Below are 72,089 nucleotides of genomic sequence, written 5' to 3' on the forward strand. Positions count from 1 at the left end.
TCAACACAACTTAGTTCTACAGTAATTGTAGTTATAATTCGTTTGAGTTATCATGTATTATATGAACGTTTCCAAAAGATTACTGATATCATTCATACATTCCTATCTTAAAAAATACACTAAGCATGAGTTATTTATAAATCATGCCAACTTATTACAACATACTTAGATATATGCTTTATAAAGATTTAAGCAAAATTTGAAATATCATGAACGCACGTGTCAAGCATTTATTAGTAAACACATAAAATACACTCCCTGGTGTTGTACATCGTAAATAATAGGTTTTCCTCCATTTATAACTTTTGACAATTGTTCTATTTAGGAACACATATTTGTAAACAAAAAAATACCAAATCTTTTAACGTATAACGCTTACAAGATTAATAGAAAGTCAAATGTTTTGTCAATAATTACAGCTACTACAGATAGTTAAAGTGTTAATGAATTGTGGATTGAAAGAATTTGTTTTTAATAATAATTATACCTAGTAATATTCAGATGTCTATTGTTACTAAAAAAAAGTTAAGAAATACTAATTAAAGAATCATTGGATCTTTAAGTTTTCGTACACTTCTTCTTCCGAGCCTACGTCATACAGGCGGTTTTCTATAGTTGTACACTCTACTTCATAGTTGTCATAAACACAACTTTGGGGTTTATTTTTGTCAACTGATTCATAGTTAGAACATTCATTATCGGTACTGTAGGTAGGGTTGTCTGAACTGATGTAGTCATTTGGAGAACTTCTTTGGTGTCTGCTGAAACAGTTCAAAGAAATAAATCAAATCGTGTAGTTTATCTTATAAAACAAATACCAACAAAGTCATTTTAAATGCAATTAGTCTTTCTATTGTCAAAGTTTTTTTTAATAATTTTTCTTTATTTTCATCGTAACCGTTTTCGGAAATTCATTCATCATGAATATTATTATCATTATTGCATAAAAGTTGTTAAAGCATTTAGCTATTATACATTTTTTACAACAAAAATCATAGAATCAAAAATCTACACTCACCTAGCTTCTCCTTTTCCTACAATGTTAATCATTATTTGATTTTTTTTCTGTCCATATGAAAAAAAACTTACGTTCACAATATGTTCGGATAAAAATGAAATATTTGTATTGTCGTGACCAACTTGTATAAACGAACACTAGTTTTGAAAATAATACTTAAAGATAACCTAACGATGCCGATAATGTGTCATTTATGTACATTTCTGCTAATAGTTAGTGTTGTAATATCTAATTAATCGAGCGATGTGTACAAAATATTCACACATTTTAGCATTATTTTAATTATAGCAAAAATAAGAATGATTTATCAAAACAACTATTGTGTTCATTTTAGTTCTTACTTATGTAAATGTTTAGATACACCAGTGTCGCAAATTAACATTTAGTTGTACATGTGTTATGTTAAATGCAGTATTAACTTTTAACTGGTACAAAATATATATTTACGCTACCTTTTCGTTGAATTCTTTTGACAATAAATACGATAAATATAATGACAATGGCTGTACCAACAGTACATGATATCGCTACTCCTACGAGACTTGTGACGGTCACTGTGTTTTCGTCTTGGTCACTTTTTCTGCTCTTTATCTCTGAAACATAAGGTAAATTCAGATTTGTTTTATCACTTTTGAAACAAGAATATACCCATTTTAATCCATCTGGGATTTTCTTAGCCCACCAATGTCGCACTAAAACGTTTTATGACCAAAGTTTAACTGCAGAGGAATAGTGGAAAGCAGACATTCTTTATATCTTCTTAATCCAAATTTTATTTTTGAAGTGAGAAAAAATTAAACGTCGCCCGAAAATTCAAGAAAATGAATTCTAAGACAACTTTGGGCAAGAACTAAATACTCCATTACTCCATCCATACAAAAAATTGTATTTCATATATTGAGGCGGTTTTTAAATTGGCTAATGAATTCTTTATAAGTAATAAGTATAATGTACAAGGAGGTTTTCTTTGAATGCTTTTAACAGCAGTATTCTGTAGTTTACCTCATGTAAATAATTTGTATATGTTTGTATTTTCAAAAGCTTGACGACAGGAAGGATAATTCTAAATAAAACAAGCTTTATGCTTAATTTGAGTTACATAAACAGCTTATTTGACTTTTAAGAACGAATCGCTATGTTTTACCTGGACAATTTCTCATAGCACATCTGTCTATTTCTTGATTAGAACCATCACATTCTTCTCCTCCGTGAGAAGGTGGGGGGTTTTCACATACACGACTTCTTGACCTCCATCCTCCTCCACATGTAACATTACATGGTGTCCACTGTAGCCAGGAGCTCCAAGATCCATTCACTACAAAAGGTATGACATTTATTTTCTGAAAATTTCAACATCTGTTGTTTTGGATTTTCTTTTCACGTTTTTACAGACTAACGAATGTTCTTTTGCAGCATGTATTAGAAGTTAACTGTTATGTTAATCGTTGAATCTTCAAATCATTTATTACAAAATTCAGTTGTTGACCTATCATTTTGTCCATTGCATTCATGATAAGACATTTACTAATTGACTGTAAGCGACGTCGTATATGTGTGCAAACTCTCACACTTAAGAGGTTCTATCGAATTTCGGATATAGCGTATGGATTTAGAAAGTAACTTAACTTGAACTTTTAAAAGGTATGTTATAGGAAGTATCGTATCGCATATTCCCGTTGGTCGCGATATAACAATATACAGGTGCAATTATTATTTGAGCACAAATACCTCATCATTAATGTCACAGTTTAATGTCTCAAAACTAAATGTACAAATGTGATTCTAATATAGTTTGCATTCAGTAATGTAGCACTATAGCCGTTAAAGAAAGCTTATCAAACCTGAGCAGTATGTGTCAAGACACAGGCGTATTTCGAAAGGATCTCTAGAACAATATTCCCCTCCAAAAGCAGGAACTGGCGTAATACACTGACGCTGCTTTGATTGAAAGCCAGGTCCACAACTTCTACTGCAAGATGACCATTGAGTCCATTTGTTCCAACCTCCATTAACTGAGAAATCATTACAGTAAAGGTAAGTTTGTCATGAAGACTCCTATTTGATTTATTTTAATGGCTGACAGATTAAGATACTACAACATTTGATTTGTGACAAACAATTCTAGTATTCATAATGACAAAAAAAATGCTAATACATTGTATTTTAGTTCTTTTAATTGTTTAAAAAAACGATTGATTGTTTTTTATCTACCATAGTTACGTCAAATGTTTGTTTGTGGTGTTACAGAAGTTTCACTACATGTATGTTGACTTTTAAAAAAAAATGGTACAAAACCAAGTGACTAGTCAGTAATCATATTACTCATGCTCTATCAACAATCACGAGTATCATAAACTATTCAGAATGCAAAATTATTGTCTTACTTAAAATGAAAACTGATTTGCTCATATCGTTTCATTGTTGCCCTCAAATGTAATAATATACATTAGCTATACAGGAAAGCCTGATGTTATTTTAGTTTTTGTTAGAGTGCTTACTGCTAATCCTCTAGTTGTGTGTGTGTTGCTTTACTTATCTATTTACATATGTAATTGTATTTAATTATGTTTGCTGTCTTGTTTTAGCGTTTAAACCATATACCTGGATTTTGATGTATCTGAATTGTCCAAGTATTGACGTTTGAATTTTTTTTTACATTTGCAGATGGCGTGTCATTACTGGGCGTAATCTTGCATCGTGTTTCCGATACTATTTTTAATAACATAATTTGTTAACGTTTATTATCAATTATTATTTTAATAAACATGTTGTGATCATATACCTGGACAGCCTATTAAATTACAATCTCGATATTCGCTATCATCACCGACACAGTAAGAACCATTAAATGCCGCTTCTGGTGAGTCGCATAGTCTTGATCTTTTCTTCATTCCCTCTCCACAATCAGAACTACAGTTACTCCATCCAGTCCATTCGGACCAGCCGCCATCAACTGGAATTTAAAAAAAGACACCACGTTGTGCTGTTGTGATTTTGTATAGTATGATAAGAAATTTATCGTTTTAAAATTAAACCTGTCAAGACGAACAATTTCAATGAAAGTATGTCGGATGTCAAGAATACGTACAATTAACGTATTTTTATCTGTAAGTGAACACAATGGGAACAACAATACGGGTAAAGAAATTCTGTCTAAAAGTACATACTTCAATAAACAACTAAAAGTAAGATTATCAGATAAAATTAACATTCAACATACGAATATAACTATAAAAAAGACACTTTTTAACATGTGGGGTCCTCTTTCTGACTTTAAAATGGATAATCAAGATAACAAAGATCCAAAATAAAAAAAAAAAACATAAGTCAATATCGATGTTTATACGGACAAAAACAGACGCATACATAACAAGGAAAGTAAAATAACCAAAATAACACACGTACAGATAAAAGCAAATGAGCAACTCAGACACCACTTAAAACGGGAAAAATTAACCAGGTGCACCATTGAGAAAATATTGTGCAACTTCTTAGCAGTGAAGTTGACTCATTACCAAGAAATGTTTATCATCAGTATATTAAACTCTGACTCATATCAAACATCCCTTATAACACTCTACTACACCACCTTAAATACCAGCACATGTGTTTATTTATCTATTAGCGATAAATGTTGAGTACTTCTCCAAAACGTTTGTAGTGTTCTCTCTAGAACATTCATTACTAATTCTTTAGCTTTTTCAATGTGACGTCTTGTTTCCCTTATTTTTTGTGTATTCGGTTTGCTACTCTGTGTAACTATGTAGATTGTCTCTGTTTTATCAGTTCACGTCTAGGTCATGCTTTTTTCTTTATTATTTTTAAGTATTTAAATCATCCCACTACTGACGCTTCGTTATCTTTTGCGTGTATTAACCTGGGTTATAACGTTCATTTCGAAATGCTATTGGTCAGCATTTAAAATCAGTAATTCGCTAGCTTGTATTCAATTGGTCTTATTTCTATTAATTGCAAACAAAGTAAACAAATATCGTTTGCCTCGTTTGTCGTATGTGGTAAGGAATGCGTTTGCCGTATTTTCATATAAAGTATCTCATGGTCCAACAATATACATATATCTTGTATTGTTTTAAAAAGATGTGTTTTCTGACCATGAATCTCAGTATCTAGTGTTGAATGGATTTGAAAAGCCATGATTACAGGTAAATTAATTTTGTTTGTTTTTAGCTAAACTCTTACAAGCAAAAGAAATAATTCTATGCGTATAGATTTTACAGCTCAGTAAATCATATTTTACAGTGCATTAATTTTACTGTACCTGGGCATTGTGGAAGTAAACAGTTTACCGACTCTTCACTGGGACCACTACAGTTCATTCCACCATACCATGCAGAGGGACTATCACAGTTTCTTACACGACTCTTTACTCCTGCAGAACAAGTAACGGAACAATCTCCCCATTCAGACCATTCACTCCATGCCCCGTGTACTGTTGAAATAAGAAAGATAAATAATCTGTTATAAAATATGATCGCTTCGATTTTCTTTAGAAAATATATTATTTACTTCATGTTTCTACTGCATTACTTGAACAAAATGAAGCACCACATTGAGTTATGTAACATAGATATATATACACACAATTTGTCAATAATGAAAGTAGACAAGAGGGGCTAGATGCATATCTCTCGTATACACTAAAACGCTCTGCAAAGTTTAAAAACTATTGAGGGAGTGAAAAGTTACACAGAAGTAAGTACAAATGGAGATTTATATTTCATACATTTTTGCAAAGGTATCTAAAACAAACAAATGCTACATTCAAATTGCATTTGATATTACCCAAAGAAAACAGTAGAAAGGTACATCTTTGAAATATGCTCTGTGCAGAGTTTCAGTAATATAAATATATTACTACTTATAGTGTGAGCCAAAGATAACACACAGTATTACTGTCTGCATATATTGTTAAAAATAAAAATAAATAAAAAAACATGACATCTATTTCAATTAATCCATTTATGTATATTTCAAATTATTTATAATCAGAGGATACATTTTTTTTAAAGGTGTTTCTAATGGTTCGACCATTTTTATACCGATGGAGGCTGATAAACACAAAATCAATTGTTGTTTTTTTTTTTTTTTTGCGTTTATTATAGCTTAATTGTTTTACATATATTCAAAAATGCATAGACATAATAGAAGTTGTGTTTATGAAAGTGATTTAGTTCAATTATTTTTCTTCTTTCGGCAATACAATACATGTCTGTACAAATTGTTTATATTATCCCTTGCCACAAGTGAATTCATCGTTTATTGTCAAATTATATTTATAGGGACATCGATTGATATGGGCAAACATGTTATCTAAGAGTAATCAAGGAAACCAAAAAAATGTAATCGAGGGACAAAGACCAGACATAGAAAACAGACACACAAAACAAAGAAAAACTAAAGTCATACATACAAAGTAACAAAAGCAAAGGAGCAACTCGGACTACAAACTGGGAACATGGACCAGGTGCACCGGTAGGGTAAGCATCCTCTGCTCTTCAAGAAACACCCGCCGAGTTGCTCATCAAATAGCAAGTCCGGGGTAGACGAAAGAGGAAAGGAAAACTATGACACGTTGAACAAATCAGTTTTCATAGAGCAGATGGATACACTGTAACGATCCACCAGTTCATGATGACGGCCATAAAACTTTGTAGTGATGACTTCAATCTTGTAGAAACATAACCCTGCTCCAGAAGCCTATTTGTTAGAATTCTACCGAGATACAAAAAGTCTGCGTGTTCTCGGCAAGCTCTGGCATAACGTATGAGTTGTGATATGAACACTTTATACGCAGGTGCTGAAGGGATGTTGCCACAGATGAAAGGAAAGTTGACAATTTTGAATGAAAAGTTATCATTGTTTGTCGTAAAGTTTGGTCAATAGTTTTCCTTTACCATCGATTTCTAAGTGTAGGTCAAGATATGAGGCTGACTTCACAGTATCTGTAGTATCCTTTACCTCAAATTCTTTGAGGTAGATGCGATGTATCAAATCCCAAAAATTGGGACTGTTTAAGTCAGCCTCATAAGAGTGAAGGAATAGGTCAGCAAGTAAAGAAGCACAATTTCTTCCCAATGGAATGCCGACCGTTTGTTGAAAAACGCGTCCACCACACTGGACAAATATGTTGTCGATTAAAAATTCCAGCATTTTGTAAACATCTTCTTCTGTAAATTTGGAAAATGATTTGGAATTATTTCTTAGAAAGTATGAGGAATCTCTACAAAGAACTATATATGTGTGTCTAAGTGTACCATCTTTTTTGGAAAAACAACGATGTATAATGTTTTTAAGTCGGGATTGTAACTGAGTATGTGGAAAAATCGTAGCATTTCAACTAAATTATTTATATGTATGACCTTTTCAGGTGATGTAATTGATGATGACATGATTTTTCTTTTTAATATAAGATAATAAGCATCCAACCATTAGCTGCCCTGCAAGTTCTATTTTGAATATATTGTACTTTCATCACAAGATGATTCATGTATGAGTACAAAGGACAATATATACATATGATTTTCATGTTATATATAGTAGAGGTATACAATGTATGAAACATTATATTTTTAAAAAACATAGCTTATAGAAATGACACATTTCTAACAAATGGAGAGAAAAAAACACACAGGAGAAGCACAGTATAGTGATATTAAATAATACAAGTTACAACATTCACCATTCTTTTTACCAAAATTGACAAAAAACAAGAACTGTCCAACTAAAGGATATTCCGAAAAGAATTTGTGGTTGAATTTACATTTATTATTATTACTTCATAGAGATATATGAATATAGACATATCTAGGAGATACATCTGAACCGTTTTTTACCTTTAAAAATTCCAAGTGTGGGTGATCATGCAATTAATCGAATTCAGTGTGACTAAAATGTATCAGTGTTAATTGTTAATGATAAGCAACTCTTGATATTTTATTGGTTAGGTGTGATATCAATATCACATTTACTACATCCTGACTAACTTATAACATTAAAAGTAAATCATTGCAAATATGATGAGTTTCCCGTTGATAGGTTAACATAATATGCAAAGATTAAAGTATGGTAACAAGAAATATACCTTTCCTTTATGTAAATTAAAGCATTTAAATTTTGACTCAGTGTCATAGAAAATGGATACTAGTATGGTGAAACGCACCGGTGTATAACCTAAATACAAAATAATAAATACTCCTACAGAACAACGAGTGTAAACACATCTCTAGGGAAGCTCTGAAACGCCCCAACAACAAACGTTAAACAATCTGCGGTAACAGAATGATGGCAAGTTTTCAATGTCAAGTGTATTAAATTGTAATATAATTATGTAACCTGAAGTTAAATATGACGCCGGTAAATAGAGACCTATACGAAAACAAAGCAATTATATTAACAAATGATTCATGACCTTTATGCAACTCCTCTATCTACCTTTTGTTGGTATTAGTATATCTGAAATATGACTAAGAAAATAAAGTAGAAATGAAGTAGAAATATTCATTATATAGGGCTTTAAAGAAATATTCATATCATTAGTCTCTCTCTAATAAGCTTCAAGAACTGCATAAAGAACTTAACAGAACTTTAAAAACCCACCAGTGAAGGAGGGGCTAACACAATAGAGTCAACTTTGGCAAGAAGTTCATCACATTTATCATATATATATATGATGATAGTCGGAATTTCCTCAGACCCTGCAACCTTGCTGTTTTTTATTTGGATATTGATATATCGGGTTTGGGTTCAGAACGATGTGCCATACAAAAATACCCGACCGGGACGAAAAAAAACAGCCAAAGGCTACCCATTGATCTTCAATGAACGACAAGGAAACCATCATACCACAGGGAATGTTGCAACTTGCCCAAAAACATCATTGTACAGAGGTATCGCGAACGAGTTGAAGCACATTTGGGAAGTATATAAATTACATCAGAAAAACGTGAGTTTTGTAGTTGTTATTGTCCAGGGAAACAAGTGCTAACTAGAAGAAAAATGAAGAAACAGATAACAAGATTTTTCATAAGACAAGGTATTGGTACAAGGTTACAAATGTTTTGTCAGTAACGGGTCTGAAAATTATTACAATCAAAATAAAAAATACCATATATGATGATCGATATATGATCGATTTTCCTTATATGTTTGTAAAACATTTTTAACATGGAGAAACTTCCTTTTGAAAATGTTAGAAAAGCTTTATAATTGATAGTAAAAAGGCCTTAATCTACACGGAAATCATGAGCATTTATACAGAAGCTATTAGAAAATTTTCTCTGTGATACAATTTATACCAGAAATTCAATTTCGAATAAATATAACTTTTAGTCATTTGACATTACCTGGACAATGTGGTTCTTGGCAGGTTTGTATCTCATTGGAGTTCCCTCTACAGTAGTCACCACCATCAGACGGAACAGGATTGTCACATGACCTTCTTCTACTGATGTATCCCATTCCACAACTCACACTACATGCGATCCAATTAGACCATACGTTCCAGTTACCATTAACTGTCAAATGGACAAGTGATTTATGAATCAAATTATCCGAGTGTTGCAACATAAAATATTAAAGATGTTATTGTCATATGCTCTTTTGGATAAAATTATAAAATAAATTCATGTGTGAATCCATAATTTATTCATAGATATAATTGTTTTACATTGTTGGTTCGAATACTGTATATTATCATCCATAGGTCGGTTACGTTGAAAGCACTTCTTACATTTCATTTAAAAAAAACTTTGTTAAATACATATAATATGAAATCAATACGTTTTTTTTTTAAGTGGATCAATACTGTCACATTATCAGCAAATCATCCGCGCCTTCTTTTTAATTTCTTGTTTCCTTGTATTTGGTTACCTTTATTCAAAAGTTCCATAATTAAAGGATAATACGAAACGGAAAATACAGCTCAACAGTGCTAAACTATTGATCATTAAGTTACACTGTAACAATAAAGTTGAAAAAGCTAGCACTTTCTGTATTTCCTGACACCCTTTATTTCGTTCATTATAAAGCTTCTAGGATATAATTTGACTATTTTTGTGTATGTGAAGCACAAAAATCCCCAAAAATATTTCGTAAGGTAGTGTTAATCATTCAAACGTACGATATGAGTGACGCTGACGAACAGCTGACTGTTCCTATACATGGTGTAATTGACGTTTTCATATTAAGAATATGTGCTCAATACTTTGCACTCGTATATGATAATCATGTCCGACTAAGGAATTTCTTAACGTCCTTGGCATTATTTGTTCATGAAAATCATTTATGTACTTTAGTAAGCGAAACATTTTTATATAATTATCACAGTAGAAACCTTTCTTTTAAATATGGATAAAATTCCCCTCCTCCGCGGTTCATTCACTCTCATTGTCATAAGGAGAGGTAACTTATGGTTAAGATTTGTTCCAAAACCTCAATGGACAGCATTTCATGAAAGTTATGTCTGTACTTTTAAAAGTAAATGATAGCTTACATAATGACCACAGTAACAATTCAAAATATTTATGAAATGTATGTACCCACACTGTAACCTCATTTTATGTTGTAAAGCAATATTCGAAAGAGAGGTTATGAATGTAAAAGAAGTATAAAAAGGTGACTTTAATATTTTTTTTTTATAATTGCGTTTCAATACCTTAGTTGCACATGATTTTAATGCGAATTCACCTTTAAAAGTAATTGACAAGTTTTCAAAGTTGAAACAATTTTTTATATATTTTATATATATTTTAGTATTACAGTGTATTATATTTTCTAATATTTCGTGTGATGTACGATTTAAAGAGAGATTCTAGATTTGTTATATAAATTTAACTATAGTCCCTCGGATACCTGCATATTAGAATACGCCGAATTTACACGTTCAGCTGAACAGTTGAGTATAGTTTCTCCGCATCAATACAAATGAGTCTAAAACAATTTCGATAGGGGTGTTTATCATTTCTTACAATCAAATTGATGGTTATGTGGGTTCTATTTCTTTTTATTTCATAACAAAAATTAAAAATAATTACAAAATTGAATCAACAATTGTTTAACGAACAGTTCAAATGCATTTCAGATTGTTAATTATTGTAAGTCATCGGTCACCTATATGTTAGACTAACACAATATTGCGAGGGAAATTAGTGTCGCCATTGCCTGAGAAGAAGACGTTACGGAAAATTTATTCTTCAAAATGTGTTAAGTTCTACTTGAAATAAAAGTGTTATGCCTTAAATGGTTCCACAAGGCAAGGGGTTAGTTAAGTCATTAAAGGGATTTAATTTTTGCACTATCAAGCACACATTTTTATAAACAAGCATTCATAAAATGCCAAAATTTCTGCACATATTTGTGCTACATGTGTACAATTTATAAGAAGCAACTGACTCAGATTCGCAAGTCTTTATTAATACCACATTTGAAGAGTAGATGTTTTATTTTCCTTTATGTACATGTATCTACAAAAAAGCTCTGAACAGCTTTAACTGCTCAACTGATAATGTTAAAAATATGGTTATTATTTTATTTTTTTTCAGCAGAACATTTTTTGAAGCCTATTCTAATACACTGCATATTTTTTGTAATATCCATATCTATAATTCCCTGTCGTATGAATCATAATAACTGAAAGAGTTTTCTATCTATATATGTAGCTACGGCATATATTACATGTAGTTTGCATGGTTTTCAAGATAAAAGTTGTAGAACCCTGTCATTGTTAACACTACACACACTTACTTGAAAACTCTTCCACCAATTGTAATAAAATTTGATTGTTTTTTTTTTTTTTTGTTTTTTTTTACTTAGAAAAGATTGCTGTCATATAATGATTTGATACTTTTCTTTGTTGTTACTGCATGCCTTAGATACTTAGTTCAGTGTGATAATTACATGTAATAAAAGTATTAGGTTGCTCAAGATGTCAAATCCACAAGGAAGGTTAGTATTGATTTTGGGAGATATGACCTCATCTATTTGGGCCGAAAGCAAGCATTACATGGAATTGAACTATTTACATGTAACTCAAGTAAAAGCAAATTAATGTCTCTGATATTGCTCTATAAATTTCTATACCACTAAGGTTAAACTGGTTTTGAACCTACAAAAGTTTTATGATCGTCATCATCAACTCGTGGACCGTTACGGTGTATCCATCTGCGCCATGCCAACTAATTTGTTCAACGTGTCATAGTTTTTGTTTCCTCTTTCGTCTACCCCGGACTTGATTTTTTATGTACAAATCGGCGGGTGTTTTTTAGAAAAGCATACCCTACCGGTGCACCTGGTCCATGCTCCAAGTTTTTAGTGGAGTCCGAGTTGCTCATTTGCTTTTGTTACTTTGTATGTATGATTTTAGTTACTTCATGTTCTTTATTGTGTCCAATCAGCGCCGAGTGTATAGGGAATTTATACACAAAACTGTCTTAAAATCTTAAAAAAAACACAGCATAATGACATTGATTGTGTCGACTAATTGATGGTCTCAACGTTTACACATTCATTTGATATAGAACAATATATCATCTTACACTAATTATATTACTTATTTTACAGTCTCTGAAGCGCCAGTACTGACGAAATGCACAGGAAATTGTTGCTTGAAAAAATTTATTACTTGCAAGAAGTTTCTTTGCGTTCTTTCTCCTAAGATACAAACTGACAGAAAAATGGTACTTTATTGCTTTTTTTTTCTTTTACACAAGAATGTTAGAAAAGTGCATATACGTGTAACTTCGTGTAATCATTAGCAAATATGCAAGTTCCTTTTAGAGTTGTGGGACTTAAAAAATTTCAGTACAGAAATATCCTTATTCAATGTAACTGATATATACCACATTGTTTGTTTCTGTTAAATCAAACAGAATCATAAGAGTCCAGATTTAGAGCAACAAACCTACATTAAGCGAAATGGTCAATCCTTAACATGATATAGCAATGTTTAATCCATCCATGCAAGTACTCCCTCAGGAAAGAAGCATTGTAATGTATATGAATATAACTTGACTGTCTTAAAATATTTAAATCTAAACCTTGGTTTAAAATAATAGGACTTCAACTCTGAAAAAAGTACCCTCCGTTTCCGCAATGTATAGCAGAAGAAATATCCTCGATCATTTTACACCCTAATTTTAGTGGGGGTTTATAGTGATAGATATGTCCATCCTTTCTTCCTTCTGTTACACAGGGGAGTTTCTATATCTTAATATTACTCCTCTTACACCACTAAATGGATTTTAATGAAACTTTCATGGAATCTTTTAGTTGCGAAAATTGTGTTATTTTGCACTTGAACAGGGTGAGGTTACAGAATCACCGCTACATTCCATATAAAAGAAGTATTGAAATGCCCCCTCCCCCTAAGGCATCAATTGCTGTAAAATACCATAACATTTTGTCTTCCAGCCAATGCAAACACAGTCAGGACCAACCGATTCTGCTCTTCGGGCAATACTTGTCGGCATCCATATTTGCTCCTCGAGCAATACTGATCTGTGTCTACACTTGTTTCTTAGAAATAAAAATATTAACAAAATATCAACAGATAAGGTCAAAATACTGCGACAACACTCCTTGTTACTTTTTAAACGTTAATGTAAGAGCTTAATAAACATTGGTTTTCTACTATAGAATACGACTGTAGAACATAATGGCTCACACTTTAAAGCAATACAAAAGTTGAATCGCAATTGCCTAAAGATTAAGTACACAGCTTCATATTCTTTGAAAGTGTGTTTTATTCTTTTGTTTTTAGTCCCTAAGGACATCAAAGTGAATTTTGAAATTCTCAAAAACAATATGGTATAGTACATATTGATTTACCTGGGCAATTTTTGATTCCACATCGCTGTGAATCATTACCGTTACCAGTGCAAGTTGATCCACCAGATGAGGGTCTAGGACTGTTACAGTACCTTCTTCTAGTCTGCGTGCCACTGTTACAGCTTTTTGAACATGTACCCCATACGGACCATTGTCCCCAGTTGCCATTCACTTCAAAGTAATTGGAATTTGGAGGGTTTGTAAAGGTTTGAAAGCAATTGAGCATGCAATAAGTAGCCCTGGTTGTAGATAGATTAAAAGCAAAAAGCAAAAAAAAACTGCGAGTATGAAATAATGAGCACTATAAAAAAATATTTGAGGAAACTTCTGTTGGAATAGAAAGAGATTGAAATCATAGTTTCTTTTGACAATACTCGATATATCTTATGATGGTCCCCTCACCTTTGTTTTCCCTAATTTTCTTATTCCTAATTTTTTTTCGAAATATTTACTAACGCAAATAAAGATTAAGCAAAGCTTTCAATTGGGAATGTGAAATAGTCATTTTTTTCGTCTGTTTTGTTGTGTGGGGAATCACTTGTCAAGCTTAAAGGGAGACGTGACACAAAAATATCATTTTATAATCGTTTATGTTTATAAAACTATAGTATGTTTGTAATATGAATGTAAATAATGTTTTCTCATCAGGTTAGCGCTAAATATATACTCCAAGTCACCTCAGATTGTTTGCGGTTTTTTGCGTTTATTTTTTTAATTACTCGACGGTTCCTTTCAAAAACTTGCCATTTTATTCATGTCGTTCTGTACTACGATTCCCTTACAATTATTTTTCGTTCTTACCTCGGAGATTGAAAAAATTCAAAATTTATTTTTCCTACGAGAATTTTGCATTGAATGTATTGTTTATCCGCCATCTTGTTTCTATAGATATTTTGAAATGTTCCCTATTATCTCACAATTGAAGAGGTGAAATACCATGATTTCCCGCCACATTTCTGCTCTTTACCTTTAGTAAAAGACAAAACCAGAAGTTCCGAATGAAAATGCTACAACTGGTACTTAATAAGAGTCTTACCACATAAAGTAATAAATTAGCAGGGAACCAGAAATATGGCGGGAAATCATGGTATTTCACCTCTTCAATTGTGAGATAATAGGGAATATTATTGGAATATTTGGATCTTCTTTAAAATCCAGTCTCTCTATGAATCAGACAATGGGTGAAACATGGTACGAAAATTTTGAAAATTTAATTTGACTATTTGAACCATTGAAATCAAGCTAATCCAGTGATGCAGAGATCAAAAAGAGAAAGCATATTCGAGTTCAATTACATTTTCAGAACGATGGTATGGCATGCACGTTTCTAATGTTTCCCATTTTCCCTGATTCTTACAAAAAAACTGACACCTTTTGCCGCCACCTTATGTCTTTTACCAATGCCATTTGTTTACCCAGACGTATATGCTTATTGCTTTTAATAAGGCGAGTTTGGTGTGTAAAGTTTGTTGGCCCAGATAATTATATATTTTGCATTGATAAGCAAAATTTCCAACATAATCCTTGACCGACACGTGGTCATTGCCCAATAAAAATAAAAATACTACGAGTTGAACGACGTAATTTCGTATGTTTTTATTTGAAAACAAATCCTAATGCTGATAGATGAAAAAAATGAAAAAAATATATATATTTTCTTCGATAAAAGTAAAAACATGTACTTGTTAATTTACCATTTTTGATAATCAACTCAAATTCGAAAATATTATGGCATAACCAAAAAGATAGTATTGCCACCAAATTTTATTCTCAAATATTTTCTAAAATTATCTGAAAAAAATTAAAGATAATTTAATCGGTTAAAAAGTGAGATTTAAGGGACTAAAAATTTTACGTTGACGTGAATATAAAATAATTAGGCCCTATCTAAATTATTGAAGATATGCGTTACCGGGGTTGAGATCTGTTGTATCATAACAGGTTATTGAACCGTTTAAGACAGACAGAAAACGAAACAGTAATATGCAGATAAATATGCAATAAACACGTATACCTAAATATTTTCCGTAGCATTTTATTCCTACATCTTCTGAATGATCACAGTTTTCGATTCTCCATCCTTTATGTGAACATCTGTCTAAACGTGTTTCCCTTCCCGAGCAGGCTAAGTCGTCTAAATTTATATGCTGATATAATAAACCATTTCCTGCTGTGTAGAACTCCGCATCGTAAGTGCTGAAAACATTATCTTGTTTGAAATGCCTTCGACATTTCTTTAAAAAGGTGTTTATTAACAATCGCTCATATTTGTACTATAGTCGGCGTCACATAAATAACATACTGTTAAAATTTGAATAAAAATATTTTCTACGACTTTATTGACACCTACCGTCGTTTAAATTGTCTAAAATGACTTGCTCATTCGTTTAGCCAAACAGCTTCTCCCTAAACATTGAATCGTTAAATTCCGGTCAGATTTTAATTCTAGGTGCCAATATTTACATTGTAAAAAGTCGGCCATGTTTACAGTGATCGGGTTGCTAGGAGATGTTGTTTACGTTTAAATGGTTTGTCCAAAAACCGAAGAACCCAGAATGCACTTCGGCGTTATTTCGGATATCTCGGATTTATTTTACGCGAACAACGTACAATACCGAGAAGTTGATCAAGCAGACGATTGTCACCGGAGTTCGACGGGAACTTACGAACTTCGTTTGTAAACAAATCGTCCCGTAAAAACCAACATGGCGGATATTAGTATGGGATTTTCCCGTAAGGATTTGTTACGCATGATTTAAGCTAATAAGCGACTTGTTTTTGAGAAGCTGTTTGGCTAAACGAATGAGCAAGTCATTTAAGACAATTTAAACTACGGTTGGTGTCAATAAAGTCGTAGAAAATATTTTTATTCAAATTTTAACCGTATGTTATTTATGTGACGCCGAGTATAGTTTCCTTCACGATGTCTTTTTTATTTCAGATATATTATAAAATTTGCGATCATTCCAGGTAATGTAGTCAACATATCAACCACTTAAATAAATTTATTGCAATCGTGAATGATAAAGAAATTCTTGGATTATTGATTCTTTAACAAGATATCAACTTATTGTAATACAATTATTTGCAAATCAATAAAAATGATTAAGGAGTTAAATTTAAAAGGAATAAAAAGTTGAAAATACCTGTATCTCAACTGTCTGCACGCAACACGAGCATCATTGAGATCGAAACCATCGTCACAGATAGTACCCCATTCGCCACTGTAGTATATCTCTAATCTTCCTTCTCTTGGAGAAATGCCGCCTACTAATCGGAGGTCACCTATAATATAAGACGTTATTATATATAAATTGAGTAATTTCTCTGCTTGATACGACCGCATAGGTCAAACTCTGAACTTTTGGTGCATCTTAGACAGTTAGGACATCTTATTCAAACTTACAGCTTTAATTTTCTTATTCAAACTTACAGCTTTAATTTTCTAATGTTAGTAGACATTTGGCACATGAATAAGAATTTGAAGACAATCAAGGTAGCCCTTTTTGTCCTTCATTCCTAAATGTTTCCATTAAAAATATTAACAGTAACAACTTCAAAAATCTATCCCAACCTTGTTTTGAGATACAGTTTTAAAGCGAGTCATCACCTTTTACTCAAGTTATCATCCGAAACAAAGTTAAATGCATGTTGTTTGCCCCCTTTGTGAGCCTTTAATCTTAATTGGCGTTAGTCACAACCCCTAAAAGCCAACCCAGTCTCATTTAACGTACGACACATTGTAATAGAATTTCAAGAAATCCATTCACTTTTACTCATTTTATTGTCTGGGCATTAGGCAAATGCTTGTTTCTGGTAGAGATTTGGCTCTTATTTCCTCATTTGTTATGATCATAAACCCAAAAAGTTATCATAATTACATAACCTTTTTAATGATATGATACCCTGTCATCAAATTCCAAAAAGATCAATTAACTTTAATCGACAACATATTTGTCCAGTGAGGTGGACGCGTTTTTCAACAAACGGTCGGCATTCCAAATAGGAGTTTGGTCCTCTACTTGCTGACTTATTTCTACACTCTTATGATACTAACTTTATTGCTGAACTGATCCCAAAGAAAGAACATTGTTTGGCTAGATCCTTTAATTTTTGTTTCAGCTATACAGGTGACGTCTTATATCGTTAAACAATCCTAGTTTTGGGGATTTGATACATCGCATCTACCCCAAAGAACTTGATATAAAGGAATCTACACATTGTGAAATCATCCTCATATCATAACCTTTACTTAGAGATCAAAAGTAAAGGAAAACTATTGAATAAACTATACGATAAACGTGAGGAATTTCCATTGTCAACTAACCTTTCATCTATGGCAACATCATTTTATGGAGTCTTCATATCGCAACTCATACGTTATGCCAGAACTTACGGTAACTATGCAGACTTATTGTATCGCGCTAGACTTCTTACAATTAGGGTTCTGGAATAGTTATGTCGCTACAAGATTGAAGTCATAACTACAGAGATTTTATGGTCGTCAACATGAACTCGTGGATCGCTACTGTGTATCCATCGGCATCATGAAAGTATATATATTCAATATGTCATAGTTTCCCTTTCTTCTTTCGTCTACCCAAGACTAGACTTTTTATCAGTAACTCAGCGGGTGTTCTTAGAAAAGCTGAGGACGCTTTCCTTACCAGTGCACCTGGTCCATGCAATCTAAGGTAGAGTTGTATTTTGAATGATAAAAGATAACATAATATTGATTGATACAAATCACGTTCTTTTCACAATTTTTGATACAAACCTAAAAATAATACACCTGTACATGGGAAATGGTGTAATAGGTGGCTGATATTAGAAGAAATCAAAAATATGATGGGGAAAGTTAGTTATAAACCTTGAACTGGTTGTACGCTTCCAAAGCAGCGGATACCGACATCTTCATTATGACCGCAGTTGTGAATGTCCCAGCCACCATGCTTGCACATATCAATACCACTTTCACTCCCAGTGCATTCTAAATTATCCATCCATATGGGCCCTTCTCCCGATGCATGTGTATAAAACTGAGCATTACTTGTACTGTTAAAATTTAGCAATTGGATGAAATTGTCTATAAAATCTACTTCTTCAAAAAAAAAAGATATTTATAGATACCTTTAGTGTTTTGCATTTGATAATTGCACTATGTTTTTCACAATACTATACAATAGAAAAGACGACTTAAAGGTTTGACCAAGAACTATGTGAAATTCAAAGTAAGACAACGATTGTCTCTGTTTATAAGGTTTATATAAAGTATTACAAATATTAAGGTGTAAACTGTGACCAAAACACTAAATAGACTACTTGCGGTAGTTTTAGCTGACGGCACGCAACTCTAGCATCATTGATATCAAATGAATCGTCGCATATTGTTCCCCATGCATTGCTATGAAATATTTCTAATCTGCCAGTTGTTGTTCCACCAACTAATCGAAGGTCACCTATATTTAAAAAAACAATTGACGGGAATATATTTGTCAACATCAAGCATGATAATATATCAAGTCACATGTTAGAATGTTTACGTTTTTTTTATTAGTCCTCAAAGACTGAACGACTTTTTTGCGAGTTGTCCAATGTTTCCACAATCAGAACTTTTTAGTCATTTTCGCTGTAATGTAACAGTTGGTATTTATCCAGCAGTTACTTCCTGTCGGACTGAAATCAATCCGCATTTTGGGTGGCAAATAGTAGAACCATGTAGTTATTGCCAATTTGTTAGTAAAACAGTATCTTTCATCTTTGTTTAAATTGTAAAAAAAATCAATCCTTTGTATGTAATTTTACGTCTAAGCTTTGAAAGTAAGATCCTGCGGTCCTTTTCACAAAAAATCGTAGGTGTAAAATTAGTCGTAAGTTATGACATCATAGTAAATAAAAGTATTGTGACGTCATAACTTGCGACTAATTTTACTCTTACGATTTTTTTGTGAAAAGGGCCACTAATAGACCGATGTACATGTAAATGCAGAAACGGAAAAAGAAAGAAGGAAAACGTCTTCTTTTCTGATAGTTCGAACGGGATTTGAGTATTTTACATTGAAACAAACATTGTGAAAATTCCTATCAACCGTAGTTCTGCAGAAATGTATACAAATGAAATATTGTTTAGCTGAAATGAAAACTGTTTTAATGTGAGCGATTCTTCAATCTTTTTAACGAAATTTAATATTACTTATTCATTTCGCACGATTATTATTACTGTGAAAGTACTTTAATTCGTTGATACCAATTTTCGTGGATAACGGAAGAAACATAAGTTCGTGGATTCTTGAATTCGTGGTTTTAAGGTTTTCAGTATATACATTAAGGGAAATATCATTTCCGTTGGAAACCAAATTTTGTGGTTTAGCAAACCCACAAAAACCACGAAAATCACGAACCATCGATTTGTAGTCAGATCAAAAAAACATAACATAATATACAGAAGGATAAAAAAATATATGAAAGATGCTGAGCGTAACCAAGGGAACCAAGATTCTAGCTAAAATAAAAAGAATGTAATCCAGGGATAAAGACCAGAAAGGGGAAATCACACACACAGACCGGATACATTACATAATATGCTGAAATGAGTCACGGTAGGCCAAGCTAAAACATTGATGATACATTAGATCATGCAATGATTTACCAAAAAAGGAGATTTAAAATGATTTTTGATTTCGAATCACTTTTTGTAGACACACCTTCCGATGCATCAAAACACCAGACTCCAACATCTTCGCTATGGCCGCAGTCGTGGCTTCCCCATCCATTATGGCTACAACTATTTATAGTCTCCTCGGTTCCAATACAATTAACATTGTCCAGCCATATTTTTCCAGTTCCGTCTCCAGATGTATAAAACTGAACATTGCTCCAAGAACTGAAGAAATAAATAGAAATACAGACTAACAGTTCATACTAATTGTTAGAGACAATAAAAGATATATGAACTTTTATTCAGCAAAAACATTTACAAATTACACTTATTGTGAATTATATCTAAATTTACTTGTATGTGTTTTATTTGAGTTCGTGACTCTTCATTTTACACTTACCTTGAATCAAGTTGCCTGCATACAACATATGCATCTGCTAATTCAAAAAAATCATTACAAACAGTACCCCATTCTCCGTTATAGTACACTTCTAATCTTCCCTGTAATCGACAAGCACCTCCAACTAGACGTACATCACCTTAAAGAAGTAATAGTTAATTCAATCATATTGTTAACGTATTAACTTTCGCGGTTAAATAATTTTCGCTATTTTCACGGTGGATTAAAAAAGGGTATAAAGTAGTACCCGTTAAATTGATTTTTAACACTTAGTCCGAATTTCCTCTGACCCTGCGTCCCTCCTCTTGTTTATTTGGATATTGATGTGTCGGGTTGGGGTAAGAACGATGTGCCATACAATAAGTTGGAGATGTAGCGGTATCGCGGAGTACCGCCCATCAACCGCTTGTAACGACCTTCAAGTTGAAATTGTGCATGTCACACCTACCTAGTTCGATCCCGGAATCATTTTCCTGTATACTGACACCAAATTTGCTACAAAAATTACATTTATTATTGAAGTTTCGATAATTTTCCACGAGAGACCCTGTTTTGTTGACATTTTGAACCGTAATAGAGAGTAGGCGGAGCTTGTTACCTTTGGAACGGAACGGAGAAGAAACGATTTTTAAAACCGGAATCTAACAGAATATTTCAAAATTCCGCTGAAAAATTACGTGTCCGCTACCCTTCCGTTCCAAAAGTTTTCAAATTGGTCTTTATGCCAGATAACAGCTACTTGAAGGAGCAGTCTTTATTAAAATCAGATAGGAGATTCATGCATGTCAACAACCCACCAAATTCACTTTTATTTCTAATTCAGAAATAACTACAGGCCAAATAACAAGTTTCAATTTAACATTCTAATATGACGTGCTTCAAAACTCTTTAGACCACAGCCATGGTAAAAATGTAATCAACATACGACCAACATTTCGTGCAACACATAGGCAGCGTCTATTAAGAAAATATGAAGAAACTAGGCCTTATAGAATCTAAATAAATTACTGAAACTCTATTTTGTCATTGTTTAAACATGCACTGGCCATTTTTTTGGCTCGCGTTTGCTCGGGGTAAACAAGTCGACATAAATGACCGGTCTGTATTAAAACAATAATAAAATGATTTATTACTGACTTCGATTCTTGCAATTTAGGGAAAAAAATTAATAGTATGTTTACGAAATTGTCACTTAAAAAATTATCAATCATGTTATGTTTGATTTGAGTGGTAAATGCAAATGAATGTATGATTTTCTCCAAAATACAGATCTGAATATTGAAATGGCAATTGTTATCTAAGAATATGGTGTGTGACCAAAAAATCATCGTTTTTAAGAGGGTTTTTCTCCACCACGAATTACGTTTTCCGTTTGCCGTGCCTGTATTTTATATGGATAGGTAATTAAAAGGAAAACGATGCAAACTATAGCGAAATGTTACCAGCAAACTTCCGGGTTTCGCTTCCAAATATTATTTTCAATTTTTTACAAATTTTATCAAAATAGATTGCCTTGCTTGACTGTCTTGATTTTTTTACATAGTAATTGTATGCCATTTCTTTTAAAAAATAGAACGAAGGTTATATTACAACTAGAATTATCTATCCAGTAGACTAAACAAAAACAGAATAGTTTACATACCATTGTTTTGTGATATAATATGTGTAAATTGAATCCCGATTACCACAAACAAATAAAGTGGTTTCATCATTTTGATATTTCGTTTTTGTTTTTCGTTTCCTGCTTTATCTTCCGTGTTATCTAAAGAATGGGTGGGCGCCCTTTAGGTCAATCCTACAAAACATTGATATAATTTAAACGAATTCTTTTTATTCGATCTCTTGTTATTTGTTTGCATGCTTGTTCATTTTGTCTGTTTGTTTGTTTTTTGTTTTTGTTTGGTTTTTTTTCTATGCCATGTACAAGGTTTCTAGAAACTGACAAAGAACATTAGCTTAATTTATACATTCAGTTACCATAAGAAAAAAAATAATATCATCTTAAACTAACTAAATAAAGGCGAACAAACAAACATGTTAAATATATCTTTAAAGGTATGGGTAATTATATAAAATTTTGTTTAAACTTCTAGACATGTATTCAATTTAGTTGAGAAAACAACCACTAAGCCAAAAAACGACTTGAATACGTTCTAGATTTTTTTGCAATATAATGAATAATTTGAAGGTTTCAGGAATCTGGATTTCGACAACATATGTTTCTTACAAAAGAAAGCAGAAATACATAAATAAATGCAAGTGAATAAACCACAAAAATTAATTAGCGTGTTAAAGTTTTGAAGCGTGAAAGAAAATTAAGAAAATATTAGTACTATTTGTTAAATTCAAAGTTCTCTATTAATAAGATGACAGAAAGTGTTCAAGATTCTATGATTCTGCCCGAATCGGATTGTGTGGCATAATTTGAATAGTAGAAAGATTTTTTCTATGCAGATTATTATTTTTTTATATATGTTTTATTATTTTAAAACACACAGTTTCTTCAATGTTTTGGTGACCAGATTAACATATAAGTTATTGTCATATTTCAAAATAATTGCACAATTAAGGAAAAAGTTTGTTATACCTTTGATAAATTTTATATTAAAATTGGTATCTATAATTTTATTAACCCATTATTGTCCTATAAAAAATATGATTTGTAAACTTATACTGACAATAGCGTTTATCCCATAGCCAATACAAAAAAGAGCAGCCGTATTCAGTGTGCTACTAGCAATGTTTTGTGTAACGTCATTGAAAATGTAACATTACTTACATATGGAACCATTCATGTCAACTGTTTATGCAACTATTCCTTCTCCTTTAACCAACAAAGAATTATTATAGCATTTAAATGTCAACCTATTTACAAATCAGGCAGTGGGTGAAACATGGTATGAAAAAGCCCACTATTTTGAAAGTTTTATTTGACTATTTGGACCATCAGAAGCAAGGAAAAAAGACCAGATTTTCCATATCATTTTTGTAAATTGAATAATAATTTCATAGAAAAACATTGTAAATGAACATTTCATGGTCAGATAACTGGGTAAAATCTATTCTATTTAAAACAATTCTGAGCAAATCTAGTGATTCAGAGGATCAAATATTGTCTTTTCAAATAGAGATATTACCTTGAGTGAAATTATATTGTCAGATTTGTGGGTTTTTGACATGCATGTTTCTTATTTTCCCCTTTTGCCTGATTCTAACAAAAACTTACATTTAACTTCTTCTATAAACAGGGAAGTGAAACAGTACATATAAAACGTAGTGAATATAATTATAAACACAAATAGCTTGGAGTCAATCCAAAAATTTCTCAATGATTTACAGAAAGCATAAAAGAATCCTTTTTATTAATTGAATGTCGTAATTATGTTGAAGAAAGCTATATTTACATGTATTTTTGTTCATTAATGCAATGATATACACTTTTTAGCTCACCTGGCCAAAGGCCATGTGAGTTATTGTCACTTGGCGTCCGTCGTCGTCGTCGTCGTTAACAATTATACAAAACTCTTCTCCTCTGAAATTACTCGACCAATTAAAACTAAACGTAGTATGAATGTTCCTTGGGGTATCCTGCATAGAACTGATATGGGGATTTTTTATTCGTCAAAAAATATGGCCGCCGTTACTAAAAATAGAACATAGGGATCAGTAGTTTTTCACATATATCTCCTAAATCGTTAGGTTTATCTAAATTCAGACGGACAAAAGTGTTCAGCATGATAAGATCAATTTGTTGTCAAATTTTGGTTTTAATCCGTTTAGCCATGTTGGAGTTATTTCCCTTTTTAGCGAATTTTGCTATTTTCAATTTTATTTCTTTCAAAAATCTTCTTCTCTGAAAATACTTCATCAAATTAAACAAAACATGGTATGAATGTTCCTTAGGGTATCCTGCATAGAACTGATGAGGGGATTTTTGATCCGTCAAAAACATGACAAAAAATAGAATAAAAATAGAACATAGGGGTCAGACAGTAGTTTTTCGCATATATCTCCAAAACTGTTAGGCTTAGCAGAATTCTTTCAATAGCTGAAATGATCCATATTATTAGGACTACAAAAGTCTTCAGGGATAAAAGTTATCAGATGACTCCTTGTTAGAGTTATTACCCTTGAAAGGGGAAAAATGACTCCTTTTTTTTAAAGTACTATGAGAGATTAAAAGAAACTTTTAATTGTTGAGAAGATCTTATGATAAGTCATACCAAAGAATTCTTGAGTCAAAATTGTTGGACAACTTCTCGTTAAATTTATTGCCTTTGAAAGGCAAAATTCAACCAGGTGAGCGATTCAGGCTCCTGGGAGCCTCTTGATTTATCCCGTACCGCAATTACAGTATAGAAAATAAACAATGATAATATAACATATAAATTAATCAAGAAAAATGAATACATGATATACATATTTTGCATCTTGTATCATTTTTATAAATAAGAAAATGATACAACCAACAAAGTTAACCCAGAGAGTTTAAATCCATGCTGCAATGATTAATTTTCAATGTATACATTTCTGGTTGCTTGCAACAATATTTGGTTCATTTACAATCACTATTGTCCAAGTTAGTAGATAGTTTAATGAAACTTTTTCAAAACTTATGCATAGTTCACTACTAAAGTAAAGTGGTGAACATAAAAGGGAATTCTCAAGTCAAATAACCAATCACATTATCGTGAAACATATCAGGAGAATATTTCCATGCGAACTTTTGCATCTTCAACTTAGACCAGGCATGAAGTGATATACGTGCATACCAGAACCCACTAAATTCACTTTTATCGCCTATTAAGAAGCAATTTGAGTCACATGACCAGTGTAAGCTTGGCATTCAGTTTTTTAAACTTTTTTTTTTATTAGAATAATAATAATGTGTATGAAGTTGGCACTTTGCAAAAGTTGTCGTCTTGACTTGATTGATTACAGATGGAGATAAAATAAAAGTTGTCTTCAAAAAAAATAAAAGTTTTTTATGGACTGTTAGATACACAAAACGTCCAGAGGCAATTATGTTTCCAACAGAAGCATAACATTTAGCTGTTCATTGCATATAATAGTCGTTAAAAGAGATAGTTTACATGTGATGCGTTGTAGGAAATACCCAGAGTAATATGTTTTATACGTTTACGTGTAATGCGGTGTTGAAAATACGCAGAATAATATGTTATATAATATACTTAAATGGCGTATTTGCTTGCTGTATTAAGTATTCGACACCGAAAGAAAAAGGTTTGAAAATACAAAAACAAATGAAAAGTCAATGAAGTATAATCAAACAATGATGTTCATTGAAGGAAATTCTAACAGTAATTTGATTTTGAAAAAAATATACAATAACATTAAACGGTAATGATCGACGGTTAAAAGATCAAATATTCAAATATAAACAAGTTAAAAACGCACATACTGAAATCCCGCGCAGAAACTGGTTTACCGCCGTCGTTATTTTGACCGTATAAGTTTTATCAAATGAAAGCGGTTAAATATCTAAAACAAATAATCACTTTGTCTCTGGTTGTTGTGTAAGTTGCTCAATCCTGTCTAATAAACATTAACCTATTTAAAAAATCTACAGTGTGGGTTGTTAATTACCTTTGGTGCGCACGTATTATAGCATAAATTTGTGAAAAAGAATGCTGAGTAGAACACTAAAAATCATATCAAATATGCCATTTGCAATATTTGTATAAACACTGTGTAAGTAATAATAATAATAATAATAGAATAATTAATTGGAAGAGTGATCAAGGAAACCAAGATTCTAGCGGAAATCAAAATAAAGTAATCTAGGGACAAAAATCAGACATGGAAAACAGACAATCAAAACAAAGAACATAAAGTAACTAAAATAATACATACTTATAGTAACCCTTTAGATATTCTGATTTTTCCATAGGATTTAGAAGTATCACTTCAGCAGTTTCCTTTAATACACTCTTTACATGCGATTGTTAAACATATCAAAACATTTTATCCTGTTTTTTTTACATTTGTATGTGGATCGGATCTGTTTCTATTTCACGCAGTCAACCTTCCAGTGACCCTTCACACTGCATGCAAAATAACTTCCTGTTCGCTTCGGCAACCATAGTTCTTCGTCGATTGAAGATAAGGGGCTGTTCCTGATCCCTTAGCCCGTTTAACTCTATCTGCATTTGCTTTTCTCTCCGCTCTTGTTTCTGCTTTATACAATAACTAGCCTACGGATTAGATTCATATTCATGAACCACTCCCCAGCCAAGTTCAGAAGAGCAATTTCTGTCTATGATTCATAATGTCCGTACCTTTGATAAATCCCTTCCTTTTTGCTTTGCAAATTCCAACGTCCAAAAAATTATATGCCTCCTTAATTTTATTAAGAATCTTTACATTGTGTTTGTATTGTTCTTCATTTCCCTTCATTTTGAACTTTTGCGTTTCCCTCAAAGTGCCTTGGATTCTATTCATCTGAGTTTCAGCAATTCTGTGTTGACTTTCTTGAATTTTCCCCATCCCTGCCTTAAGAAGGTCCTTCATCTCTGACATAACGGCATTCTGACTTTCGGTCATCACATTAGAAACCTCGAAATTGGTGCTGTAAATCCGCGTCCAAAGGTATTTCGAAACTGCATCAACTGAGTGGCGGCTAGAAATGAATAAACCTGTACCTGCATAGGTTTTTTTTATTTTGATTCTCTGAATTTTTAGCGACATATATTATAAGGGTGTGTTGATATAACACAATAATTTTATGATGATCATAGTTGATGATCATATTAAATCTTTTTACATTTTTATTTCAATTTCAATAAATACATTTCTGTAAAAAAAAAAAAAAAAAAAAAAAAAAAAAAGGGCCAAATTAAATGTACTTTATTAATATATCAATATTCGCAATAACTACAAACCTTTCCTCTTCTGGACTTAGCCTGTACCATCCATATCTCTATAACAAGTTAGTATGTCTACTAATATCACAATTGTAAAAGTATATACAATGATTTCTACCCCTAATTCACCATTAACATTTGATGATACCCGTTTGTCGGGTGTGGATGTATGCCTTCTAAAGGAAGAAGTGAGGTTCGTATTCAGTTGAATGCTAGTCTCTTTGGCTAAGGATGCATTAAGGTGGAGAGAGATTTTTTATTATTTACAATCGCAATGTTTTGCATCAATGTTATACTGGCATGCTACATTTTACATAAAACATTTGTATTATGATCATGATAGAAAACAAAATATAAAAAAAATTGTTAATTAAGGTAAAAAGCACTTTCATTGTCCTGCAATTCATAAAAAAGTGTTTAACAAAAAAATACTTAATAAACTTCATTTTCTATTCTTTCAATTCCAGTTTGAAATATGATATAAGGGTAACAACAAAATTATCGAACATTAATCTAATCAATAATCAAGTCAAGGCAAAAACAAATCTGGCCGAGTAGATATTACACCACCGGAGCAGCTAGTACAAGTATGTTATAATCGGTATATCAGCGGTCACATCAGCGCAAAGAACATTTTACAAAAATAATCAATCACTTCTCATTATTTAAAAGAAACTGATTATTTTTCAACTATGGACTGATATATAAAAAAAACTGGTAAGAGACCTTTTCAGACGCATTTCCTCATACCCCTGATTGCAGATATTTATGGCCTTCAAGGAAATCAGAGTAGCTAGTACTTGCTCTAGCGTAGCGGTTTAATTGTGAAATATAAACACCACATGCAGGAGATGAATGTACATTAATGCACAAGTGAGGAACATTAATGATATTAAAATTAAAGTCGTCTCTTTTATCATAAATCTTAGTGCTGAGATGACCACTCTAGTGAAATTTGACATGTAAGTCCAAAAAAGGTGATGAACAAATTGTTTTTGTAGTCTCATTAATCTTGAGCTCTGGTGAATATATTGACGGCATCCATTTACCAAATGAAGGGTTGTTAATGGACAATACATCATCAATATATATTTATGTTAAGTTGAAGAGTAAACAAGGGAACCAGATTCCAGTGGAAATCAAAAGAATATAACCTAGGAACAAAGACCAGACATTTAAAACAGACAAACACAACAAAGAACATAAAGTAACTGAAATAATATAAACAAAGTAACAAAAGTAAATGAGCAAAGGATTTACCATCTTTAATATGTTTATTCTTTATTGATTCTGAAGAAATTCAGTGTTGTGTGAATACAAAAAGAAATGGGCTTGGAGAGGAGCACTGTTGGTGCCAATTGGAGTGCCAACTTGCTGTTGAAAAATAACTCCTCCAATTTTGACATATATGTTAAGCATATCGCAAATCTGCTTTTCTGCTTAGCACACTTTGCCACTCTGCAATGTTTTTTTTAGAAAAATATGTGGATTTGTAACCAAGAACAACATTGTTTAGATCCTGCTATGTCTTTTTATGGTTAAAAATTTTACTTATTATTTTCTCAGTGTTGCTTAAGAGGCAATAGGAACAGAATGATTTTTGAAATATTGTGGAAGAGTAATCAAGGGAATCAAGATTCTGGCAGAAATCAAAAGAATGTAAATAATTTAGGAAACTATCTCCTTACGATGAAGAATATTGTTGATGTTAATAGCATCTAACCCCTTGTTGGAAAATGGAGTATGGATAAATTTTCGATTATCATCGTGAAGAGGCTCAGATTTAACAGGTTTAAAAAGACGGAATTCGGCTACGTCAGACATAATGCTGGACAATCTGTATTTTATCGGAAAAGTGTTGACACCTCCTTCGTTGAGTCCAAAATCTCGAAGATCTTTTGGAAGGTTGACGTGTAGTGAAAAAAGTTATAACTACTTAACATCAATTTTAATAAAAGCTAGTAGATGCAATCATTTGTAAAAAGTAAATTATGTAGTTAACGTTCCTGCAAAAGTAGTATCAAAGTCATATTTAGAGGTGCATCCTCATGACATATTACAATCTTCCGTCTTACCGACGTCTATTAATTATGAAATTCTTTATTTGTCATCATTTTTCTTTCATTATGTATTTATTTTAAATTGTAAATATATGACTTGAAGATAAACTGGTTAAGACAGAAACACAAACACAAAAATTGTCAAAAGCAAAGAATTGATAAAAAAAAAAAGACCAATAAATCTTAATCATTGGAATTGCTTTTCATTAGAACAATGTTTTTATTACAAATTAGAAACCGAATAATTCTATAAATAACATCTAGTTATCAGTTGCTATCGGCAAACCTTAAGGTATACTTAGTTAAACATTTATGAAATGTTTCAAAATTATTTTTCGACAACTTTAAACGTTTGATATTTGTAGTCTATCGACCTAAATAAAAAGTAAACAAATTCAATTAAAAAGAGGCAAACAAATACATAAACCAACCAAATGAATTGATTGTTAAAATAATGACAAACGCCCAACCGCCATTTTTTTCCTTCAATGAATACAGATTTGCATGTAAAAGAGGGGTTTTCTACAATGAAATTTTCCTTACTTACCATTTAACCTAGTTGGTTTTAATTGCTCAGTTGCTAAGTGTGTAGGAAAAAACTAGAAATTATCGTAAAAGTTACTGACTTTATTCTATAAATGTTTCTCTAGCAAAACTTCAGACAAGCGACTTAATGAACAATTATTAAGTGTAGAATTAATTTGCACAAAGACTTCTTTTCATAACGAAGTAACGCTAAAAACATAATATGGATAAAACTTCTAGTGGAATTTTCTTCATTTAATTCGTTTGCCAGGGACAAAGACCAAACATGGAAAACAGAAATAAACAACAAAGAACATAAAATAACCAAAATGATACATAAAAAAGTAACAAAATAAAATGAGCAACTCGGAGGACTCCATTACAAACTGGGAGAAGGGACCAGGTGCACCGATAGGGTAAGCGTCCTCTGCTTTTCTAGAAACACCCGTCGAGTTGTTCATAAAAACTCAAGTCTGGGGTAGTCGAAAGAGGAAAGTAAAACTATGATACGTTGAATAAATTGGTTCTTATGGTGCAGATGTTGAAGTCGAGCTACCTTGTGACGTTGCGTATGATAGATCGTTTCAACTAACGACGTACTTTCAGACCAACTTGACGCAACCGGTTTTGGGCAGATATTCTATTGTTACACAATATTTCTTCCGTGGATTATCCGTGCTGTTTGTGATCCACTTATAAATCCATTCCGTAAATGAATTAATCGGATGTGCCTGATTTGTAGTCTTACGCGGACTATCGCTGCTAAGACGATCATTTGTAGTAACCGATCTCTGAGCCTTGAAACAGTCATTCTACATTTGTAAAGACATTGAAATGTTTTGAAACCTGCATTTATGTAATTACTGCCGCAGATATCCTAATAGCTTGTTCTCTCTTACTTGGAAGTAGACTGGGCGTTCACTTACATGTATTGTCTATGTTTAATCTGACCTTTATTTGACTAAAGTAGTCGACACAATTAATAACCCAAACGAAAATTCGATTCCAATTTTATACGGGTAAATGAAAAAAAAAAGACTTACTGTTATGAAATATGTCATTGTCGAATTTTTCATGAATGAGTAAATTTGATGGATAGATAATATTTGAATATAATAAATGTGATTTTTCAATAATAAAAAACGATGTAACGTTTCTTTTGCCTAGTATATAACGTGGTCGCCTATCCGCAATGAATTTGATATTGATAGACTCGTCTAATTCGTCATAAACCTTGATTATTTTTAGTTTTAAGAAGTTACACAAACGTAAAAGATATGCAGTTTATCAGGACTCTCTGTGTATAAACTTAGTAGTTCGTAAGTATATATGATTTTGCACGATATCCTTTTCTTGGTATTGGTGAAAACGAATAGACCTTTTCTATGATATGGGGGCATTGTTTAATGAGGAAATTAAATCCTACTAGTATTAGCTGTTTATTCCATTATCCCAGTGGTGTCTTCCACCTATTCCCACTTTTTAAAAAACATCATTCCTCCTATTCCCACATACAAGTTTCTTTGATGTTTTGATTTGTTTTTATAGTAATTAAGCCCTACATAAATGACACCTTCTGTTTACCTGTGTTTACCTTTATTTTGCAATTTTTGTGCATATTGTATATTTTTACATAAGTATGAAAGAGAATGAGATTTAAACAAATGGAACATAAATTTAAGATTTTATTATAATATGTGATATAATATTTAACAAAATATAAATATTATCAGAAACTGAAAAAAAACTAGACCAGAATCTAGACATTTTGATGTAATTAAATTACAGCTTTCTAATTGATTAAATAATTATGTATCCGCTACTGTACAGCTTACTACCAGCCAAGAGCGAACTTGTATATACCAGATTTCTTACTCTTCCCAAAGATTTATGTCAACAACATCAACTGCAACTTCAACCTACTACTATCTTTCTGGACTATGAGGTCGCCATACGCAACGCAGCATACTCCATCTTTCCTGGCATCAACGCAAAGGGCTGTTTTTTTCACTATACTCAGAGCATATGGCGAAAAGCTCAGGAAACAGGTCTACAAGTGCCTTACAAAGAAGACAACAACATCCACCAATTAGTACGTCGTGCAGCTGTGTTACCACTCATACCCACTGCTGAGGTCGAAGACGTATGGTTTAATGCCCTTACTGATATAGATGATGTTGAAACAAACGCCAACTACGTTCCCTTCACTGACTATGTAACAACTTACTGGGTAGAGCAGAACAGACACTTATGGAACCACTACACAACAGAAGGTCCAAGGACAACCAATCACTTAGAAGGATGGCATAGTAAACTTATGAAACATGTTCAACATCCACACCCAAACATATTCAGACTCATAAAACAACTGAAACATGAGGAAGCCATCCATGACTTGACTATGATTCAATACGCAGCTGGTGGTAAAAGAGCAGTACAAAAGAGAAAGTATGTAGACATCAACAACAGGTTAGCAGCACTCAAAACCAGACATCGTAACCAGGAAGTCACAACTGTCCAGTTTGGTGATGCAGCTTCATACCTTCTGCACCTTGACTAAATTGATGAACTGTTAAATTGTTATGTGAAAACAAAATTATTGTGTATGTTTAATATATATGATCTAGTACTTAATATAGTAGAGACTGGTTGAATGAATGTGTTTAAACTGATATTGTTACTTTCTTATGTCTTATGACTTATGTATATCAAAAACTACTGATTCATTAATATACATTATGTATTCATATATATAACTGTTCATTTATATTTCCTTAAATTAAAAAGTATAATATTCAAAATTTACTTGTTTCTTTTTTATTATATTTATGCAACAAAATGGAAATTCACTGACAAAATATATCATTTACCTGTCATTAATTACAAAATCAATTAACACCTAATCAAACATTGTTTATACAGTATAATCCTTTATCTACACTATTTTCCACCTATTCCCACATGAAAATTTACCTTTTTATTACCTATTTTATAAAAAGTGGGAATAGGTGGAATGAACCATCCCATTGTAGCGGAATTATTTTAATCTTTAATAAACTTATATCTAAACATCAATAAATGTATGGGAGGATTGGAAGGCAGGTTCTTTTGTAATCCAACCACCCATACATATTTTACCTCCCGAATTCCCCTCATAATACATAAAATGCGAAAAAAAAACTTTTTACAAAAAATTCAATAAAGAATTTAATAACTCAAAAATAAAATGAATAATCATCGCGAAAAAGTCTACAGATCTTCAGATTGCTATAACTAACAAGTGTGTAAAGTTTTGTGCAATAATTATAAATGGTTCTGATATACGATGCGACATGTGACAAAAAACTTTTCACAAAAAAACCTTTTTACAAAAAAAACTCAGTAACTTCAAAATAAAATATTGAATCATTACCAAAAAGTATACAGATCTTAGACTAATAACAAGTATGTTATTAAGCAATACGGCTCGACACGTGAACACCTCCCCCCATCCACCCACCCACCCCCACTCATTTAAGTTATAAAGTCCTGTAACTCGAAAAGTTTGAATCTAATTTCCACAAAAAGTATACAGACCGTTTGACGATCACAAGAAACATCAATATTAAGTTTCAAAATATTTGGATAAGCCCTTAAGTTACGGTGCGACATGTTTACGACGGACGGACATTAATATACCAATATACGTCACGTCAAAATTTGACGGGCGTATTAAAACCAAAGCAGCCCGGAACGTCTAACCGAAATCAGTTTCAAAATTATGTTTTCGCACTCACTTTCGATTTGATTATTTTGTAAGGCTCAGCTCTAGGCGCCTAATACATTTTTGTGATTCTTTCATGGCAAAGATATCTAAATTTATCTTTGTTTGCATTCATTGTGTGATTAAATAATCAACTGTGATTAAGTTCAGTGTGTCCCGAGCAATCTTCACGTGATTAGTCTTGAAAGCACATGATCTGTTTTGGTATCTAAAGTGAAAGTAGACTTAAAACTATCTGAACATTAAACACCATGACGCTATTTTCTGATTCCGCTATCGACGTAGCTTCGGTGTCAAACTTTAGAGAATTAACTGTGAAACATTATCATCTAGATCTGGATGTTAATTTCGAAAGGAAAGAAATCAGTGGTGTAGTCAAGATAGATTTCAATTGTTGTTCTGACACTATAGTAGGTAAGAAAATAGATGTCTACTTACAGATTACATTGTATCTTTTCAAGAATCCTTTTAGGGAGGGAAATTTGAGGCTAAGGTTTCTTAATATAAGGTAGACCTTGCAGTTATGAAACCCTAGTCCAGATAATCATGACGTTCATGTCAGGTTAGCTGTAGAAGGTATAGCCGCCAAATGCTAGATGAGCTAATTAAATTTTGAGGATGGCCTATTCATATACATTGAACATTAATCACATCATTTGACTATGCCTTTATTTCTGTATCTGTGGCTAATGCAAATTTTCCACTACCAATAACAGTCTTTGCTGAGGTAAATTTTTAATCTGACTTTTATGCCACAGGGAGAAGACCAAGCAAACTAGAAATTAGCCTACCAAGACTGTTTAATAATTGCAGAAACTGCACATCCAGTCTGATTTTAAGGTTGATCTATGTATAATGGAAGAGTAATTTATTCAATTTACAAAATGATACATTTTAACTCTGAGGATCAAATACTAGACCATTCAGTGTCAAGTCTATTGACATTCTACAGTAAACTCAATTAACTTGCTATTTAGATACACCACAAATTAAGTAGGCTGCTCTGCCACACTTTACCCTTCTTATAAGTCTTCATACCATACATGGTCTTATTAAACATGAGACAAGTCATTGTTGTACAACTTTTTATTTTGGGAAATTTATTGTCAGTGACAAGAAGTCTTATGCCTGCAAAATGGCTGCATGCATAATACTTCGTGTTGTGCATATAAAATGGCCAAGGAGGCCAAAATTAAAATTGAATTTGTTTCCCCTTACCCTTCCTACCCATAAATATTGGCCCTTCCCAAATAATTTTATTGCCATTCTCTGACAATTTTTTTTTTTTTTTTATTTTTAAAGCAACATTTTTCAGTTCTTTGATCATGGTTTTTATAAATATGTTGCCTACTTATATTTACACAAAGCGAGGAGCTAGTCTGGTAAGGGGAAACAAACATTATTTTATGTGTGGCCTGAAATTTTATATTAGCAGACCTGTAAAGTTAAAGTTGTTTATTAATCAATATAGCTGTTATCCTTTTCTTGTGCTTGCTGATTTTAAACACAAGGACCTATAAAGTTCGTATTGGGCTTGGTTCTGTTGAAGACATTTTAGAATCATATTCAGCCAATGTATAGAATAGTTATATTTTAATGGCTTTTTTCAGTAAAACTTGATATTCATGAATCAATGACAATAGAACAAGTTCAGCTTGACAAGGATAATAAGAAGAACATAGTTACATTTGAGAAGAAACCTTTCACTGGTTATGGTTCAGAGCTAGCTGTACAGGTATACTTATAATAAAGTGGATTACTACATGTACTTCATGTACATGTACATTTCATTATACAAATACAAATACTTTATTAACTCCAACTCATCATTATAACATGGTTATGGCCAATTACATTGTATTATATAGTAGTTGTCGATTAACTGTTCAATATCGTGATATTTTGACTGCCCACAGGACAGCGGTATTGACTAAGACTGTGATAATGACCAGTTCATCAACAGCTATTATGTTTATTTCATTGAGGAACCAATGTATATCCTCGGTGTTTTTTTTTTTAAGAGAGCCATGCAAATCGTGTTTCTGCATATTTACATTGACAACTGCTTGATGAAGAATGCGTCTTGATAAGGGGATGTTACTCTAAATTCGTAAGCAGACATTATCACATTATGATATTGACTGGTAAAACTTTATACTGCAGGTTAACTAATACCACATGTAAAGTTTACTGATATGAAATAATAATAATTAAAGAACAAAATATTTGTGGTACAAAGAAAATCTATACTTGGAATATATATATATTATGAGTAAATATCATGATATCTCAATGTTATTTCAAGAGGTTCAACTATAATTTCTACAATGGAATTAAATTTCATGGATCTGTTTTACATGTCTGACAGGATCCATTGATGAATATTATAATCAAAGCTAATACTAAGAAAACTCACAGTGAGCAATGCTCAGTAAATTGATACCCATACTCCCCTATTTAATAGAATGCACCTTTTGACCTTTAAGTTGATGTTAATCAAAATTTTAATTGAAGGTGTGGAAAAATATCATGTAATAGAGATTCTTTGTAAGTTTCATTAAAGTCCATTCATTGGTGTTGGAGGAGTAATAGATAAAAGATGGATCCCCATCTGTGTAATGGGAAGAAGGAAGTACAAAAGGAACAGACACCCGTATCGCAATATATACCTCCACTTGTAACGCCTTCATTTCATAAGTTGGGTTATAATAAAATCTTTGAATACCTGTTTAAAGGAGGTAGACCATGGAACGTTTGTATTCAGCATTTTACTTCAATCTTATGTAAGCATCTAATTAACTTGGATTCATTTTATTCTACTTCAAACGGAAGCTGGAGAGGCTTTGGTGAAATTGAATATGATACAAACATATCACTGATTTTATGAGTTATGTCCCTTACCCAAGGTCTACCCCCTTAACAGTTTTCTCTTCTTTCTCCTAGCTACCTGAAGCTGTGAAAAGTGATGAAAGTTTCAGTCTGGTAATAACTTATGTAACGGGTGATGGTCCTGGAGTTGTATGGCTTGATCCTGAACAAACAGCTGGTAAGACAATAGAATACTGATCTTAGTGCCAAAAAGTGACAAGTATGAGAATTTCTACTTATGACATCACAAAATCTAAGACTTTGATTGGATGTTCAGTTTGGAATTTAAGCCAAGAATATACTCCGACTGAAAGTTTTGTGGACCCAGTGCAGTTGTTCATCAAAATTTGCATTAGAATGTGAAAAGTTGTGACAAATCGCATAATGCTCTCCTGCATCCAGTACACATGTCCTTTATCTACTTTCATGTTAGCTTTTTGAATACATTTTGTTATGTAAACATGATAACGTTTGTGGTGTACCAATACCCAGGTATTTGCTTTTAATTTTAAAATACATAACTGTGATTACTGGTACACATACATGTATTCATAACTTTTCAACAGAATTAAACATACAGTTTTTCTCTGCTACATAAACCAACTTTCCATGGAAATGTAATCCTTATATGTATACTCCAAGTGTTGTTGTTTTAAATTGAGGATTTTTCCCATGTCAAGACACACCTGCTGTGAAATCAACACATGATGCTAATGTTAAGGACTGAGGATCCAAGTGTAATACTCAAACATCATTATATGGATGTAGCTTATGGCATGCTGTACCAATGTTTTTTTGTAAGTACAGCATGCCATATCCAGAATTCACACCACATTTCTTTTCAACCAAGATATGCTTACACAATATGCATATTGCCCTTCTTTTCAGCAAGTTATCAGATAAATGCTGTACCATTTTAAACAGGTGCTATGTCTCTTGGGTGTAAACGTTTATAGATTACATTCAGAAAAGATGGAAGGTCATTGTTGTACATTAAGAATTAATTTGTTAGTTGTACATTTTTTCAAAGAATAGAAAAAAATCTTGGTTGATTTCTTTCAGGAAAGAAAAGGCCATATTTTTACACACAAGGACAGGCTGTTTTGAATAGATCTTTTTTTCCCTGCCAGGACACACCAGCCATCAAATCAACATACAGTGCTAATGTCAAGGTTAGGGCATCAATTAAATGTTCTTCATTGACCTTGCATCTGACCTTTGATTCTAACATTCCATGTGACTTTTAACCTTGACTTGCACATGACTCTTGATTCTAACTTCCACTTGACCTAATACCTTACATATATTATATAGCATGTGATTCATAGTCGTAACTTCATATTTAACTTCAGCTCTTAATCATAATCATGTTGAGAGTGTACGATGTATATGATATGGTTACTGAAGTGATATAAAATTCAGACACTGCCTATGGTAAAGTGGTGTAAAAAAACCCATGGAACCAAGGATGCTTTTTTGGTCTACATATGCTATATTGACAATAGTCCTTTCTGTATTTAGATCTGTACTTTTGAGAAAACTACACTTTAACCTCCAACTTGAATTAACCAAATTTATCCAAAACAAGAATGATAACTCTTGCAAAGTGCTAATTTCATGTACAGTCTATATAAATTTTATCTCAAAAGTGCAACACCCATATAAAAAACTGAGACTTGTCATGTGATCTGTAACTGATTCTAAACAAGAAATAAGAGTGATGTGATGTTGATGGGGTTTAGACATGCATGAATCACCTCTTGTCTGATTTTTATTAAGACTACATAAGTAGATTGCCTCTCACTGTTGGAACATACTGGTACAGAGAAATATGTCTAAACCAACCCCTGTTGGACTTTATAATAGTTTTGGTTTAGATAGGTGTTCTGTTTACTAAGGTTGGAAATACATTTAAATTGATATCTGGGGACTTAAAAAATGTCAGGTTTTAAGACAGGTAATCATATTTTTTAAGGCTAGGTTCAAACAGGTTTCCAAAACAAAGTGGTAAGACAGTTTAAAGTTTATCTCATCATCAAAATTTAACTTTGTAATTGTAACTGTGTAGTCAGAGGTTTTGTTAAGAATTCTAAAGATTTAAAGAACTAGAACTTTTGTTGAAATTTTCTATCCATGGATTTTTCTTTAATATATTTTTAAGACATTTTTTTTTTTCATGAACTAAGTTTCTTAATATTTATTACTTGTATAGTTAAGCATGCTAATTTTGTAAAGGATTGGAAATTTTGAGGAAAATGCTTGCAATTTGTTTTTAAATTCTTCCATTGAAATAATTGATTTATTTGTCTCCAAATGACATAAAGAAAATGGGATTGAGTTCTGAATTGGAATTTCTTTGAGAGGACGAAGAAACTTTTTTTAGGTGTATTCATGTCATTATTGTATGGTTTACTAATGCATGTGGCCAGCAATTTACTTTTGTTTCTCCAAATAGTAGCACAATTTATTTTTTTCTCCAAATAGTAGCACAAATCCTTTCAAAAATAATTGTCTATTTATTTACACTTAATGCAAATTCCACAAGACTCAATAGAGTCCCTTGCTTCATTGAAGGCCAAGTTATCTTAAATGGTAGATTTTCATACAACCTTCACAGAAAAATATGAGGATTTAATTTTTTACTTTTTATTTCTTACCAGAAATTTGCTAGCCTAATTTTAGCTATTTGAAGTATAGATATATTCTAAACCCATAGCCACATCAGTTTCAGAGAAGAAACATTGTTTAAGTCATCAAGAAATGAAAGATTTGTGTGTTATAGTATCTCAATACTAAAACTGATGCAAAAAAGTTCAGACTTTGGTATTCCAGCCCAAAATTTTTTTTTATTTTTGTCAATTTTGTAGGGGTCAGGGAGGGGGTGAAAATCTGCTAATGAATTTTATTTGGCTTTAACTAGATTGTTTCAGCTGCTTTCTTTAGATTAATTATTTTCTTTTGTTTTTTTTTTTATAACTCAGCCAAGATAACAATACTCACACCTAAGTATGATATGTAAACGTTTTATGTTATAACCATTGATTCAGGTGAATAAAATTATGTATATAGAGGTTTGTGATGTTTTAAATATGTTTTGATAAAATTTGGTCTATTCTGGAGTAACAAAAAGAGCATATACCTTTCAAGCTACTCCTTAGTCATTTAAGCGTCTTCAGTTTTATATTTCTTCTTGTATATTGCTCGTACCTACAGGTACCAGAAGGGTTTACAGCTGTAATGAGTACCAGTGAGAGAAAAGAGCCTGGTTCCATTCCTAATCTCTCTGGGGAAACAGATAATGTGTACTTCAATCTCCCCCATACTATCCCAGCATACCTTGTTGCCCTAGCTGTAGGGGATCTACAGAGTGCCAGAATAGGACCTAGAAGTCATGTATGGACTGAACCTTGTATGTTGGTGAGTTTATTGAAATGAACATACAAATGCACACGTAAAATACTATGCCTTTATAGACAGGCAAAAGTAGACATTTAGTGATAAACATGAATCATGCATACCTTTTGTACAAAATATTTTGGTTAGGAACATTTCAGAATGCCTGATAGATAAAAAAATGCTTTTGAATTAAGTGGAAGTGAAAAGTAAGGTAGGTAATTACAGCCAAATTTTAGCAGTTATCAACCTTTCTTGTCACACAAAAGAAAAATCTAGCTGTTATACACTATGTGGAAGAATCCGTAAAAAAATTTTTCTGATCTGATTTTAATTACAACTGATTTGGTTGAATTTTTACCATTACTTTCTTTCCTGCCTTCATCATGTTCATACTCAAAATATTTTCTTAAGTTTTATTCTTGATTAGTTGTGATATCTAACTCTGAGTGTTACCTGGAGGAAAGAACTACTTGTCCTTGCGTTGGTTTCACAAAAAGTTGTGTGAAACTGATCGTAAATCATGACGTCACAATGCTATTTTAGTTTATGACGTCATTACTTACGATCAATTTTACACTTACGACTTTTTGTGAAACCAACGCCTGGAGAACAACTATTATAAGAAGAATTTCTTCATCCAGCATCCAAGGTTATGTTGGTGAAGAAAAAACTGACCTATAAGTTCTAACTGAAATATTGGAATTTAATTCTTCTATGAAAAAGTACAAAATAATTTCATGCAAAAATTTATTGTACCATTTTACACTATAACCACTCTTTTTAGAATCATATCATATTAACCCTGATGCTTAAATTGTTCTAGCTGTAGTACTTCGATGAAATGTAAGATTGAATGATGTAAATGTTTCAGGAAAAAGCAAGAGCTGAGTTTGATGGTGTTGTAGATGATTTCATTTCAACTGGAGAGAAGCTATTTGGACCTTATGTGTGGGATACATACGATATACTGGTCATGCCACCATCTTTCCCATTTGGTGGTATGGAGAACCCATGTTTGACCTTTGTGACCCCCTGTTTATTAGTTGGAGACAAATCCTTAACAGATGTTGTAATTCATGAAATAGTAAGTGAAAAAGAATGATGTACATCAAGAAAAATTATTTTTTAACTATTTATTTATAAATTCAATAAATTCATAAATAAAACAAAATAGTATCTGTCAAACTTCACTTGGAAGATTTTTTTTTGTTAGACAGACTGTGGCTGGCTGCACATCCATCGTACTGTGTCAAGGAAAATTAAGTGTACTTTTTTATTGCTTCCTACACTAAACTTTCTATTTTTAGACACATAGCTGGTTCGGAAACCTTGTGACAAATGCAAATTGGAGCGAATTCTGGCTTAATGAGGTTTGTATGGCTAAATAATATTTTCTGTAAAGGCATCAGCGAGCTAACCTTTGGACCTCAACTCCTTCCTTTTTACTTTAAAGAATGCCTAATTACCATATAAATGAGCATGATGAAGTAAAAGGCAGAAAAAATACAAATGGTTTAACAAGGTAAAAAGCAACCATGTCAAATCATAATACAATAAAAAGTGCTTTATTATCCCTCCCTTTATCAACTTCCTTGTAAACTACCTGTAGACAGCAAAAGAAACAACTTTGTACCTTAGTTATTTTTTATAACTCCAAACCTAATTAAGTTACACAAGGAACATTTCATATGCTCAGATTGTAAAGGAAAAAAAGAATGCAAAAAACATTTTCCCCTTTTCATACATATCCTTTTAAAGGGTACTGCTCTCGCTTTAAATTGCCAGAAAAAAAGTAGTCTTAAACGAATTAAACTGTTACATGTATTCAAATTTTTTCCAATTCCTTAGTTCATTTTTACTGATGAAATGCTATTTGGAAGTTTTATGACAGGAAATAATTGCTTTGTTTTAATGATAGGTAGCCAATGGAATATTTCTTATTCCAATAATTGTTGCTTTATCAAAAGTACCGGTAATCCCACAATGCATTGCTCAGCCACTTATTGGATTGTTGACGGTGTCATGGGTAAAATCCAAGCAAGGTAGTGCTGGGTTGGATCAGGAGTTGAAGAATGAGAGGCACCCTGACTGAGAGGCACCCTGACTGAGATGGGCCTTCAGTGATTTTGTTTCTTATCAACAATTTTTTTTTTTCAAAAAGAAGAGGACATGTGCCCAATGCACCAGACTTAGCTCCGCCGTAGTACACAACTGTTTTTACTAGTTCATGGAGATTGTAAATGTGCATATGACACTTAAGGGAACTTTTGTAAGATTCCAAAAGAAAAAACATGTCACCAGCTCATAAAATTCTGAATGCTTATTTAATGATTGTCCTGTTAAACATGTTAAATATGATATTAAAACCGCTTTGTTTACAGGGATTTACAATGTTTGGTCAGAGAAGAATTACGGATAAATTATTTGGAACACCATACACATGTCTTGAAGCAGAGACAGGACTAGCGTTACTACGACAACATATAGATTACTCTGGAGAGGTACAGTTTTAATAAATACACTAAAAATAGAAATTAAATGTGGAACTTTTAAATACTCAGGACATAGCTGAATCGTTTCTTTAGTTTAATTTCTGAGTTTTGTATAGAATAAGTGTAGCTTGAATTACACACTAAATTGAAAGAGTAATCAAGGGAACCAAGATTCCATTGGAAATCAAAAGAATGAAATCCAGGGACAATGACAAGACATGGACAACAGACAAACTCAACAAAGAACATAAAATAACCAAAATAATACATTCAAAGTAACAAAAGTAAATGAGCAACTCAGTCTCCAATAAAAAGTGGGAGTGTGGACCATGAGCAGTGGTAGGGTAAGCAGTCTTTGCTTTTCTAGTAAAATCCACAGAGTTGCTCATAAAATGTCAAGTCTGGGGTAGTCAAAAATTGAAAAATATCAAACTTTCAAGAAAATCTACAAGGAATATACATTGAAAAGACTCCTTTATTGGATTAGACAAATAAAGTCAAAAGTTAAGGTGTGTTACAATTCTATATGTAACATCACAACATACTACTTACTACACTTCTACGCAGAAAAAAACTGCAACATATGTGTTAAAACATATGAAAAACATGTGTTTGCCACATGTTTTCATATATTCAAGCCACCATGAAAAAATGTTTCAGACTCGTGAATTATTTAATGAAAAACAAGTAAAGAAGTATTGTTTGTGGGGTACCAATTTTTGTGGTTTTCGTGGGTAGGCCAAACCATGATATTTGGTTCCCAACAAAAAGGAGAATTCCATTTAATGTGTATACTGAAAACCTCAAAACTACAAATTCAAGAATCCACAAACTTGCGTTTTTTCCCTAATCCGTGAAAATTGGTATCCATGAATTAAAGTACTTTCACAGTATACTGTTCCTCAACATATGCTTTCATGTATTTTAAAACCTATGAGAACATATTTTTCAGTTTTGCCCATGTACACTTTTTGTGAGATACAACACCTATTTCTTTATTTTATTAGGATCATCCATTGAACAAATTACGAGTGATCATTGAGCCTGGAGTAGATCCTGACGATACTTATAACGAGACGCCATATGAGAAAGGATACTGTTTTGTATCATATCTACAGCATTTAGTTGGAGATGTTGATAAGTTTGATGACTTCTTAAAAGCCTATGTAGCCAAGTTCCAATTTAAGGTAAGTTTCTGTAATTAAACTTCATACATACATGTACTTGTATTTATAATGTTGATGATGTTAATGATATGTCAGGTGTACTTGAATTCATAGTTATTACATGGTCTATAGCTTGTAGTAAGAATGAAAGGAAAACCGTAGTGTTTATTTTCTTGAGATTCAAGCCTACCTCTACCCACTAATTGTTTATAGCCTTGATCATTATGTTCATTCATTTACAGGTACATTCCACATTTCCAGAACCAGTACCAGGGCCAATCATTGCTGCCTTTTTTTTTGCGATCTGTTATTGGTATTCAATTTGTCACAGATCATTCATCATTCTCTCAAAATGATAATAAAACTGGTGTTAAATTGATTTTTGCATCATATGGTGTTAGTTGTAATGTCTCCCCTCTTCCCCCCTTTAGCCATATTGTATTTGCCCTGTCCATTTGTGTGTCAGTCATACATTTGTAAGTGCAACTCCAGGGAAACTTCAATACCAATTTCATGAAAGGCAGTTAGGACATGGTATGTAGTTGGGCATATGTCCAGAAATTTATGATCTACTGAAATTTATGGGAGTTATACCCTTTTGAACTTTGGGACAGGGGTAGACATACATTTTTGAATGCACAAAAACAAAATTTTAAATTCATATTGATTTACAAGTTGAATTCAGTCTCATTTTTCACTTACCTTCATATATATGTTCCTCAAGTGAGTTAATAGGTAAATAACATTCTTTTTCAGAGTTTAGTAGCTGAAGATACTCTTCAATTTTTCTTTGAATACTTTCCTGAGCTCAAAGAGAAACAGGTGGATAAGAGGTAATCAATGTGGTAATTTGACTTTGTAGTATTGTAATCCTGCAACTGTTATGAAGCAGTCTTTGTATGAATCATGCAAATTCTGTAATATGTGATACACCCTAAAAAAAGGCTACACATTTTTATTTTTGTTATTAAGTTGCTTTATAGGTCTATGTGATGAAATATATAATCATTCATTCCAATCTGTCTGCTCATAGGAAAAAATCCTTATTAAAATCCAACAGTTTCTATTGTATTTTTGTGTCATTTTAAGTTATGAATTTTACAGTGCATTTTTTTTCTATTTTTATCTCCTAAGAACAGGGGTTATATGAAAAATCAAATGTAAATTTCTGTTTAAAGCATTTTAAACAAAATATCAAAAATAAAAATATGTAAGCTTTTCAACCATGTATCACATTTTGCATGATTCTTTGCTGAACTGCTACTTAATTATCCAAGATTCTTTCAAAAAATAATTGAAAAGTGTAATCAAATCTATTTTGCCGTATTTTTTTCACTTATTTGCCCATCACAAAAAAATATTGAACATTAGTACATATAAATATTACATTTCTCTATGTTGCAGTATTGGAAGACTATAACTAGAGTAAATTCAGTAAATTTCATGATTTATTTTATTGTTGTACAATGTTGTAAAATGTAATAAATGTAGCACATGTAATAAATCACACATACACATAGCTATAACATGTATCACATGATTTTTTTTCATAGTGCTCAAAATACAATTGTATTTCCAACTAAAATGATATAAATTAATTAATAAATGCATGCAATAATCTCAAATTGTTATGCAGCAATTACACGAATATTTAATTTAAAATTTTCAAATTTTTGGTGGCTTTATGAAGTAAATTACCAATTTGAGCCAAAAAGATTCATTTATCATTTTTACAGTCATTGTTGATTATATATTGCAAAGTGTGAGCTATTTGAAAAGTGAGCAGATTCAGTTAATGAACCATTTCAGGCACAGGAATATCAATTTAAGGTTAAAGGAATACACTCTTTGAAACGTTCATGTATTCCATTTCAGTCTGTGTTCTTCGTTTATCATGCGTTTACACTTTGTTTTGCTTTTGTTTAAATGCACGATAAAAGCTGAAGTGTAAAGGAACCTTAAGAGCATTCGTTTAAGCGCACAATAGAAGCGTTTATTTTTATACATTCATTATTTCCTTTATTTAACTGTTATTTTTGTATTTTTTTCTATTATTATTTTTTGTATTTTCATTAGTTCTATTTTCTGTTTTTTTTTTTTCTTCATTTTTTTTTAAATATTATTATTTTTCATCGTTTGTCTATCATGTGGTTAAAAGCGTGCTATGAGCGTTTGTCTATCATTTAAATGAATATTGTAGTGTTCGTTTATGGTGTATTAAGTGAGCGTTTACCATACATTTAGGTATTGTGTGTGGGGGAAACTTTAACGTCTCCAGTAGTGTAATAAGACATATCCTTGTATGATATTGGTAAATGATTTTAGTAAATGCAGTAAAACCTTTCAAAACAGAACCTAAAAATAAAAAAAAACTGTCTAAAGCAGAGTGATATAGTAGTTCTTCCTTTAAAACATCTGAACAATTTGGATCTGTGTATACTAAACACCTGTCTAAACTAAACAAATTCTTCAGTTCAAAAGTGTAAGGTGAAGACGGGTTTCACGGTACCAGTTTCACTCATTTTTCTGCCAAGTGTGAATTGTTAATTAAGGAATTTACAAATAACATTTACAAATTCAATTTTAAGTTGACACAGTAATGTTATTACAGAGAAGGATTTGAGTTTGATAGATGGTTAAACACACCTGGCTGGCCACCATACACCCCTGACCTGTCAGCAGGAAAGGAGCTCACTGAACCAGCAGAATCATTAGCCATATACTGGGCTGGAGACAGTGAAGATGGGGTAAGGAGAATTTCTTTTTAGGGTTTTTCTCCTGCTTGGGTGAATATTTTTTAATATAGTTGTTACTGCATGAGACCTTATGATAGAATTGATTCCAAGGTCAGTAAATCAACAACTATCAATTGAAACAAAGATTATTATAACAGTAATTAAGTGTAGCCTGTATTTTTATTTAAGGCTAAAACAATAAAACCCGGTAGTCTTGTTTCCTGCTACCAGCTAGACAAAAGCAGGGTAGGTAGGTAAGGAATTGTTTTATTTTTCAGTAACATTTTATATTGAGTTAATTGAGAAACATTTAAAAGTGATAGAGCAAAAATGGCCATAAAATGTTTACAGTATGAACATAAATAGGATAGGTAGGGTAGCAGGAAACAGGCATATAATTTTTTTTGCCGAATGACAGATTGCTCTTTTCTCTACTTTCTTAGATTACTAAATTATATCTGGTTTCATGCTCTTTTAATGTATAAAATTCCAATTCATATACCTGTTTCAGTGTAACATATACCTGTATTAATGTAACATGTATGTGCACAGGTTTGGTACATGTATACTGGGATCGCATTGTATCATAGTAGAAACTGTTTTCTAGACTGGGAAAAATCAAGCCTTTGGAAAGTGGATTTTTATTTTGTCTGAAGTTAGTACAAAATCTGACCTTCCATTGCATTAAACCTATTTTTCTGATGCAGCTTCTTTAACTCAGTATTTGCTTGCAAAAATGTGAGGTAAATTTCTGTGCCTAAAAGTTTTCCCTTTGTTTCACTGTATTAAATGAAAATTCTCCAGAATTATTTTTATCAAAAACCTTGCATTTCAATGGATCATAATAACTTTTAAATCCTTATTTCATCTCCATTTATTTTGACAGCAATTACCATTGAACATTACCATCGAAATTTTGAAAGTAGTTGAAAAACACATAATCAAAGTCACATACCGAATTGGTCCCTAGTTTTCTTGTTGAGAAAACTTGACAAATATGTGGTTTCAAAGTTTACACTTAGTGCGTAGGTCTAGCACAACAAATACTGAAAATGTGCATTGTTCTATGTTGTCCATCTAGCCATACTGTGGGATACAGTGGGACCATATAGTGGGAACAGAGTATATGCAAGTGTATCATTATATATGAAATCAAAGTTTCAATATTCAACATAGTTTTTTATGATGCAAAGCGAGCATCATGAATTATCACTGCGAGAATAATTTGTCTGAGATATAATTTGCCAATATTTGATTTTACACTGACTAATTTCAGGGTGATATTGACATAACGAAGTGGAAAACTTACCAGATACTGCATTTCTTAGATAAAGTATTAGAGAAACCTAGCCTACCTGATGGTGCCATAGACAAAATGATTCATCAGTATCCAATCATCGCTCAAACACACAACTCAGAGGTATTGTTTCTGATCAGTATATAGTATACCTTGACTACTTAAAGAATGGTGAATGTTTCATTATTTGCAGGAAATCTAATTATATAATTGAATGACTGCTATATTTTTTTGGGGTCTGTGAAAATTTGCCACAGTTCTGTGGTGCTCACTAATTTTTCAAGTGTATACTACAGGCATTGAGGTTATTTCAAACAGACCAAAAATATATAACAGTCATTTCTTACAATTTAAGTGTAAGTGTATGTAAGAATCAGGCAAAATGGGAAAATTAGAAACATGCATGTCAAAACCCTACTGATCTGACCATAAAATATCACTCAAGGATGCTTTCCCTATTTGAAAAGGGTACTACTTAATCTCTGAATCACTGGCTGTGCTCAGAAATTTTTCAATAGAGTCTTAGAAAAATGAGGTTATTGATGGCGTTATCTGCCCTTGAAATGTTCATTTTCAGTGCATTTCAATGAAATTCTAACTCAATGGTCCAGCATGATATGGAAAATCTTATCTGTTTTCCTTGATTCTGATGGTGCAAATAATCAAATTACACTATCAAAATGATGTTGTTTTTTTTTCATATCATGTTTCACCTACTGCCTTATTCTTACATGGACTGACACTTTATTTTAGTATCATATTACAATGAGTGTAAGAAAGGTAATGATGTCACAGTCACATTATAAAATTTAATCTAATAGATAATGGACAAAATGTTTTATCAAATCAGAAAGCATGTTACTTCTGAAATTAGATTATTCAAAAATAAATCTTTAGTGTCACTCTCCTTAAATTCCCATTCCTAAAGACCTTACCCCTTCTGTTGCAGGTTACTGTGAAAGAACTTTAATTCTGTAGTTTTTGATCAAAGTCATTGGCATGTGACCCTGCCTTCACTGGCAAAGCCAATCAATCAAAAGCCAAGTCATAAAAAGGTCAAAATTCTGCCAAAAAATAATGCATTGTAGTACCATATTTCAGAAAAGAAATCTTACCAAACTATCTTCTGTTGAATCACACCATTGCGCCTCTATTTTATTATTCTTAGCAAGTATACAATAATTTGATTTTACTGAGAATTTTATCGTAAGGTATTTATTTTTGACTGACACACATTTCATACGGGCACATTAATTTGCTCCATTTTTCAACATCATTCATTCATATAGTTATTTTAGTGATTTTAAACGAAAGAAATACATACTTGTACTCATGAATAGTGAAGATCTGGGATATCTTCCACTCGTGTGAGAAATTCTACATCTTTTCCCGAGTGGGGAATGCTTCACTCAGGAAAAGACAAAATTTCTCACACTCATGGAAGATATGCCAGATCTTCACTACACACTTGTTTAAGAACCTAATATTTGTGGTTCTTATATTCTTGAATTCATATCTTGATAAATCCATTATACAAATGAATGGGATATTTCTTTAATTCAGAAACCAGATTTGTGATTGCCGAACCCACAAGGACCTGCAAAAAATGGTAATTCACAAACAATGATACTTTCACAGTATGTCAGGGGTTGTATACATTTTAACTGAGTCCTTTACTGTGAAAAGAGCTGCTACGAACTCTTTATGTCCATTCATCAATTCAGGGGTTGATCTGGACACTTTGCAAAAGAGGAGTGCCAGCCGGGTTCATCAAAAAAAGGGGTGCAAGGACATTTTTTGTCTCTTTTATGTCAATTTTTCCAATAAAAAAGAAGGGTGCCAACCCCCTTCACTCCCTCTAGATCCACCACTGCCATCCGTCATAATTAGGGATTCATGTAACTTCTTAGTGTAATCTCAGAAAGTATTGAACCAATGCCATTTATCCTTTGCAGTGTTCCAATACATATTTAAATTATGCATCGTTTGTTATGGAGAAATCTGAAAAATGCTTTTCTTACATTTTCAGCATGTTCCATTTAGACCATTTTTCTTCATTTTATGTTATGGATTGTACCCACTTGTGTAATCTGCAACTTGGAAAGTATCAAACCAATATTTTTCAAACTTTGCCGAGTTTATATGTACATACTGAAAATGGACCTCCCATATTATGTAAATTTTTAGCAATAATCCAATATGAACTTTAACCTGCTGTACTTAGCCAAATTTTAACAATAAGTACTTTGTGTGATTTGTAACTCCCACTATAGTTTTTCAATTTTGCTTTGTGTTTATGCTATTTGTAGACAAAAATATGATGGTGATGCAGATCCATTCATGTTATCAGTCGTGTTTTTTTAGCAGTTCTTTAGTAACAATTTCAAATATGTACTTTTATATTGTAGATTCGTTTAAGATGGTCCCAAATTACAATAAAGAATAACTTTACTCAGGATATACAGAATATTAGATCATTCCTCAACAGCCAAGGTAACATTAAAATTGTTCATACTGTATTGGTCATGGTCTCCTTGCTTAAACTTTCATTGTATGTTTTAACTTATGTACACTCCTTAGTACTTAAACACCTGTCCACCTCTCTGTCCATCATTTCATCCAGCTACTGGTATCCATTGGTCCGTCAAAATTTCAAAACAGTATTCTCGACTTTCAGTAGATGGATTGATTTCAAATTTTTAACATGGCTTTATATGGATGGGCATATATTGCTAGTGATTTTTGTTGCTGTTCATCAGTTTCTGCTATATAGATGACATATTATCTTTAAACAATCCTAATTTCAGGGATTTGATACATTGCATCTACCCCAAAGAACTTGAGATAAATGATATTACAGACACTGTGAAGTCAGCCTCATATCTTGACCTACACATAGAAATCAATAATAAAGGAAAACTATTGACCAAACTTTACGACAAATGTGATGACTTTTCATTCAGAATTTTCAACTTTCCTTTCACCTGTGGCAATATCCCTTCAGCACCAGCCTATTGAGTGTTCATATCACAGCTCATACGTTATGCCAGAGCTTGCCGAAACTAAGCAGACTTTTTGTATCACGCTAGAATTCTAACAACTAGGTTTCTGGAACAGTGTTATGTTGCTACAAGATTGAAGTCATCACAACAGAAGTTTTATGGTCGTCATCATGAACTCATGGATCGCTATGGTGTATCCCTCTGTGCCATGAAAACTGATTTATTCAACGTGTCATAGTTTTCCTTGCCTCTTTCATCTACCCCGGACTTGACTTTTTATGAGCAACTTGGAGGGTATTTCTAGAAAAGCAGAGGACGCTTACCCTACCGCTGCACCTGGTCCATGCTTCCAGTTTTTTATGGAGTCCAAGTTGATCATTTGCTTTTTTTACTATGTATGTATGATTTTAGTTACTTTATGTTCTTTGTTGTGTATGTCTGTTTTCCATGTCTGGTCTTTGTCCCTGGATTACATTCTTTTGATTACTGCTATAACTTAGGTTCCCTTGATTACTCTTTTACCAAATCCCTTTTTGTGGGACTTTTACAATTTTATTATTAAAAGTTTACCTCTCCAAGTTGGTTGTAGGACTACTAGATTTAAAGAAGGGACTAGACTAACTCTTGATAAAAACTTTTTATATGCTGAGTGATCTATTAGTATACAAATTAATTGCCATGATTGCACACAATTCCTGGTATACTCTATTGGAATGGTACAGTTGTGATAGACTTTTCATGATAATCCACAAGTTTGTATTTGGAACTGTTTTATATAAATCACACTAGTTGAAAGTGAGATGTCCTGGTGATCTTCATTCTTTCAATGGTTGGTTTGCCAGTTCTGCAATGCTTTTGGTTAAGTTGGGAAGAAACTCTTTTCTCAGTTCAAATTGATACACAATGCATGCTTTGTACAACAGACTACCGGTCAAGTTTCATTGTGAGGCTATTGTGTATTATTTAGTAGTTATAGCCCCTTTTCCTAGAATTGTCAAAAAAATTGAATCCATCTTTTATCACCAGGTTATCTTTCTCTTGTACTTGTCCTTATCATTCATTGTCATAAATATCATACAATTTAAACCAAAATAATGCTCTATCAGTTATCATCTGTTTTGTAGGAAAGCAGAAATATACATTACCAGTATACAAAGCATTAATGAAGAGTTCTGATGAAATGAAGAAGTTTGCCAGTGAAGTTTTTGAAGAAACAAAGATGATGCTTCATGTCAATGTCAAGAATTATGTGGAAGAAATATTACAAAAATGATAAGAAAGATGATGATATTATTGAAATAAAATGAGTGACAATTAGAAGCTGTCATTAAACTAAGTCTTTAGAAGTTCATACTTCAAAGTAAAATATATATATTATTCATGTTTACAATTACAGATGTTTATCAAAATTGTCTTAATTTTTTTTTAATTTTCCTATTGAAAGTTTGATATTGTTGATGTTCAAAATCACATTGTCCCTCATGTCATAGAACATTTTGAGAAAAATTTGGTTCAATTTGTTTAGGCATGTGGTTGTATTGCTGAATTTGAAGATTAAGACTACTAATTGTGCTGTGGTTATAACTGTTTTTAAAATAAATATTCATGAATTTTTAGCAGTTATAAAATCTTTTTAAACACACCACTTTTCTTGATGATATTATTGACAACACTGTCTAGGTTTGATTGCAAAACAATTTTGACGATATAATGAAATGTTGATGAAAGAGTAACCATGGGGACCAAGATTCTAGCGGAAATCTGAAGAATGTAATCTAGGAACAAAGACCAGACATGGAAAACAGACTAACGCAACAAAGAACTTAAAATAACATGAAATAATATATACAAAGTAACAAAAGTAAATGAGCAACTCAAGACTCCACTAAAAATTTTGAGCATGGACCAGGTGCATCGATAGGGTATACATGTGCTTGCAATTGTCTGACAAACACTTTACAGGGTATGGGTCCGCAATGTAATTGTAACATTTCCAGTATGGAATTGATTTTGTGGGTAATGACCCTTTTCTGTGTAGATATTCAATACAAAAAAAGGAACCAGATACAAGATTTACTAGTTCCCAGGCAGGAATTAAAACTAAAAATGTAGGTATCTCTTTGCCAAAACTTACCACATATAAAAGAAAGGGAAGAATGGGATTAATTTTCAAATGATCCCAAATTTTTTTAGGTTGTATAATGTCATCACAGTCTGTTTTTGACTTATTATGACACCCACCCTCCTGCCACCAAAAAAGTGTTGGGGGTATATCGATTTCACCCTGTTTGTCTGCCCATCTGCCTGTCCAAACTATTTCCTAAGCATCTTGCAGCATTGATATGAAACTTTGTGGGATATAATATAACCACATGGAGATGTGCATCCTCTCAGGAATTTATATTTGGACAAAAATTGTAGAAGTGATGGCTGTTGAACATAGGCAATTTCAACAAAACGTGTTGCCTGCAACTCTTCAACAACTTGCTGGATTGTTATGAAACGTTATAGGGTGTTAGGTTAATATATTGGGATGTGCGTATTGGCATTTTTTCCGGAATTAATGTTTGGACAAAAATTGTAGAAACGATGGCTTTTTATTGAAAAACTTGGTCTGAGGCATTGTTCAAAACTCCTTAATGGCTTGCAGGATTATATTGAAACTTAATGGAGTGTTAGATTAACATATGGAGACATGCATGCATATTATCAGATATTTATGTTTGGTTAAAAAATTAGAAATGGTGGTTTTTTTAAGCAAAACTTGGTCTCATGCGTTGTCCGCAACTCCTCAACGACTTGCAAGATTGTTATGAAACTTAATGGGATGTTAAATTAACATATCGGGCTTTGCATATTATCAAGATTTTATGTTAAAACAAAAATTATAGAAATGATGACCGTTGGAGTTAAGCGTTTTTTATCAATACTTGTTCTCATGTCCGCAGCTCCTCAACAACTTGCAGGATTGTTGTGAAACTTAATCAGGTGTTAAATTACCATGTGGAGATGCATATTGTCGGGAATTAGTCACATTATGTTATTGTATTGTCAACAAAAAAAAGTACTGATTAATATTGTCGTTTGGAGTGATTTAGAAATGGCAGCAAATTATGTGTAAAAAGTATTTAGTCCAATACATATCTACCATAATATTTGTATCCAATATGAATCGTATGTTCACATTGGTCTCCAAACTTATATGATTCAATAAGCGGCGGGGTTTTAATCCCGTTATGGGCTATATCTAGTTTACGATAACTTGAGTAAAATTTATCTGATCTTTTCTTAATTCAAACACATTGTTTCTAAGGACATGGCATAGGGTCCTGTAGCTTTCGGAGTTAAAAAGTCCCTGCCTACGCTTTTCAATCAGATTTCAGAAATCTCTTATAGGTTTCGGGTAAATAAGGGCCAAAGGGGTCTTTTTATACCCCCGCCTGAAAAGTGGGAGGTATATAGTACCCAATTTTCATTGAGCAGGTAAACATTGATACTCTTCTAGACACTTGTGAGGACAAAATTGCTGTCATTCACTTCGGTAGTTCAATACCAGACATAAACTTTAAATATCACAACTTAAAATCAAGCTTATTGTCGTAAATTGTTAATATTATTTTAACCTCTTAGACTAATTTTGAAATTAGCCTTTTTGACTACGAAGGACATTAAAAAAAGAACACACTGAAATGCATGATGCATCATAGCAGTGCGCCAGTTTGAGTAATATTCAGGTTCGATGTCCGTTTACATGGAACACCTTGATGAATGAACACACATTTCTTCGACATACTGCGTTATTGAACTCAAGGTGTAATAGCACTATTTTATGTCATCATAACTTTCCATGTTAAATCCAGTTATTTATAAGGCTCATAGCAAATTTTACATGAGTACAGGTGATGCTGGGTTTCATTATGATGGACATTCTTTACTTTATCTCTCATAAAAATATCAACATACCTTATGAGCCTAAAAAAGAAAGAACCGTCACATGGAAGTAGCCAGGTGTACAAATCACCACTTAGCCATACCAAGGGCCTATATTTTTCTACAGAATTATTTTACCCTACACTAAGAAAGGACACTACAGTGTTTAGACTACTGCTGTTTTATTCAGCTTTCCGATGATACTAAGTAAATATACCTCTACTTAACTATGATAATGATGGGATGCAATAATGGGACTACTTCGTGTCAGTCCGAATTATATGTACAGGCTATTGGTTCCCGAAATAGTGGTATTACACTACTAACTACTAGTTGGGCTGCCCTTCCCAGCTTATTAATTTTCATGTCGATATTCAAAGAATGGACCTCGAGGTCGAAACTGTCTGTCAAATTATTCGTTCCTGAAATAAACATGTCCTGAGATACATGTCCCTCTCAACTAGCTACATTTATCAGTTGCTACGCTTCATTCCTTCGGCTCCTGCGTATGGAGTGTTATTTGCCATCTCCGGGCTTCCGATGTAACGTGGCGGTAACCACTATAAAAGTACACGATGCAGTGGATGATTAGTATGGATGGTTTCGGAGGTTATGCTATATCCTTTTGTAAAGAAATGGCCATAAGATGAGGGTAAATAACTGCCTGAGACTACTAGTTGGGCTGTCTTTCCCAGCTTATAAATTTTCAAGTCGATATTCAAAGAATGGACCTCGAGGTCGAAACTGTCTGTCAAATTATTCCTGAAATAAACATGTCCTGAGACATATGTCCCTCTCAACTAGCTACATTTATCAGTTGCTACGCTTTATCCCTTCGGCTCCTGCGTATGGAGTGTTCATATCACAACTCATACGTTATGCCAGAGCTTTCCGAAACTACGCAGACTTTTTGTATCGGGCTAGATCTCTAACAAATAGGCTTCTGGAACAGGGTTATGTTGCTATAAGATTGAAATCATCACTACAGAAGTCATTCTGGTCGTCATCATAAACTCGTGGATCGTTATGGTGTATCCATCAGCACCATGAAAACTGATTTATTCAACAGGTCATAGTTTTCCTTTCCTCGTTTATCTACCCCAGACTTGACTTTTTATGAGCAACTCGGCGGGTGTTTCTAGAAAAACAGAGGAAGTTTTTAGTGGAGTCCGAGTTGCTCATTTACTTTTGTTTCTTTGTATGTATAATTTTAGTTACTTTATGTTCTTTGTTGTGTATGTCTGTTTTCCATGTCTGGTCTATGTCCCTGGATTACATTCTTCTGATTACCGCTATAACCTTGGTTCCCTTGATTACTCTTTGACATCTATTCACGTAAAAGCGATTAGTTTCTGATCACCTAGTTCCAGAGACACGTACATTAATATAAACGCAAAAGTCTTAAAATATGAATTCAACAATTACGTCTGGTGCATGAATCACTAGACGTGCACTTGTAAGGCCCTGTAGCACCTACAGCCCTACAATAGCAACAATGAATGTTTATTTTAAAAAAAAAAGCAATATCACCAGACCACAGACTGATACTATTTTCGAAAAATGCATTTCGAAATTCTTATGGCATCGTCTAAGCAAAGTTTCATTTTTATTTGCCATCTCCGGGCTTCCGATGTAACGTGGCGGTAACCACTATAAAAGTACACGATGCAGTGGATGATTAGTATGGATGGTTTCGGAGGTTATGCTATATCCTTTTGTAAAGAAATGGCCAAAAGATGAGGGTAAATAACTGCCTGAGACTACTAGTTGGGCTGCCTTTCCCAGCTTATAAATTTTCAAGTCGATATTCAAAGAATGGACCTCGAGGTCGAAACTGTCTGTCAAATTATTCCTGAAATAAACATGTCCTGAGACATATGTCCCTCTCAACTAGCTACATTTATCAGTTGCTACGCTTTATCCCTTCGGCTCCTGCGTATGGAGTGTTATTTGCCATCTCCGGGCTTCCGATGTAACGTGGCGGTAACCACTATAAAAGTACACGATGCAGTGGATGATTAGTATGGATGGTTTCGGAGGTTATGCTATATCCTTTTGTAAAGAAATGGCCATAAGATGAGGGTAAATAACTGCCTGAGACTACTAGTTGGGCTGTCTTTCCCAGCTTATAAATTTTCAAGTCGATATTCAAAGAATGGACCTCGAGGTCGAAACTGTCTGTCAAATTATTCCTGAAATAAACATGTCCTGAGACATATGTCCCTCTCAACTAGCTACATTTATCAGTTGCTACGCTTTATCCCTTCGGCTCCTGCGTATGGAGTGTTCATATCACAACTCATACGTTATGCCAGAGACTTCATTTTTATACGTTTCTTGATAGGAACCACTGCCTCTTTTACCCACCAGGTCCTGCATGAAATATCTGGAGACAGCTCTTCCAATTGGTACTAAGCTTTCCGCTTTCTATTTCAATCTATAATCTAATTATAAAAGGCAACTTGAATATATCGACACCGAACGAATTATTTATTCGGGTAAATACATAGAAATCAACAGATTCTGATAAGAGGTTAGAGGTCTCAGCTATGTTTGATTGGATCGCTTTTAATACAAAGCAAATTAATCAGCATATTTAGTTGGCAGTAAAGGTTATTTTTTTGGATTTGTTTATTGCCGTAAATAACATAGCATTAAATTTGATATAGCAGAAATAACTACAACATGGACCTCACTGGCACTCTACACGTCGACGTACTCCCAAACAGTTTGAATGGGAAACGCTCTCGGTCCTACGTGGAGTCTGGGAGTATGCCAGAGCGTCAACGCAGCTGCCCAGTCGCTAGTAGGACATACTATGACCGAGTTCTTCGGTCAAGTATCCCGAAGGCTGGGCTACGCCACCAACACCAGTTGGTTCTACTAACCCACTAACATCGACCGTGGCCTGTATTGGTATTCAAGGTCGTTAAAACTCCCAATCAGCATGGACCTCACTATCTGCATTTGAACCTTAATGGGGTATGCCAATGGGACTATTTTCCTGCGGTAGGGTAAGATAATTGCAGATGCTATCAGGCTTTACAAATCTAAAGGCTCTGGCGACTGCTATATCAATTCTGAACTTCGATCTAAATTGATAAAAAGTACAGCAGTTCATTCAGTACTCAGGTCGTTTCAGTATAAAGTAATTTACTTACTCTATTTTCTCTTACATATTCTTTTAAATGCATATTAGTTAAGTACGTTGCTACTGTGTGTTTTACGCCTGTCGTTATTGTTGTACCAAATGTATTGTTTGTTATAGTTATGTATGGAGAAGACCGTTGTGAGTTGCAAATTTGTTTATTTGCAATTAGAACATGCTTAACTGACCATCGTGTCCATATGTTCAGCCGTCCCTGTTCTAATTCGCAATTCCTCTAGATCTGACACCGCTGAATGGAATTCGATGAAACTTTCACAGATTCTTTATTACATATATTTATTACGTCATATTTTTTTACTTTGACTTTGCTTAAATCACTTATGGTGAATCCTATATGGCTTTTGCCGGTTATCAAAAAGTGAGATTTTATATTTCATTTTTGTTTGATTTCGAAAAAAAAACAATTATTGGATTCCTTACTTAAATCCTTGCCTGCATTTTATCATTAGATATTAGACATCTCTAACGATTTTCGAGTTATAAAGGGTCAAATTTGAATTTTTAATTTTGTGCTATACTGTGTCCAAACAAATTGTCATGTCTATAATGAAGTGCAAGTCCTTATGCTTAAGTGTGTGAGAAATTAATATTGTGTCCACACTTGCCCAACGTGAACAGAGTTTTACATGCAGAGGTTGTATCATGCTGCGCTCCGTGAAGCTCTTCATTTATTGTAGGTTCAATCGATCTGGAATTGGAGACCAAAAGGAGCACCAAATGAACGTTAAGTAAAATTATTTTTTTATCAACTATAATACGGTTTGTTTTGTAAAAATCGGGCAGATCCTGTGAGATAGATGGACAAGGTTAACGTTATCCTCCTGATTTTTTTGTTCTAATGTAATGAAAAGTTCCCTACCAAAGCAACAAAAAATTGCTAAAATTTAAAAAAATAATAAAATTAAAGAGTTATCTCCCTTCCTTCAATGAATTTCAATGCTTTCTATGTAATTTATTTCTCTTTAATCGATGAAGTTAATTAAAAACCAACCATCAAATTTGTGATTCGAAATGGGTGGATTTTTGTTTATAATAAAATTTGTCATCTGCCACCCACTGCTTGGTATTTTGCATACTAGCTATAGACTCCCTCTGAATGTCTTTACTTTAGATAGGGCTTACATATGTGGATAAACAATTTCTACACGGGACCAGAAAGGGATTTTTTTATGAAACTTGTGAACTATTGTTTATTTTTTACTGATTTTTACGAGGGGTTTGTTGAAGTGTTCAGTAATTAATTAGATTTTAGGCTATGCCTATAATCTGTTTGTAGTTTAAACATATTTTATTTGTAGTAACACAAAATGGATTGGATGCAAGTAAAATCATACTTATGAAGTCCTTTCCGCGAAACAAATCATACATGTATATATTAAAAGGTTTTCGTTATCACAATTAGTTTAGACTTTTACTACATTCATAGATTTAAAGATTTGATGCTTAATATTTGTAACTTTTCCATAAGGGTTATTTTCAAACCATGTTCTATCACTTTGAATAATATATTTGAATACAACGATGACGAGCCACATGGTACTGCATTAAAATGTGGAATTAAAAACTGCAAAACATGCAACATGCAACATTTTAATAACCGATTCTTTCTTTACTAATACCCGTACACACAAGAAGTCATGATGACTTAAGATGCAAATTGACTAACTTAATATACGGTTTAAAATTCAAATTCATTTTAGTGCAGGTCTAGTTTCTTATTTTGTCTTATTCAATATGTGTTTTAGTTTTTGTTGTTGTTCCTTTTAATAATATTTTGTCAACTTGATTTTCCGTGATTCTACTGTTGTGAAATGTATGCTTATGATAGTTACGTGGATCCACAAAAGTACGCGTTGACCTTTATTATAAAAACTCTATAATCGTTTTATCAATTTTGATCGAAGATCAAAATTAATATAGCAGTCGCCAGAGCCTTTAAATTTGTAAATCCTATTAACATTTTCAATTATCTTACACCACCACGACCAGCAAACAGTCTCATTAGCATACCCCATTAAGATTCAAATGCAGATAGTTAGATCCACTTTATAGGTATTTTTAATTTATTATATTTACGCCAATAAAACAAACATAATAAACAACGTTAACTGCGAACTTAATATGCTAATTAATTTAATTTGTATTAACAATGGTTAAAAAAATAGTTGACCTGTAACTTCCTATCAGTACATGTTTATTTCTGTGCATTAACCCATATAAAGCCAATCGTTCACTATATTATATTCAATATGTCGATATATTCAAGTTGCGTACAAATGCTTTATTTTAAGACGCATAGTAAACCATTTGATGTTTAGCTAGGAATGAATTCTAAGACTTCGTCGTTTATGTTAATGTACGTATCTCTGGAACTAGGTGCCCAGAAACTAAGCGCTTTTAAATGACACATAGATATCATTGCAATAACTTGTAGGATTTGAGCTATGTCGCTTAATATAGAAATGTAACTAGTTGAGAGGAACATGGATCTAAGGACATGATTTATTTGAATGATTGTAACTTAAGTTTGAATGATTTGACAGACAGTTTCGACATGGAGGTCGATAACTTGAATTTCGACTTAAAATTTTAGAAACTTGGTAAGAACAACTGGTAGTCTGTAGTTCAATTATGCAAATTGTCAAAGAGTTCTGTGTTCATTCATTCAGGTGTTCCATGTAAATCAACATGCAAACTGGCACACTGCTACGATGCATCATAGATTGTGGTGTGTGTGTTTTTTAATGCCCTTCGTAACCAGAATGGTGTTCAGGGTTAACTATTTATGACAATAAGCATGTGTTTAGCTACTTTTGAATTCGATCCCCGGTATTTCCTTTAACCTTATAATTTTGCAATTTTTCAATTATTTAAGGCGTATTCGAGGCGAACTATATTCAATGTCAACAAACGATCGATATAAATTGATTCGGTACACGAGTACTTTGATTGTTATTGTAATTATAGGAAGGCACCCAAATATCATCAAAGGAAAGTTTAATATGGTATATTTAGATAACACTACATGTAACAATAAAGTTGAAAAAGATAGCACTTTCCGTATATCCGTTACATCCTTCATTTCGTGCATTATAAAGCTAGAACATCGTTGCTTCGATAAGTCGACTGTCTTCGTGGAAATACACTACTAAAATTCCGAAAAATCTTTCCTAACACAGTGTTAGTCAATCACTTGCATGATATGAGTGACGCTGACCATCAACTGACTGTTCCTATACTTGGTTTTATTTTCGTTTTCATGCTAGCAGATATATATATACTCAATACTGTTAGGCATCGACCATTTTTATATTTTCAATGCTGCTGCTGAATAATGTTTGTCTACTCTTCTTAAATTTTTTTTTCTATGGCAATTGAATTATATTTTTTTCTGGAATATGGCAGATTATTTTGGCCAGGCAAATTAACGATAAATAATAAATGGAAAATATTATATTAATATCAAGGGAGGATATATAAAAGTAAAGACTCAGATAATCAGATATTGTATTCGTGTTAAGACCAAATAAAATTAATTAATAGATTTACATCCCCTTCCGCTCCTAAAAATAACAATTTTAAAATAAAATTGGATGGGAATTTCAAAATCAAGATTTATTCTACTTCAGTTCAAAAAATAAAAGCATCCCAACCATCTAATATTTTTAGTGAGGGTTGGATATTTACTTGGCCTCAACAATACATGGTTGTCTGTAGCCAGGGATTGATGAGGAGCTGCTTCTTTTTTCTAAACCGTAACAGAGCACACGAAAGTCTTGGACTGGTGCAGGCTGGGATTAGCTTCCCCTGAGATAACACGGGAAATTCTGAAACTTGTGCAGGGAAGCAGGAGACAACCTTGGCGTATTTCTTGTATGTTCATTAAAGGATGACGAGAGTGTTGAATTGTGGATGACTTGGCATTTTGGTGTTTTGTAGAGTCCTTGGATAATCTATACTATTTGACAGGAATTCCACAGTGTCTTAGTACCTTACAAAGTGCCTTTCTTTCTGTTAACTATGCTAAGGCCTTCTTAAAGTCCACGAAGTTTATGTAGAGGGGTGATTGCCATTGTTTCTACTCCTCGATGATGACCCGTAACGTGCAAATGGCAATTTGGTCAATACATGATCGACCTAATCGGAATGTGGAGAGTAGCTGAATTCCTCTCCAATTTTTGGCAGTTGCTCAGGTCGCCCTTCTTCTTCTCCACTCAGAAGATATTTCCACTGTTTCCCATATGTTTTCAAAAAGCTCATGCAAGGTGCTGTAGGGCCCCGTGCAGGTCCCAAGAATAGGCCCACAGAAACGCTAAGCTTGTCGTAAAAGGCAACTAAATACTGCTCAGAACCCTGGCGGGGGGCTAGGGTGATCTGCCCACAGAGCAACTGGGTTGTGTGTTCCAGGTGGTGGTATGGGGTAGTCCTGACATTCTAGGGTTGTTTGGGCATAATACGGAAAACCTGACCGCAAACCATAGTGTAGCAACGTGTTGGAAAAGATGCCACGTTCCTTGCACTTTAAATTACCCTTCTGTGGTATTATACCCAAGTAGGAACCATTGGGCTCCGTAACAAAAGGCTAAGTTGTCCGACCCTACCCACCTCTTCCAATTTAAAGTGGCAATAAAAATTTGTCGACGCATTTAACCTTGTGTCCCATCCCATATTTCATTTCTTCGTCATTCCATGCTCATTTTATCATCTGTTTCATGTTCATCGCCTAGATATAGCTGAAGTATTGCTGCTCGGACATTAAACCCCAACAATCAATCAATCTATCGAGATGTCGTAGGTTTTTTTCCGGGTTGATCTTCGTGATTGGGCCAGTATCAACATCAAGGTCTTTTCCAGGCGGTAGACCAGGAGCATCTGATATGTCTTCTCCATTTAAAAGGGTTCAATTTAGGTTTGTTATCATCTTTGCCATCTTTGTCTATCACTGGTTTGGATGTCTTGGTCTTTCTACCTGCAAGTTTGCGTGTGATGTTGCACGCAATTATATTGTCATTTCTGCCCATTGCATTCTTTGCTTTTGAAGCGAGGTCATTGGTGTAGGTTCTTTCATCCTGTCTGGTCCTTTCTCTTTACTTCTTTCCTAATGCTTATATGTTCGCTTGTCAACCATTCTTTCTGCATTGAAAGACTGTTACTTTTTTGTATCTTTGACATAAAACCTTTCTACTATAATTCTTTAACTCACATGATCTCATTCGATGAATGATGATTTGGCCTTCATGTTGAGTGAAATTTGTACTCCATGTTGACGGTTTCCATCCTCGTTTGGTGGTCCAGAGTACAGTAGAGTTTGTCCTGAAGATAGTATGACCGCTCCAGATGATGTTAACCTAACTTTGTCCCAAAATATCAAGGTTGTAGCGCTCCATTTTTATTGCAGCCTAGGCAGATTTTCCGGTTTCATATAATATCTCCACGCTCCATTTTGCAATCACTGAGGCAGACTTAAGGGAGAATAGTTTCATCGGCGGATGAAAAATTATAGTTAAGTGAAATCGAATGTATTTTGTATATATATACACATATCACAAGTATATTTCACGAATGTTGCTTGGTTTCAGATCATATAATGAAAATATTATAAAAGTCTCGTAATTAAAAGTATTATGTAAAAGATGCATGATTAAAGAACGGTATATACATGTGATGATTTTATCTTCAACAGATAAAAAGTGCTATGGAGTAAAACGTATAGTTTAATTTTTCGTGAATGACGTGTATTATTAAGGTTTAACCAGACTCTGCTTCAGTGGTGGTCCTAATAGTTGAGAGCATTCAGGGTCATTAATTATAGAGCAGTGCTTTCGTAACAAATATGAGATTGTGTGTAATGTTGGAAAGTATTTGTTACAAATGTTACTAACTTTTATTATTTGTTTATTGATTTTAAGTCTGAGTGGGCAGCACAAGCTGTATTTTTTTCAATCGAGTAACTTTTTAATGAATTAAAACTGTTGAGATTGTGCATTAGGCACATTGTTCCTCATTGAACATCTTATTAAGAACTAATCATAATAGAACAAATTATAATATTAGAAGTAAGTTCTTATTGCTCAAAAGTATAGCATAGTCAAAGTAAACGTTTTCAGCCGCCTTAATTAGTTCATTACTGAACATGCATGTATACATGTTTTTCATGTCATAAGTGCATAGGAAATTTGCATGGGGGATAACTTAACTGGCAAAAGGTTACAGGTGTGTGGCCCCAAAAATTTTACCCACCCCGTTCATATATTCTGACAATGAAAAAACGACACCCATTCATATATATGTAATGCATTTGTGTAACCCATTCATATATGTGCATGGTGTTTATCAGTATCTACCTATCACAGCAGGATGATAGTCGCGGAACATTTGACATTGTATCTAAATACATTATCATAACAGAGCTAATGCATTTCAGTCAGGTGTTAATCTTTATTTACTTTGATGATTTTAAGGATGATTCAATTGACGTCAAATCAATTACCATGTGTAAATATATAGGCAATAATTTGTAAATAGTAACCCCAATGACATATACTGCATTCCTACCCTTTTCATATTTTGCTAATCATAAAAAGTAGACCGATATGGGCCGCATATCTGTACCTATCCATTGTACTTAAGTTACCCCTCCCCGTGGAAATTTGTTGTCTCGTAAATAAGTTCCTTGATTTTTAAATATAGGTAGTAAAAATTAGTGAAGAAATCTTCGCAATTTCCACAATGGGAAATATTCTCTATTGGAGATAAAATCTAAACTGGTTATAATGTTTAGTGGTATTTCGTGTATTTTTTGCATCTTTCTAATAGTTTGTGTAACATACTGGATTAATATAAAACAAAATCTTTACATGAATTTTTCGACTATAAATCGTTAAAGGTTAATATTACCTAAACTTTTTTTTTTATGATAAACAGAACACAACGTTATTTTTTTCACCAATGTGGAACTTCATTTATTTTTTTCTTGCCACAGAAAAAATATTTTAATAATGTTTCTTAACGCCCTTGCTTGCTTTAATGTCCATCTGTGACCTAGTGATCCAATTTGTGATCTGCATGATACCTATTTACGATAACGTAACCTCCATCCACATGCGTTCCCGTGAGGCTCACGGTAACGCATGTAGATGGAGGGTCATATTATCGTAACTACATGATACCTACAGCATTTGCTGAATCTTTGACCCAGCAAAATACTTTTTGGGATAGAATCAACACTTTCCAATGCATGTAAGACATATAAATAGTTAAATTATCAGTGCATGTTAGTATATTGATGAGAAATATCCAAGGGCAAGCCCGAAAAAAAATGTCACGTTTCCGATCACCATTCTAAAATTTTGCGGGGTCGGTAGGTAGGGATTTATTTTTATTTAAAATTTTTGAGATGAAATAAGTCATAGTGACACAAATGATTTATATATATATATTTAACTCCTTGGATATATCAAAATCAGAATACAATAAAAACCAAATATGCAAAGACTAAACATGTAATAGACTTAGTCCATGGCATAATTCCTTTTGGGATTCGGCGCTTGAGATATCTTTTTGTTTTGACGGTGGTGGACAAAACAAAAATATCTCAAATGCCGGATCGCAAAAGGGACTATTCACGGCCAAGAGCACACTCAGAGCAAGTGTGTTTACAATTGAGTCTAAATATAAGCAATCAGTATTTCTGACTAGGATAGAAAAAAATATCTTAAGCTTTTTCTCTGAAAGACAATCGGCAGACGTTTTAATTATATTTTTTTATCACAATCGGTAGGGTGACCGTTAACATTTTTAGGCTTAAACGGATGGTCGATTTATTACTCCAGCAGTAATAGAGGTTGTTTGGCAGGCTATTTTCAGACTTGGGTTGGGTTATGGAGGAACGGAATTCCAACCTCTTACAAAATAGGAGTAGTATAATGGAAAAAATGCTCATAAAGCAGTCCAGGGGGTAAGTAGATTCTTTAAACCGCAATTTATTAAGAACACAAGTTGAATCTGACCCATATTTCTTCACGTTTTGCTGGGGGTCCAAGTTTAAATATGACCTTCCTTTTACATATATTTTAGGAATTTATGTTCCATACACGTACGCGTATATCGTGTTTATGAACTTTTCGACGTTTAGTTGCATAACACATGGCATTGATGAATCTATTAAGATGGTGTAGTTCAGTTAGCTGTCCATTACTGTAATGTGAAGTTTCGAGGACATGATACATATAGAGGTTACATTGTGTATGTATGCCCCGTGCAAGTGCGGGTGTCAAAAGAATAGGCCTGCAGCAGCGCTAAGCTTGTCGTAAAAGGCGACTTAATAGGGGCACAGGAACCTAGCCGGGGGCTAGGCGCTCTGCCCATAGAGCAACTGGATGTTTGCCCCAGGTGGTGGAATGGGGTTGTCAGGCTATAATACGAAAAACCTGACCGCAAACCATAGTGGTGCACCGTGTTGGGAAAGATGCCACGTTCCTCGCACGTTAAAAAACCCTGCTGTGGTATTCGATAGGAGTAAGAACCTATACACTCCGCCACAGGAGGTTAAATTGCCCGACCCTACCCCTATCCATCCCCTTTTTCTAGTGGCAATCAAATTTGTCGACCCTATTGTCATTGTGTCCCATCCCTTGTTTTTATTTCATCATCATTCATGTTCATTTTATCATTCTTTTTATGTTCATGGCTTGAATATAGCTGAGTTATTGCTGCTCGGACGTTAAACCCCAACAATAAATCAATCGTAAAAGTGCAGTGTTCATGTAAGTATCTTCCCTAGGCTCCAATGATTTTTTTAACTATATATGTATATATCAGACTGTGTGTAATTCAACCATTTTTTAATGACTTCGTGCCAATAAAGTAAAGTTTGTACATGTACATAAAAATATAATTTTAGTCACCTTCATAGTTAAACATTGTACATGTAAATATTACTATTTTTTAGATATTTATCATATACAATCTATTATAATACTTAAATTTTTTATTTTAATTTCCGATTCATAAAAAAAAAACCATCACATTATGACTTTATGTCTTTAAAAAATATATGGCCATAGTGATGTCAGATGATGTTTTCCTTAGAATATTCAAAAGACATTGATTTTGAATTACACACTCAGTTAGATTTCTTGTATGATTATAGAAGTACCAGTTACAACATACACTCAATCAACAAATGCAGGCATTGATATACCACAATGTAAAAAAAAACAATATTTTTGATCATTTTTGTAAAGTATTAAAAATAAATGTCCAATCTTTTTCATATATTTGCATTTAATATGGATGGATCGCTTCTCTGTTAAAAGGATTAGGGTATTATTTTAAAGTATCAAGGTATTAATACTACATACGTAAAAATAACTAAATTTGGTTAAATTGTAAAGAAGATTTACAGGATTTAATGAAATAGTTTTTTTTAAAGTAAGTTTATGGCAGTGTTGTGAAGTGCTGAATGCACATACACGTCATGTTCTGAAACCAAATGAAACTGGCAGTGCCTCTGGTTATATTTTGTACAGCTGCAAAACAAGTACTATAGTATACAGTTCTTGCCCAAGGAAACATTTTACAGGCTATAAATATATATGATTATTTACAAGTTGATAAAATTGTTTGATACAAGATTTAGTTGAAATATTGATTTTGAAGTGTTAAATGTAAGCTAGTATCGATGGGTAAAGACCTTATAGAGATGTTATTTTTTTTCAGAAAATCACACACTGCTAATTTGGTCATAAAAAAGAGTAATTGACATACTTTTTAGGGAATTGAAAATGGAACATGTCCAAACCCCGAATTTTTCTGTATTATATATGCATATATTTAATGTAGTAGTGTCATCGCAAAAAATTACGGTCGTATATTGGTATGGTGCTGACAGCGGCGTCGTCGTCGGCGGCATCCGTGTCGTCGTCGTCCATCCGTATTCACTTGATTTTCCTGTGATGACTTTGTAGTTATGGTTGATCAATTATTATTTTGGTTGATCAATTGTTATGAAATTTTGATATTATTTTGCTAACTACAACAGGAATGCTCCTTTTCAATTTTGAGTTTATGGCCCCTACCACTTTGAAATTAGAGTCATCCATGTAGCCGACAGTGCACTGTTGGTTTCTGTTAATTTAAAAAAAAAACCTGTGAGTCTATAATTTTCCCAAACTAACCTACATAAAGTGAAATGGTTAATTCTTAACATAACATAGCAAGTTCAAGACATCCATACAAGTACACCTGCAAGAAAGAAGCATTGTAATGTTATATGACTTGCCTTATGGTTATGGCAAGCCATTGTCGAATTAGTTCCCCATAGTAATGCATTTTATTGATATCAGTAGATATTTAGTAACATATGTTGATGGATATTTATCAACATGTGCATAATTCAGTTATTGATATCAATAAATAGAATTTTCTAGACAATGCAAACACGCGTGCGTTCACCTTACCTGTGCCCCTGGTCCATGCTCCCAGTTTTTAGTGGAGTACGAGTTGTTCACTTAATTTTGTTACATTGTACATGCATGTATTATCTCAGTTACTTTTTGATCTTTGTTGTGTTTGTCTATTTTCTATGTTTAGTCTTGTCCCTGGATTATATTCTTTCGATGGAATCTTGGTTCCTTTGATTACTCTTTCAAGACAAAACTTGCTCTTCGGGTAAAACCAGTCTGCGTCCATACTTGCCCCTCGGGCAATACCAGTCTGTGTCCCCCACTTGTTCCTTAAAGAAAAACTTTTTCCTTTGAGAAAATATTAGTTCAATAAATTTCCTTACAGGAAAATGCTTGTTTTGAAAGTACCTTTATGGAAAATTGACTTGCAGTCGAAATTTCATCAAATGAAAAAAAAAGAATGTTAGGAAATAATATTTTGTCGAAAGAAAGCATATTTCCTTAGAGAACATCCGGTTTTTAATACTTACTTTGCTTAGATGGTAAGCATGGTAGGAATGTAACTTATGTCATTTTTTTACTAAGGATGTTAGTGCATCATCTTTGAAAAAAAGTTTTTCCTTCGAATTAAAATAGTGAAGACCATTTTTTGCACTCACCGGGAGCTATAAACTGGCTGTTATTCATTCCAGTTGTATCTTCATTTTTCTAACCGAAAATGTGCGCAAAGTCATAGCATAACCATCTTTTTTTTTTTTTTTTTTCTATTTTAAGCAGATCAAAGTTCCCTTTTATCTGCTATGGGTATTTAAAAATCAAAAGGTTTTCAAAATACATAATGCAATTTTTTAACAGAATAAATAATGTTCGTGTATGGAATCAATACAAAATTGGATATTCAGCATAATTTTTCTAATCACAATGTCCGAAAATTTTTACTTTAAAAGTACACAAAAGGTCTGCCTAAATTAATGAGAAATATGACTTTTAGTACATTCTACATGTACCTATAGGATTGGGGAAATTGTCCCGAGCAGTATCAAGTATGATACTATATGTATACGACGACGTCTAGCCTAGAAGTTGGTTCAAAATGCATTATTATTAATATTAATATCATAAATCAGGTTATACAATAAAAACACGTTCTACATATATTTATATGGTGATTCTTTATTACAAAAAGCTTGTTATTTTGAATATGAAGAATGCTTGTTCAAATATACATTTATAGATCTTTTTTTCCGATCACATTGATTAGTGTTTGTCCGAACCTCATTTTGAAATTTCCTTCATCTTTTCTTCGTCCAAACACGCCAATTTTGGGATAGGGGAAATTACCTATTTTCATGTCAGCATATCGACCACATGGTCCTTCATAATTGACAATGTTTTCTTCTTTAGAACTTAAATAGTTGATAAATATTTTGCAGTTATGTAACGACCATTTAGTGTTGAAAATGAATCCGCCCCATTCAGATTCTCCTCCTTTGTATGGGAGCGTAGCATTCCATAAGATTTTCCATGTGTGCTTTCCTGTTGGGGAATCGCATTCCTCTGATTCAATATCTTTTTTGTATGAGCAGCGAGTTTTCAGATCTTTTTCTGGATAAATAAATTCCCTTGGATCATGCCGCAATCCAATGATAACTTTGTCACCCATTTTTTTCATTGTCAACGGTGGCCGACCACCATGCATGTACAGAATAGTGTCGTTATTCAAGAATTTTCCTTTATAGCATGGGCCATATTTCTCACACAATGCCAGAAACTCTTCTGTTAACAGGTAGTCTGTTGTATTTTTTATCTTGTTATAAACCAGTCTGTGGTCTGATGTCCCCATAAATCTTATTATTGAAGTTCCATCCGGTAGACTCCTTAAATCGTGCATGTTGACAGCAACAATTAGGATTTCTTCAAAGTACCTGTCATCCTTTGGTTGGTTTAGAAATTTACTGCATTCTGGTGGGGAACAGAAGACTTTACCATTTGTCCAGTAACCACCAGCACGACAGGGAGTTGCCTCGACCCTTGAAATTTCGTTTGCAGAACTGAAACACAAAGTCATAATAATTAGAATAAATTGATTACAAATACAAATAAACGTTGCATAAACTTTGATTTTTAAATTTTCATTTCAAATATATATATATATATATATATATATATATATATATATATATATATATATCATGAGTATCAAGAACACGTGGTTCGTTATGGCGTATCGATCTGCATGATTTGTTCAACATGTCATATTTTTCCTTTCATCTTTCGTCCAAACCGGCCGTGGCATTTTATAAGTAACTCGGCGGGTTTTTCTATAAAAGTAGACGACTCTTAATCAACTTGTGCTCCTAGTCTTCCGGTGAATCCGGGTTGTTCTTTTAAATCAGTTTTTCCTCTCTATTCTTTTGAATTTTGAATCGTGGTTCTCTTGATTACTCCATCATGTGAAAAGTTACCATAAATTTCACATGAAGACTCAATTCAATCGAACTTCACGTTAACTCTGTCAAAAACACTATCTGCTTTAATAATTCAAATGAAAATCACGTAAAACGTAGCTAAATCTGTGACTGTAAATGGTATATTTGGGATAAGCTATGAGGTTTTGAATGTGGAGAATAGGAAAATTAATTTCATCGAAATTGTTATTTTTTTTAAAAACTGCAATGTTTATTGCTAATGAAATGATTTTCCATTTGGTGTTGTGAATTTTCCATGGGTTATGAGGAATAGGTGTATATACGAAACTCATAAAATTTTAAAGCTGCAAGCTCATTATTTCGGCGTTTTACAAAGTAGTTAATCATTGGAACTAAATACGGCATCGAGACCATTGATATAAAAACAAATAAATATAACTTACCTTTTAAAATGTATATCAAACGATTTGAAATAATTATTATGTGTGGATGAGCAGTATCGTGGTGTGCCGTCTGTAAAATTCAAGTGACCTTGGAAAACAGTATACAGGGTTGTATCAAAAAAGAAATCTAGACGCTCGTTGTCAAAGTAGATAAACTCTGATGGTTTGTCGTCTGTTACACTTGCGCATCTTACGTGAGGGCTTATGGCAGTAAATTTCGCAAGTGGGTGCCTTTAATGGAAAAGAAAATGGTGTCATAATGAATGCTCACTCGTGTGTCATTGAAATTCAGTAAAAAAACAAATGTAAATTTATTAAGTAAGAATGTTCTTAATCGTACCCTATCAGACGTAAAATGGCACCGAAGTCTAAGTATAAAGATATGAAATAAAATCTTCTAATTTATTTTGCTGAACATGGCAGTGTAAATGGTTGAAATTAATCTCCTGCACAGACGACCTATTACCGCTTCCTGATTTACTAAGTATCAGTCCGCTAGCTTATAGGCTCTGCTATACTAGCAGCAAAAAGATTCCCTGGGAATGATCACCACTCATTATATACCAATACGCTTGGCTGTTTAGAGTACTCTACTAATCTGTATA

General features: G+C 33.0%; 4 protein-coding genes across 6 annotated transcripts in view; 2 read left to right on the forward strand and 2 right to left on the reverse strand.

Annotated features, from left to right (window-relative positions):
• Nucleotides 1-216: 216 nt before the first annotated feature.
• On the reverse strand, nt 217-23,761 carry LOC148604850 (uncharacterized). 2 transcript variants are annotated; one of them, XM_088548718.1, is made up of 17 exons: nt 23,699-23,761; nt 22,562-22,714; nt 20,920-21,058; nt 20,566-20,744; nt 19,188-19,320; nt 18,732-18,916; nt 17,008-17,146; nt 15,876-16,057; nt 13,862-14,032; nt 9,382-9,552; nt 5,298-5,468; nt 3,801-3,971; nt 2,860-3,030; nt 2,163-2,333; nt 1,471-1,611; nt 1,019-1,034; nt 217-758 (listed from the first exon to the last, which is right to left on the reverse strand). In XM_088548718.1, exons 2-17 carry the CDS (start codon nt 22,629-22,631, stop codon nt 548-550), a joined length of 2,421 nt encoding a protein of 806 aa, XP_088404844.1. In that variant the 5' UTR covers nt 22,632-22,714; nt 23,699-23,761; the 3' UTR covers nt 217-547. The 2 variants fall into 2 exon arrangements, with proteins under 2 accessions (XP_088404844.1, XP_088404843.1); XM_088548717.1 differs by having other exon boundaries at nt 217-761.
• An 8,437-nt stretch (nt 23,762-32,198) lies between these two features.
• Nucleotides 32,199-33,068, forward strand: LOC148604851 (uncharacterized). Its single transcript, XM_088547521.1, has one exon. The coding sequence runs from the start codon at nt 32,199-32,201 to the stop codon at nt 32,946-32,948; it is 750 nt and encodes a 249-aa protein (XP_088403647.1). The 3' UTR covers nt 32,949-33,068.
• A 1,068-nt stretch (nt 33,069-34,136) lies between these two features.
• Nucleotides 34,137-52,723, forward strand: LOC148604852 (aminopeptidase B-like). Of its 2 annotated transcripts, XR_015915861.1 has the most exons (15): nt 34,269-34,565; nt 35,762-35,886; nt 37,095-37,197; nt 38,082-38,191; nt 40,233-40,436; nt 41,287-41,499; nt 41,723-41,785; nt 42,797-42,916; nt 43,915-44,094; nt 44,830-44,906; nt 46,685-46,820; nt 48,085-48,228; nt 49,669-49,714; nt 50,514-50,598; nt 52,232-52,377. XR_015915861.1 is itself a non-coding variant. In XM_088548433.1 (14 exons), the coding sequence occupies exons 1-14, from the start codon at nt 34,403-34,405 to the stop codon at nt 52,378-52,380; spliced, it is 1,872 nt and encodes a 623-aa protein (XP_088404559.1). In that variant the 5' UTR covers nt 34,137-34,402; the 3' UTR covers nt 52,381-52,723. The 2 variants fall into 2 exon arrangements, 1 of the variants encoding a protein (XP_088404559.1); XM_088548433.1 differs by lacking the exon at nt 49,669-49,714 and having other exon boundaries at nt 34,137-34,565; nt 52,232-52,723.
• A 17,046-nt stretch (nt 52,724-69,769) lies between these two features.
• Nucleotides 69,770-72,089, reverse strand: part of LOC148604853 (uncharacterized) — a 7,037-nt gene continuing 4,717 nt past the window's right edge. The window contains exons 2-3 of the mRNA XM_088550740.1: nt 71,485-71,715; nt 69,770-70,663 (exon numbers count right to left, since the gene is read on the reverse strand). Of these exons, the coding sequence (XP_088406866.1) occupies nt 69,841-70,663; nt 71,485-71,715 (1,054 nt within the window). The 3' untranslated portion in view covers nt 69,770-69,840. The remainder of the gene's footprint in view (nt 70,664-71,484; nt 71,716-72,089) is intronic.

The sequence above is a fragment of the Perna viridis genome, chromosome 10 (assembly GCF_037379345.1).
Source record: "Perna viridis isolate PV_CMFRI_1.1 ecotype Kerala chromosome 10, ASM3737934v1, whole genome shotgun sequence".
Taxonomy (NCBI): Eukaryota; Metazoa; Mollusca; class Bivalvia; order Mytilida; family Mytilidae; genus Perna; species Perna viridis.

Coding starts and splice junctions, on each gene's coding strand:
- LOC148604850 (XM_088548717.1), bottom strand. CDS start 22,631: ATGATGAAACCACTTTATTTGTTTGTGGTAATCGGGATTCAATTTACA. Junction 17,147..18,731: donor AAGCGTACAACCAGTTCAAG/GTTTATAACTAA, acceptor CTTATATTATAG/GTGACCTCCGATTAGTAGGC. Junction 2,334..2,859: donor TCTTGACACATACTGCTCAG/GTTTGATAAGCT, acceptor TACCTTTTGTAG/TGAATGGATCTTGGAGCTCC.
- LOC148604851 (XM_088547521.1), top strand. CDS start 32,199: ATGTATCCGCTACTGTACAGCTTACTACCAGCCAAGAGCGAACTTGTA.
- LOC148604852 (XM_088548433.1), top strand. CDS start 34,403: ATGACGCTATTTTCTGATTCCGCTATCGACGTAGCTTCGGTGTCAAAC. Junction 44,095..44,829: donor TAGCCAAGTTCCAATTTAAG/GTAAGTTTCTGT, acceptor ATTCTTTTTCAG/AGTTTAGTAGCTGAAGATAC. Junction 44,907..46,684: donor GAGAAACAGGTGGATAAGAG/GTAATCAATGTG, acceptor ATGTTATTACAG/AGAAGGATTTGAGTTTGATA.